Source organism: Ambystoma mexicanum, chromosome 13, assembly GCF_040938575.1.
Source record: "Ambystoma mexicanum isolate Mex_15411 chromosome 13, UKY_AmexF1_1, whole genome shotgun sequence".
NCBI lineage: Eukaryota > Metazoa > Chordata > Amphibia > Caudata > Ambystomatidae > Ambystoma > Ambystoma mexicanum.
This window is the reverse complement of record NC_090938.1, coordinates 323,060,172-323,132,260: the sequence shown is the minus strand read 5'-3', so window position 1 is coordinate 323,132,260 and position 72,089 is coordinate 323,060,172.

The window sequence follows — 72,089 nt, the reverse complement described above, 5'->3', positions numbered from 1 at the left end:
GCGATTTCAGCAGCGTATGTGTATTTCTGGGGTGCAGGGAAGTTTAACACGCGATTTCAGCAGGGTAGGTGTATTACTGGGGTGCGCGGGAAGTTCCACACGCGATTTCAGCAGGGTACATGTATTTCTGGGGTGCGGGGAAGTTTAACACACAATTTCAGCAGGGTATGTGTATTACTGGGGTGCGCAGGAAGTTCCACACGCGATTTCAGCAGGGTACATGTATTTCTGGGGTGCGCGGGAAGTTTAACACGTGATTTCAGCAGGGTACGTGTATTACTGGGGTGCGCGGGAAGTTCCACAAGCGATTTAAGCAGGGTACGTGTATTTCTGGGGTGCAGAGAAGTTTAACACGCGATTTCAGCAGGGTCCGTGTATTACTGGGGTGCGCGGGAAGTTCCACACGCGATTTCAACAGGGTACATGTATTTCTGGGGTGCGGGGAAGTTTAACACGCAATTTCAGCAGGGTATGTGTATTACTGGGGTGCGGGGAAGTTTAACACGTGATTTAAGCAGGGTACGTGTATCACTGGGGTGCGCAGGAAGTTTCACACGCGATTTCAGCAGGGTACGTGAATTTCGGGGGTGCGGGGAAGTTTAACACGCGATTTCAGCAGGGTACGTGTTTTACTGGGGTGCACGGGAAGTTCCACACGCGATTTCAGCAGGGTACGTGTATTTCTGGGGTGCGGGGAAGTTTAACACGTGATTTCAGCAGGGTACGTGTATTACTGGGGTGCGCGGGAAGTTCCACACGCAATTTCAGCAGGGTACATGTATTTCTGGGATGCGGGGAAGTTTAACATGCGATTTCAGCAGGGTACGTGTATTACTGGGGCGCGGGGAAGTTTAACACGCAATTTCAGCAGGGTATGTGTATTACTGGGGTGCGCTGGAAGTCCACACGCGATTTCAGCAGGGTACGTGTATTGCTGGGGTGCGGGGAAGTTTAACACGTGATTTCAGCTGGGTTCGTGTATTACTGGGGTGCGTGGGAAGTTTCACACGCGATTTCAGCAGGGTACGTGTATTACTGGGGTGCGTGGGAAGTTCCACACGCGATTTCAGCAGGGTACGTGTATTTCTGGGGTGCGGGGAAGTTTAATACGCGATTTCAGCAGGGTATGTGTATTTCTGGGGTTCGGGGAAGTTTAACACGCGATTTCAGCAGGATACGTGTATTACTGGGGTGCACGGGAAGTTCCACAAGCGATTTTAGCAGTGTACGTGTATTTCTGGGGTGCGGGGAAGTTTAACACGCAATTTCAGCAGGGTACATGTATTACTGCGGTGCGCGGGAAGTTCCACACGCGATTTCAGCAGGGTACGTGTATTTCTGGGGTGTGGGGAAGTTTAACATGCAATTTCAGCAGGGTATGTGTATTACTGGGGTGCGCTGGAAGTCCACACGCGATTTCAGCAGGGTACGTGTATTGCTGGGGTGCGGGGAAGTTTAACACGTGATTTCAGCAGGGTTCGTGTATTACTGGGGTGCGTGGGAAGTTTCACACGCGATTTCAGCAGGGTACGTGAATTTCGGGGGTGCAGGGAAGTTTAACACGCGATTTCAGCAGGGTACGTGTATTACTGTGGTGCGCGGGAAGTTCCACATGCGATTTCAGCAGGGTATGTGTATTTCTGGGGTTCGGGGAAGTTTAACACGCGATTTCAGCAGGATACGTGTATTACTGGGGTGCACGGGAAGTTCCACAAGCGATTTTAGCAGGGTACGTGTATTTCTGGGGTGCGGGGAAGTTTAACACGCAATTTCAGCAGGGTACATGTATTACTGCGGTGCGCGGGAAGTTCCACACGCGATTTCAGCAGGGTACGTGTATTTCTGGGGTGTGGGGAAGTTTAACATGCAATTTCAGCAGCGTACGTGTATTACTGGGGTGCGCCGGAAGTTCCACACACGATTTCAGCAGCGTATGTGTATTTCTGGGGTGCGGGGAAGTTTAACACGTGATTTCAGCATCGTACGTGTATTACTGGGGTGCGCGGGAAGTTCCACAAGCGATTTCAGCAGGGTACGTGAATTTCAGGTGTGCGGGGAAGTTTAACACGCGTTTTCAGCAGGGTACGTGTATTACTGGGATGCACGGGAAGTTCCACACACGATTTCAGCAGCGTATGAGTATTTCTGGGGTGCGGGGAAGTTTAACTCGCGATTTCAGCAGGGTACATGTATTACTGGGGTGCGCGGGAAGTTCCACACGCGATTTAAGCAGGGTACGTGTATTTCTGGGGTGCGGGGAAGTTTAACACGCGATTTCAGCAGGTTACATGTATTACTGGGGTGCGCGGGAAGTTCCACAAGCGATTTCAGCAGGGTATGTGTATTTCTGGGGTGCGGGGAAGTTTAACATGCAATTTCAGCAGGGTATGTGTATTACTGGGGTGCGCGGGAAGTTCCACACGCGATTTCAGCAGGGTACGTGTATTTCTGGGGTGCGGGGAAGTTTAACACGTGATTTCAGCAGGGTACGTGTATTACTGGGGTGCGCGGGAAGTTCCACAAGCGATTTCAGCAGGGTACGTGAATTTCAGGTGTGCGGGGAAGTTTAATACGCGATTTCAGCAGGGTACGTGTATTACTGGGGTGCGCGGGCAGTTCCACACGCGATTTCAGCAGGGTATGTGTATTTCTGAGGTGCAGGGAAGTTTAACATGCGATTTCAGCAGGGTATGTGTATTACTGGGGTGCGCGGGAAGTTCCACACGCGATTTCAGCAGGGTACGTGTATTTCTGGGGTGCGGGGAAGTTTAACACGTGATTTCAGCAGGGTACCTGTATTACTGGGGTGCGCGGGAAGTTCCACACGCGATTTCAGCAGGGTACGTGTATTTCTGGGGTGCGGGGAAGTTTAACACGCAATTTCACCAGGGTACGTGTATTACTGGGGTGCGCGGGAAGTTCCACACGCGATTTCAGCAGGGTATGTGTATTTCTGGGGTGCGGGGAAGTTTAACATGCAATTTCAGCAGGGTACGTGTATTACTGGGGTGCGCGGGAAGTTCCACACGCCATTTCAGGAGGGTACGTGTATTTCTGGGGTGCAGGGAAGTTTAACACGCAATTTCAGCAGGGTACATGTATTACTGGGGTGCGCGGGAAGTTCCACACGCGATTTCAGCAGGGTACGTGTATTACAGGGGTGCGCAGGAAGTTCCACACGCCATTTCAGCAGGGTACGTGTATTTCTGGGGTGCGGGGAAGTTTAACACGCAATTTCAGCAGGGTACGTGTATTACTGGGGTGCGCGGGAAGTTCCACACGCAATTTCAGCAGGGTACGTGTATTTCTGGGGTGCGGGGAAGTTTAACACGTGATTTCAGCAGGGTACGTGTATTACTGGGGTGCGCGGGAAGTTCCACACGCAATTTCAGCAGGGTACATGTATTTCTGGGGTGCGGGGAAGTTTAACATGCGATTTCAGCAGGGTACGTGTATTACTGGGGCGCGGGGAAGTTTAACACGCAATTTCAGCAGGGTATGTGTATTACTGGGGTGCGCTGGAAGTCCACACGCGATTTCAGCAGGGTACGTGTATTGCTGGGGTGCGGGGAAGTTTAACACGTGATTTCAGCAGGGTTCGTGTATTACTGGGGTGCGTGGGAAGTTTCACACGCGATTTCAGCAGGGTACGTGAATTTCGGGGGTGCGGGGAAGTTTAACACGCGATTTCAGCAGGGTACGTGTATTACTGTGGTGCGCAGGAAGTTCCACATGCGATTTCAGCAGGGTATGTGTATTTCTGGGGTGCGGGGAAGTTTAACACGCGATTTCAGCAGGGTATGTGTATTACTGGGGTGCGCGGGAAGTTCCACATGCGATTTCAGCAGGGTACGTGTATTTCTGGGGTGCGGGGAAGTTTAACACGCGATTTCAGCAGGTTACGTGTATTACTGGGGTGCGCGGGAAGTTCCACAAGCGATTTCAGCAGAGTATGTGTATTTCTGGGGTGCGGGGAAGTTTAACATGCAATTTCAGCAGGGTATGTGTATTACTGGGGTGCGCGGGAAGTTCCACACGCGATTTCAGCAGGGTACGTGTATTTCTGGGGTGCGGGGAAGTTTAACACGTGATTTCAGCAGGGTACGTGTATTACTGGGGTGCGCGGGAAGTTCCACAAGCGATTTCAGCAGGGTACGTGAATTTCAGGTGTGCGGGGAAGTTTAACACGCGTTTTCAGCAGGGTACGTGTATTACTGGGATGCACGGGAAGTTCCACACACGATTTCAGCAGCGTATGAGTATTTCTGGGGTGTGAGGAAGTTTAACTCGCGATTTCAGCAGGGTACATGTATTACTGGGGTGCGCGGGAAGTTCCACACGCGATTTAAGCAGGGTACGTGTATTTCTGGGGTGCAGGGAAGTTTAACACGCAATTTCAGCAGGGTACGTGTATTACTGGGGTGCGCGGGCAGTTCCACACGCGATTTCAGCAGGGTATGTGTATTTCTGAGGTGCAGGGAAGTTTAACATGCGATTTCAGCAGGGTATGTGTATTACTGGGGTGCGCGGGAAGTTCCACACGCGATTTCAGCAGGGTACATGTATTTCTGGTGTGCGGGGAAGTTTAACACGCAATTTCAGCAGGGTATGTGTATTACTGGGGTGCAGGGAAGTTTAACACGTGATTTCAGCAGGGTACGTGTATTACTGGGGTGCGCGGGAAGTTTCACACGCGATTTCAGCAGGGTACGTGAATTTCAGGGGTGCAGGGAAGTTTAACACGCGATTTCAGCAGGGTACGTGTATTACTCGGGTGCACGGGAAGTTCCACACGCGATTTCAGCAGGGTATGTGTATTTCTGGGGTGCGGGGAAGTTTAACACGCGATTTCAGCAGGGTACGTGTATTACTGGGGTGCGCAAGAAGTTCCACGAGCGATTTCAGCAGGGTACGTGTATTTCTGGGGTGCAGAGAAGTTTAACACGCGATTTCAGCAGGGTACATGTATTACTGCGGTGCGCGGGAAGTTCCACATGCGATTTCAGCAGGGTACGTGTATTTCTGGGGTGCGGGGAAGTTTAACACGCGATTTCAGCAGGGTACAACGCGATTTCAGCAGGGTACGTGTATTACTGGGGTGCGTGTGAAGTTCCACACGCGATTTCAGCAGGGTACGTGTATTTCTGGGGTGCGGGGAAGTTTAATACGCGATTTCAGCAGGGTACAACGCGATTTCAGCAGGGTACGTGTATTACTGGGGTGCGTGGGAAGTTCCACACGCGATTTCAGCAGGGTACGTGTATTTCTGGGGTGCGGGGAAGTTTAATAAGCGATTTCAGCAGGGTACAACGCGATTTCAGCAGGGTACGTGTATTACTGGGGTGCGTGGGAAGTTCCACACGCGATTTCAGCAGGGTACGTGTATTTCTGGGGTGCGGGGAAGTTTAACACGCAATTTCACCAGGGTACGTGTATTACTGGGGTGCGCGGGAAGTTCCACACGCGATTTCAGCAGGGTACGTGTATTTCTGGGGTGCGGGGAAGTTTACCACGCGATTTCAGCAGGGTACGTGTATTTCTGGGGTGCGGGGAAGTTTATCACGCGATTTCAGCAGGGTACGTGTATTACTGGGGTGCGCGGGAAGTTCCACAAGCGATTTTACCAGGGTACGTGTATTTCTGGGTTACGGGGAAGTTTAACACGCAATTTCAGCAGGGTACATGTATTACTGCGGTGCGCGGGAAGTTCCACACGCGATTTCAGCAGGGTACGTGTATTTCTGGGGTGCGGGGAAGTTTACCACGCGATTTCAGCAGGGTACGTGTATTACTGGGGTGCGCGGGAAGTTCCACACGCGATTTCAGCAGCGTATGTGTATTTCTGGGGTGCGGAGAAGTTTAACACGCGATTTCAGCAGGGTACATGTATTACTAGCGTGCGCGGGAAGTTCCACATGCGATTTCAGCAGGGTACGTGTATTTCTGGGGTGCGAGGAAGTTTAACACGCAATTTCAGCAGGGTACGTGTATTACTGGGGTGCGCGGGAAGTTCCACACGCGATTTCAGCAGGGAACGTGTATTTCTGGGGTGCGGGGAAGTTTAATACGCAATTTCAGCAGGGTATGTGTATTACTGGGGTGCGCGGGAAGTTCCACACGCGATTTCAGCAGGGTATGTGTATTTCTGGGGTGCGGGGAAGTTTAACACGTGATTTCAGCAGGGTACGTGTATTACTGGGGTGCGCGGCAAGTTCCACACGCGATTTCAGCAGGGTACGTGAATTTCAGGTGTGCGGGGAAGTTTAACACGCGTTTTCAGCAGGGTATGTGTATTACTGGGGTGCGCGGGAAGTTCCACACGCGATTTCAACAGGGTACGTGTATTTCTGGGGTGCGGGGAAGTTTAACCCGCGATTTCAGCAGGGTACGTGTAATACTGGGGTGCTTGGGAAGTTGCACACGTGATTTAAGCAGGGTACGTGTATTACTGGGGTGCTCGGGAAGTTCCACAAGCGATTTAAGCAGGGTACGTGTATTTTTGGGGTGTGGGGAAGTTTAACACGCGATTTCAGCAGGGTACGTGTATTACTGGGATGCACGGGAAGTTCCACACGCGATTTCAGCAGCGTATGTGTATTTCTGGGGTGCGGGGAAGTTTAACACGCAATTCCAGCAGGGTATGTGTATTACTGGGGTGCGGGGAAGTTTAACACGTGATTTCAGCAGGGTACGTGTATTACTGGGGTGCGCGGGTAGTTTCACACGCGATTTCAGCAGGGTACATGAATTTCAGGGGTGTGGGGAAGTTTAACACGCAATTTCATCAGGGTATGTGTATTACTGGGGTGCGCGGGAAGTACCACACGCGATTTCAGCAGGGTACGTGTATTTCTGGGGTGCGGGGAAGTTTAACACGCAATTTCAGCAGGGTACGTGCATTACTGGGGTGCGCAAGAAGTTCCACAAGCGATTTCAGCAGGGTACGTGTATTACTGGGATGCGCAAGAAGTTCCACAAGCGATTTCAGAAGGGTACGTGTATTTCTGGGGTGCGGGGAAGTTTAACACGCGATTTCAGCAGGGTACATGTATTACTGCGGTGCACGGGAAGTTCCACACGCGATTTCAGTAGGGTACGTGTATTTCTGGGGTGCGGGGAAGTTTAACACGCGATTTCAGCAGGGTACGTGTATTACTGGGGTGCGCGGGAAGTTCCACACGCGATTTCAGCAGCGTATGTGTATTTCTGGGGTGCAGGGAAGTTTAACACGCGATTTCTGCAGGGTAGGTGTATTACTGGGGTGCGCGGGAAGTTCCACACGCGATTTCAGCAGGGTACATGTATTTCTGGGGTGCGGGGAAGTTTAACACACAATTTCAGCAGGGTATGTGTATTACTGGGGTGCGCAGGAAGTTCCACACGCGATTTCAGCAGGGTACATGTATTTCTGGGGTGCGCGGGAAGTTTAACATGTGATTTCAGCAGGGTACGTGTATTACTGGGGTGCGCGGGAAGTTCCACAAGCGATTTAAGCAGGGTACGTGTATTTCTGGGGTGCAGAGAAGTTTAACACGCGATTTCAGCAGGGTCCGTGTATTACTGGGGTGCGCGGGAAGTTCCACACGCGATTTCAGCAGGGTACATGTATTTCTGGGGTGCGGGGAAGTTTAACACGCAATTTCAGCAGGGTATGTGTATTAAATGGGGTGCGGGGAAGTTTAACACGTGATTTAAGCAGGGTACGTGTATCACTGGGGTGCGCAGGAAGTTTCACACGCGATTTCAGCAGGGTACGTGAATTTCGGGGGTGCGGGGAAGTTTAACACGCGATTTCAGCAGGGTACGTGTTTTACTGGGGTGCACGGGAAGTTCCACACGCGATTTCAGCAGGGTACGTGTATTTCTGGGGTGCGGGGAAGTTTAACACGTGATTTCAGCAGGGTACGTGTATTACTGGGGTGCGCGGGAAGTTCCACACGCAATTTCAGCAGGGTACATGTATTTCTGGGATGCGGGGAAGTTTAACATGCGATTTCAGCAGGGTACGTGTATTACTGGGGCGCGGGGAAGTTTAACACGCAATTTCAGCAGGGTATGTGTATTACTGGGGTGCGCTGGAAGTCCACACGCGATTTCAGCAGGGTACGTGTATTGCTGGGGTGCGGGGAAGTTTAACACGTGATTTCAGCAGGGTTCGTGTATTACTGGGGTGCGTGGGAAGTTTCACACGCGATTTCAGCAGGGTACGTGTATTACTGGGGTGCGTGGGAAGTTCCACACGCGATTTCAGCAGGGTACGTGTATTTCTGGGGTGCGGGGAAGTTTAATACGTGATTTCAGCAGGGTATGTGTATTTCTGGGGTTCGGGGAAGTTTAACACGCGATTTCAGCAGGATACGTGTATTACTGGGGTGCACGGGAAGTTCCACAAGCGATTTTAGCAGTGTACGTGTATTTCTGGGGTGCGGGGAAGTTTAACACGCAATTTCAGCAGGGTACATGTATTACTGCGGTGCGCGGGAAGTTCCACACGCGATTTCAGCAGGGTACGTGTATTTCTGGGGTGTGGGGAAGTTTAACATGCAATTTCAGCAGGGTACGTGTATTACTGGGGTGCGCCGGAAGTTCCACACACGATTTCAGCAGCGTATGTGTATTTCTGGGGTGCGGGGAAGTTTAACACGCGATTTCAGCAGGGTATGTGTATTACTGGGGTGCGCGGGAAGTTCCACACGCGATTTTCAGCAGGGAACGTGTATTTCTGGGGTGCGTGGGAAGTTCCACACGCGATTTCAGCAGGGTACGTGTATTTCTGGGGTGCGGGGAAGTTTAATACGCGATTTCAGCAGGGTACAACGCGATTTCAGCAGGGTACGTGTATTACTGGGGTGCGTGGGAAGTTCCACACGCGATTTCCGCAGGGTACGTGTATTTCTGGGGTGCGGGGAAGTTTAACACGCGATTTCAGCAGGGTACGTGTATTACTGGGATGCACGGGAAGTTCCACACGCGATTTCAGCAGCGTATGTGTATTTCTGGGGTGCGGGGAAGTTTAACACGCAATTCCAGCAGGGTATGTGTATTACTGGGGTGCGGGGAAGTTTAACACGTGATTTCAGCAGGGTACGTGTATTACTGGGGTGCGCGGGTAGTTTCACACGCGATTTCAGCAGGGTACATGAATTTCAGGGGTGTGGGGAAGTTTAACACGCAATTTCATCAGGGTATGTGTATTACTGGGGTGCGCGGGAAGTTCCACACGCGATTTCAGCAGGGTACGTGTATTTCTGGGGTGCGGGGAAGTTTAACACGCAATTTCAGCAGGGTACGTGCATTACTGGGGTGCGCAAGAAGTTCCACAAGCGATTTCAGCAGGGTACGTGTATTACTGGGATGCGCAAGAAGTTCCACAAGCGATTTCAGAAGGGTACGTGTATTTCTGGGGTGCGGGGAAGTTTAACACGCGATTTCAGCAGGGTACATGTATTACTGCGGTGCACGGGAAGTTCCACACGCGATTTCAGTAGGGTACGTGTATTTCTGGGGTGCGGGGAAGTTTAACACGCGATTTCAGCAGGGTACGTGTATTACTGGGGTGCGCGGGAAGTTCCACACGCGATTTCAGCAGCGTATGTGTATTTCTGGGGTGCAGGGAAGTTTAACACGCGATTTCAGCAGGGTAGGTGTATTACTGGGGTGCGCGGGAAGTTCCACACGCGATTTCAGCAGGGTACATGTATTTCTGGGGTGCGGGGAAGTTTAACACACAATTTCAGCAGGGTATGTGTATTACTGGGGTGCGCAGGAAGTTCCACACGCGATTTCAGCAGGGTACATGTATTTCTGGCGTGCGCGGGAAGTTTAACACGTGATTTCAGCAGGGTACGTGTATTACTCGGGTGCGCGGGAAGTTCCACAAGCGATTTAAGCAGGGTACGTGTATTTCTGGGGTGCAGAGAAGTTTAACACGCGATTTCAGCAGGGTCCGTGTATTACTGGGGTGCGCGTGAAGTTCCACACGCGATTTCAGCAGGGTACATGTATTTCTGGGGTGCGGGGAAGTTTAACACGCGATTTCAGCAGGGTACATGTATTACTGCGGTGCGCGGGAAGTTCCACACGCGATTTCAGCAGGGTACGTGTATTTCTGGGGTGCTGGGAAGTTTAACACGCGATTTCAGCAGGGTACAACGCGATTTCAGCAGGGTACGTGTATTACTGGGGTGCGTGGGAAGTTCCACACGCGATTTCAGCAGGGTACGTGTATTTCTGGGGTGCGGGGAAGTTTAATACGCGATTTCAGCAGGGTACAACGCGATTTCAGCAGGGTACGTGTATTACTGGGGTGCGTGGGAAGTTCCACACGCGATTTCAGCAGGGTACGTGTATTTCTGGGGTGCGGGGAAGTTTAATACGCGATTTCAGCAGGGTACAACGCGATTTCAGCAGGGTACGTGTAATACTGGGGTGCGTGGGAAGTTCCACACCCGATTTCAGCAGGGTACGTGTATTTCTGGAGTGGGCGGGAAGTTCCACACGCGATTTCAGTAGGGTATGTGAATTTCGGGTGTGCGGGGAAGTTTAACACGCGTTTTCAGCAGGGTACGTGTATTACTGAGGTGCGCGGGAAGTTCCACACGCGATTTCAGCAGGGTACGTGTATTTCTGGGGTGTGGGGAAGTTTAACCCGCGATTTCAGCAGGGTACATGTATTACTGGGGTGCGCGGGAAGTTTAACACGTGATTTCAGCAGGGTACGCGTATTACTGGAGTGCGCGGGAAGTTCCACACGCGATTTCAGTAGGGTATGTGAATTTCGGGTGTGCGGGGAAGTTTAACACGCGATTTCAGCAGGGTATGTGTATTACTGGGGTGTGCGGGAAGTTCCACACGCAATTTCAGCACGGTATGTGTATTACTGGGGTGCGCGGGAAGTTCCACACGCGATTTAAGCAGGGTACGTGTATTTCTGGGGTGCGGGGAAGTTTAACTCGCGATTTCAGCAGGGTACGTGTATTACTGGGGTGTGCGGGAAGTTCCACACGCGATTTAAGCAGGGTACGTGTATTTCTGGGGTGCGGGGAAGTTTAACTCGCGATTTCAGCAGGGTACGTGTATTACTGGGGTGCGCGGGAAGTTCCACGCGCAATTTCAGCAGGGTACATGTATTTCTGGGGTGCGGGGAAGTTTAACACGAAATTTCAGCAGGGTATGTGTATTACTGGGGTGCGGGGAAGTTTAACACGTGATTTCAGCAGGGTACGTGTATTACTGGGGTGCGCGGGAAGTTTCACATGCGATTTCAGCAGGGTACGTGAATTTCGGGTGTGCGGGGAAGTTTAACACGCAATTTCACCAGGGTACGTGTATTACTGGGGTGCGCGGGAAGTTCCACACGCGATTTCAGCAGGGTACGTGTATTACTGGGGTGCGCGGGAAGTTCCACACGCGATTTCAGCAGCGTATGTGTATTTCTGGGGTGCGGGGAAGTTTAATACGCAATTTCAGCAGGGTATGTGTATTACTGGGGTGCGGGGAAGTTTAACACGTAATTTCAGCAGGGTACATGTATTACTGGGGTGCGCGGGTAGTTTCACACGCGATTTCAGCAGGGTACATGAATTTCGGGGGTGCGGGGAAGTTTAACACGCAATTTCATCAGGGTACGTGTATTACTGGGGTGCGCGGGAAGTTCCACACGCGATTTCAGCAGGGTACGTGTATTTCTGGGGTGCGTGGAAGTTTAACACTCAATTTCAGCAGGGTACGTGTATTACTGGGGTGCGCAAGAAGTTCCACAAGCGATTTCAGCAGGGTACGTGTATTACTGGGGTGCGCAAGAAGTTCCACAAGCGATTTCAGCAGGGTACGTGTATTTCTAGGGTGCGGGGAAGTTTAACAGGCGATTTCAGCAGGGTACATGTATTACTGGGGTGCGCTGGAAGTTTCACACGCGATTTCAGCAGGGTACGTGTATTTCTGGAGTGCGGGGAAGTTTAACACGCAATTTCAGCAGGGTACGTGTATTACTGGGGTGCGCGGGAAGTTCCACACGCGATTTAAGCATGGTACGTGTATTTCTGGGGTGCGGGGAAGTTTAACTCGCGATTTCAGCAGGGTACGTGTATTACTGGGGTGCGCAGGAAGTTCTACACGCGATTTCAGCAGGGTACATGTATTTCTGGGGTGCGGGGAAGTTTAACACGCAATTTCAGCAGGGTATGTGTATTACTGGGGTGCGGGGAAGTTTAACACGTGATTTCAGCAGGGTACGTGTATTACTGGGGTGCGCGGGAAGTTTCACATGCGATTTCAGCAGGGTACGTGAATTTCGGGGGTGCGGGGAAGTTTAACACGCAATTTCATCAGGGTACGTGTATTACTGGGGTGCGCGGGAAGTTCCACAAGCGATTTCAGCAGGGTATGTGTATTTCTGGGGTGCGGGGAAGTTTAACATGCAATTTCAGCAGGGTATGTGTATTACTGGGGTGCGCGGGAAGTTCCACACGTGATTTCAGCAGGGTACGTGTATTACTGGGGTGCGCGGGAAGTTCCACAAGCGATTTCAGCAGGGTACGTGAATTTCAGGTGTGCGGGGAAGTTTAACACGCGTTTTCAGCAGGGTACGTGTATTACTGGGATGCACGGGAAGTTCCACACACGATTTCAGCAGCGTATGAGTATTTCTGGGGTGTGAGGAAGTTTAACTCGCGATTTCAGCAGGGTACATGTATTACTGGGGTGCGCGGGAAGTTCCACACGCGATTTAAGCAGGGTACGTGTATTTCTGGGGTGCAGGGAAGTTTAACACGCAATTTCAGCAGGGTACGTGTATTACTGGGGTGCGCGGGCAGTTCCACACGCGATTTCAGCAGGGTATGTGTATTTCTGAGGTGCAGGGAAGTTTAACATGCGATTTCAGCAGGGTATATGTATTACTGGGGTGCGCGGGAAGTTCCACACGCAATTTCAGCAGGGTACATGTATTTCTGGTGTGCGGGGAAGTTTAACACGCAATTTCAGCAGGGTATGTGTATTACTGGGGTGCGGGGAAGTTTAACACATGATTTCAGCAGGGTACGTGTATTACTGGGGTGCGCGGGAAGTTTCACACGCGATTTCAGCAGGGTACGTGAATTTCAGGGGTGCAGGGAAGTTTAACACGCGATTTCAGCAGGGTACGTGTATTACTCGGGTGCACGGGAAGTTCCACACGTGATTTCAGCAGGGTATGTGTATTTCTGGGGTGCGGGGAAGTTTAACACGCGATTTCAGCAGGGTACGTGTATTACTGGGGTGCGCAAGAAGTTCCACAAGCGATTTCAGCAGGGTACGTGTATTTCTGGGGTGCAGAGAAGTTTAACACGCGATTTCAGCAGGGTACATGTATTACTGCGGTGCGCGGGAAGTTCCACACGCGATTTCAGCAGGGTACGTGTATTTCTGGGGTGCGGGGAAGTTTAACACGCGATTTCAGCAGGGTACAACGCGATTTCAGCAGGGTACGTGTATTACTGGGGTGAGTGGGAAGTTCCACACGCGATTTCAGCAGGGTACGTGTATTTCTGGGGTGCGGGGAAGTTTAATACGCGATTTCAGCAGGGTACAACGCGATTTCAGCAGGGTACGTGTATTACTGGGGTGCGTGGGAAGTTCCACACGCGATTTCAGCAGGGTACGTGTATTTCTGGGGTGCGGGGAAGTTTAAATTCGCGATTTCAGCAGGGTACAACGCGATTTCAGCAGGGTACGTGTATTACTGGGGTGCGTGGGAAGTTCCACACGCGATTTCCGCAGGGTACGTGTATTTCTGGGGTGCGGGGAAGTTTAACACGCGATTTCAGCAGTGTACGTGTATTACTGGGGTGCGCGGGAAGTCCACACGCGATTTCAGCAGCGTATGTGTATTTCTGGGGTGCGGGGAAGTTCCACACGCGATTTCAGCAGGGTACATGTATTACTGCAGTGCGCGGGAAGTTCCACATGCGATTTCAGCAGGGTACGTGTATTTCTGGGGTGCGGGGAAGTTTACCACGCGATTTCAGCAGGGTACGTGTATTTCTGGGGTGCGGGGAAGTTTATCACGCGATTTCAGCAGGGTATGTGTATTACTGGGGTGCGCGGGAAGTTCCACAAGCGATTTTACCAGGGTACGTGTATTTCTGGGTTACGGGGAAGTTTAACACGCGATTTCAGCAGGGTACATGTATTACTGCAGTGCGCGGGAAGTTCCACACGCGATTTCAGCAGGGTACGTGTATTTCTGGGGTGCGGGGAAGTTTACCACGCGATTTCAGCAGGGTACGTGTATTACTGGGGTGCGCGGGAAGTTCCACACGCGATTTCAGCAGCGTATGTGTATTTCTGGGGTGCGGAGAAGTTTAACACGCGATTTCAGCAGGGTACATGTATTACTAGCGTGCGCGGGAAGTTCCACATGCGATTTCAGCAGGGTACATGTATTTCTGGGGTGCGGGGAAGTTTAACACGCAATTTCAGCAGGGTACGTGTATTACTGGGGTGCGCGGGAAGTTCCACACGCGATTTCAGCAGGGAACGTGTATTTCTGGGGTGCGGGGAAGTTTAATACGCAATTTCAGCAGGGTATGTGTATTACTGGGGTGCGCGGGAAGTTCCACACGCGATTTCAGCAGGGTATGTGTATTTCTGGGGTGCGGGGAAGTTTAACACGTGATTTCAGCAGGGTACGTGTATTACTGGGGTGCGCGGCAAGTTCCACACGCGATTTCAGCAGGGTACGTGAATTTCAGGTGTGCGGGGAAGTTTAACACGCGTTTTCAGCAGGGTATGTGTATTACTGGGGTGCGCGGGAAGTTCCACACGCGATTTCAACAGGGTACGTGTATTTCTGGGGTGCGGGGAAGTTTAACCCGCGATTTCAGCAGGGTACGTGTAATACTGGGGTGCTTGGGAAGTTGCACACGTGATTTAAGCAGGGTACGTGTATTACTGGGGTGCGCGGGAAGTTCCACAAGCGATTTAAGCAGGGTACATGTATTTTTGGGGTGTGGGGAAGTTTAACACGCGATTTCAGCAGGGTACGTGTATTACTGGGATGCACGGGAAGTTCCACACGCGATTTCAGCAGCGTATGTGTATTTCTGGGGTGCGGGGAAGTTTAACACGCAATTCCAGCAGGGTATGTGTATTACTGGGGTGCGCGGGAAGTACCACACGCGATTTCAGCAGGGTACGTGTATTTCTGGGGTGCGCGGGTAGTTTCACACGCGATTTCAGCAGGGTACATGAATTTCAGGGGTGTGGGGAAGTTTAACACGCAATTTCATCAGGGTATGTGTATTACTGGGGTGCGCGGGAAGTTCCACACGCGATTTCAGCAGGGTACGTGTATTTCTGGGGTGCGGGGAAGTTTAACACGCAATTTCAGCAGGGTACGTGCATTACTGGGGTGCGCAAGAAGTTCCACAAGCGATTTCAGCAGGGTACGTGTATTACTGGGATGCGCAAGAAGTTCCACAAGCGATTTCAGAAGGGTACGTGTATTTCTGGGGTGCGGGGAAGTTTAACACGCGATTTCAGCAGGGTACATGTATTACTGCGGTGCACGGGAAGTTCCACACGCGATTTCAGTAGGGTACGTGTATTTCTGGGGTGCGGGGAAGTTTAACACGCGATTTCAGCAGGGTACGTGTATTACTGGGGTGCGCGGGAAGTTCCACACGCGATTTCAGCAGCGTATGTGTATTTCTGGGGTGCAGGGAAGTTTAACACGCGATTTCAGCAGGGTAGGTGTATTACTGGGGTGCGCGGGAAGTTCCACACGCGATTTCAGCAGGGTACATGTATTTCTGGGGTGCGGGGAAGTTTAACACACAATTTCAGCAGGGTATGTGTATTACTGGGGTGCGCAGGAAGTTCCACACGCGATTTCAGCAGGGTACATGTATTTCTGGGGTGCGCGGGAAGTTTAACACGTGATTTCAGCAGGGTACGTGTATTACTGGGGTGCGCGGGAAGTTCCACAAGCGATTTAAGCAGGGTACGTGTATTTCTGGGGTGCAGAGAAGTTTAACACGCGATTTCAGCAGGGTCCGTGTATTACTGGGGTGCGCGGGAAGTTCCACACGCGATTTCAACAGGGTACATGTATTTCTGGGGTGCGGGGAAGTTTAACACGCAATTTCAGCAGGGTATGTGTATTACTGGGGTGCGGGGAAGTTTAACACGTGATTTAAGCAGGGTACGTGTATCACTGGGGTGCGCAGGAAGTTTCACACGCGATTTCAGCAGGGTACGTGAATTTCGGGGGTGCGGGGAAGTTTAACACGCGATTTCAGCAGGGTACGTGTTTTACTGGGGTGCACGGGAAGTTCCACACGCGATTTCAGCAGGGTACGTGTATTTCTGGGGTGCGGGGAAGTTTAACACGTGATTTCAGCAGGGTACGTGTATTACTGGGGTGCGCGGGAAGTTCCACACGCAATTTCAGCAGGGTACATGTATTTCTGGGATGCGGGGAAGTTTAACATGCGATTTCAGCAGGGTACGTGTATTACTGGGGCGCGGGGAAGTTTAACACGCAATTTCAGCAGGGTATGTGTATTACTGGGGTGCGCTGGAAGTCCACACGCGATTTCAGCAGGGTACGTGTATTGCTGGGGTGCGGGGAAGTTTAACACGTGATTTCAGCTGGGTTCGTGTATTACTGGGGTGCGTGGGAAGTTTCACACGCGATTTCAGCAGGGTACGTGTATTACTGGGGTGCGTGGGAAGTTCCAGACGCGATTTCAGCAGGGTACGTGTATTTCTGGGGTGCGGGGAAGTTTAATACGCGATTTCAGCAGGGTATGTGTATTTCTGGGGTTCGGGGAAGTTTAACACGCGATTTCAGCAGGATACGTGTATTACTGGGGTGCACGGGAAGTTCCACAAGCGATTTTAGCAGTGTACGTGTATTTCTGGGGTGCGGGGAAGTTTAACACGCAATTTCAGCAGGGTACATGTATTACTGCGGTGCGCGGGAAGTTCCACACGCGATTTCAGCAGGGTACGTGTATTTCTGGGGTGTGGGGAAGTTTAACATGCAATTTCAGCAGGGTACGTGTATTACTGGGGTGCGCCGGAAGTTCCACACACGATTTCAGCAGCGTATGTGTATTTCTGGGGTGCGGGGAAGTTTAACACGCGATTTCAGCAGGGTATGTGTATTACTGGGGTGCGCGGGAAGTTCCACACGCGATTTTCAGCAGGGTACGTGTATTTCTGGGGTGCGTGGGAAGTTCCACACGCGATTTCAGCAGGGTACGTGTATTTCTGGGGTGCGGGGAAGTTTAATACGCGATTTCAGCAGGGTACAACGCGATTTCAGCAGGGTACGTGTATTACTGGGGTGCGTGGGAAGTTCCACACGCGATTTCCGCAGGGTACGTGTATTTCTGGGGTGCGGGGAAGTTTAACACGCGATTTCAGCAGTGTACGTGTATTACTGGGGTGCGCGGGAAGTCCACACGCGATTTCAGCAGCGTATGTGTATTTCTGGGGTGCGGGGAAGTTCCACACGCGATTTCAGCAGGGTACATGTATTACTGCGGTGCGCGGGAAGTTCCACACGCGATTTCAGCAGGGTACGTGTATTTCTGGGGTGCGGGGAAGTTTACCACGCGATTTCAGCAGGGTACGTGTATTTCTGGGGTGCGGGGAAGTTTATCACGCGATTTCAGCAGGGTACGTGTATTACTGGGGTGCGCGGGAAGTTCCACAAGCGATTTTACCAGGGTACGTGTATTTCTGGGTTACGGGGAAGTTTAACACGCGATTTCAGCAGGGTACATGTATTACTGCGGTGCGCGGGAAGTTCCACACGCGATTTCAGCAGGGTACGTGTATTTCTGGGGTGCGGGGAAGTTTACCACCCGATTTCAGCAGGGTACGTGTATTACTGGGGTGCGCGGGAAGTTCCACACGCGATTTCAGCAGCGTATGTGTATTTCTAGGGTGCGGGGAAGTTTAACACGCGATTTCAGCAGGGTACATGTATTACTAGCGTGCGCGGGAAGTTCCACATGCGATTTCAGCAGGGTACGTGTATTTCTGGGGTGCGGGGAAGTTTAACACGCAATTTCAGCAGGGTACATGTATTACTGGGGTGCGCGGGAAGTTCCACACGCGATTTCAGCAGGGAACGTGTATTTCTGGGGTGCGGGGAAGTTTAATACGCAATTTCAGCAGGGTATGTGTATTACTGGGGTGCGCGGGAAGTTCCACACGCGATTTCAGCAGGGTATGTGTATTTCTGGGGTGCGGGGAAGTTTAACACGTGATTTCAGCAGGGTACGTGTATTACTGGGGTGCGCGGGCAGTTCCACACGCGATTTCAGCAGGGTATGTGTATTTCTGAGGTGCAGGGAAGTTTAACATGCGATTTCAGCAGGGTATGTGTATTACTGGGGTGCGCGGGAAGTTCCACACGCGATTTCAGCAGGGTACATGTATTTCTGGTGTGCGGGGAAGTTTAACACGCAATTTCAGCAGGGTATGTGTATTACTGGGGTGCGGGGAAGTTTAACACGTGATTTCAGCAGGGTACGTGTATTACTGGGGTGCGCGGGAAGTTTCACACGCGATTTCAGCAGGGTACGTGAATTTCAGGGGTGCAGGGAAGTTTAACACGCAATTTCAGCAGGGTACGTGTATTACTCGGGTGCACGGGAAGTTCCACACGTGATTTCAGCAGGGTATGTGTATTTCTGGGGTGCGGGGAAGTTTAACACGCGATTTCAGCAGGGTACGTGTATTACTGGGGTGCGCAAGAAGTTCCACAAGCGATTTCAGCAGGGTACGTGTATTTCTGGGGTGCAGAGAAGTTTAACACGCGATTTCAGCAGGGTACATGTATTACTGCGGTGCGCGGGAAGTTCCACACGCGATTTCAGCAGGGTACGTGTATTTCTGGGGTGCGGGGAAGTTTAACACGCGATTTCAGCAGGGTACAACGCGATTTCAGCAGGGTACGTGTATTACTGGGGTGCGTGGGAAGTTCCACACGCGATTTCAGCAGGGTACGTGTATTTCTGGGGTGCGGGGAAGTTTAATACGCGATTTCAATAGGGTACAACGCGATTTCAGCAGGGTACGTGTATTACTGGGGTGCGTGGGAAGTTCCACGCGCGATTTCAGCAGGGTACGTGTATTTCTGGGGTGCGGGGAAGTTTAAATTCGCGATTTCAGCAGGGTACAAAGCGATTTCAGCAGGGTACGTGTATTACTGGGGTGCGTGGGAAGTTCCACACGCGATTTCCGCAGGGTACGTGTATTTCTGGGGTGCGGGGAAGTTTAACACTCGATTTCAGCAGTGTACGTGTATTACTGGGGTGCGCGGGAAGTCCACACGCGATTTCAGCAGCGTATGTGTATTTCTGGGGTGCGGGGAAGTTCCACACGCGATTTCAGCAGGGTACATGTATTACTGCGGTGCGCGGGAAGTTCCACACGCGATTTCAGCAGGGTACGTGTATTTCTGGGGTGCGGGGAAGTTTACCACGCGATTTCAGCAGGGTACGTGTATTTCTGGGGTGCGGGGAAGTTTATCACGCGATTTCAGCAGGGTACGTGTATTACTGGGGTGCGCGGGAAGTTCCACAAGCGATTTTACCAGGGTACGTGTATTTCTGGGTTACGGGGAAGTTTAACACGCGATTTCAGCAGGGTACATGTATTACTGCGGTGCGCGGGAAGTTCCACACGCGATTTCAGCAGGGTACGTGTATTTCTGGGGTGCGGGGAAGTTTACCACGCGATTTCAGCAGGGTACGTGTATTACTGGGGTGCGCGGGAAGTTCCACACGCGATTTCAGCAGCGTATGTGTTTTTCTGGGGTGCGGAGAAGTTTAACACGCGATTTCAGCAGGGTACATGTATTACTAGCGTGCGCGGGAAGTTCCACATGCGATTTCAGCAGGGTACGTGTATTTCTGGGGTGCGAGGAAGTTTAACACGCAATTTCAGCAGAGTACGTGTATTACTGGGGTGCGCGGGAAGTTCCACACGCGATTTCAGCATTGAACGTGTATTTCTGGGGTGCGGGGAAGTTTAATACGCAATTTCAGCAGGGTATGTGTATTACTGGGGTGCGCGGGAAGTTCCACACGCGATTTCAGCAGGGTATGTGTATTTCTGGGGTGCGGGGAAGTTTAACACGTGATTTCAGCAGGGTACGTGTATTACTGGGGTGCGCGGCAAGTTCCACACGCGATTTCAGCAGGGTACGTGAATTTCAGGTGTGCGGGGAAGTTTAACACGCGTTTTCAGCAGGGTATGTGTATTACTGGGGTGCGCGGGAAGTTCCACACGCGATTTCAACAGGGTACGTGTATTTCTGGGGTGCGGGGAAGTTTAACCCGCGATTTCAGCAGGGTACGTGTAATACTGGGGTGCTTGGGAAGTTGCACACGTGATTTAAGCAGGGTACGTGTATTACTGGGGTGCGCGGGAAGTTCCACAAGCGATTTAAGCAGGGTACATGTATTTTTGGGGTGTGGGGAAGTTTAACACGCGATTTCAGCAGGGTACGTGTATTACTGGGATGCACGGGAAGTTCCACACGCGATTTCAGCAGCGTATGTGTATTTCTGGGGTGCGGGGAAGTTTAACACGCAATTCCAGCAGGGTATGTGTATTACTGGGGTGCGGGGAAGTTTAACACGTGATTTCAGCAGGGTACGTGTATTACTGGGGTGCGCGGGTAGTTTCACACGCGATTTCAGCAGGGTACATGAATTTCAGGGGTGTGGGGAAGTTTAACACGCAATTTCATCAGGGTATGTGTATTACTGGGGTGCGCGGGAAGTTCCACACGCGATTTCAGCAGGGTACGTGTATTTCTGGGGTGCGGGGAAGTTTAACACGCAATTTCAGCAGGGTACGTGCATTACTGGGGTGTGCAAGAAGTTCCACAAGCGATTTCAGCAGGGTACGTGTATTACTGGGATGCGCAAGAAGTTCCACAAGCGATTTCAGAAGGGTACGTGTATTTCTGGGGTGCGGGGAAGTTTAACACGCGATTTCAGCAGGGTACATGTATTACTGCGGTGCACGGGAAGTTCCACACGCGATTTCAGTAGGGTACGTGTATTTCTGGGGTGCGGGGAAGTTTAACACGCGATTTCAGCAGGGTACGTGTATTACTGGGGTGCGCGGGAAGTTCCACACGCGATTTCAGCAGCGTATGTGTATTTCTGGGGTGCAGGGAAGTTTAACACGCGATTTCAGCAGGGTAGGTGTATTACTGGGGTGCGCGGGAAGTTCCACACGCGATTTCAGCAGGGTACATGTATTTCTGGGGTGCGGGGAAGTTTAACACACAATTTCAGCAGGGTATGTGTATTACTGGGGTGCGCAGGAAGTTCCACACGCGATTTCAGCAGGGTACATGTATTTCTGGGGTGCGCGGGAAGTTTAACACGTGATTTCAGCAGGGTACGTGTATTACTGGGGTGCGCGGGAAGTTCCACAAGCGATTTAAGCAGGGTACGTGTATTTCTGGGGTGCAGAGAAGTTTAACACGCGATTTCAGCAGGGTCCGTGTATTACTGGGGTGCGCGGGAAGTTCCACACGCGATTTCAACAGGGTACATGTATTTCTGGGGTGCGGGGAAGTTTAACACGCAATTTCAGCAGGGTATGTGTATTACTGGGGTGCGGGGAAGTTTAACACGTGATTTAAGCAGGGTACGTGTATCACTGGGGTGCGCAGGAAGTTTCACACGCGATTTCAGCAGGGTACGTGAATTTCGGGGGTGCGGGGAAGTTTAACACGCGATTTCAGCAGGGTACGTGTTTTACTGGGGTGCACGGGAAGTTCCACACGCGATTTCAGCAGGGTACGTGTATTTCTGGGGTGCGGGGAAGTTTAACACGTGATTTCAGCAGGGTACGTGTATTACTGGGGTGCGCGGGAAGTTCCACACGCAATTTCAGCAGGGTACATGTATTTCTGGGATGCGGGGAAGTTTAACATGCGATTTCAGCAGGGTACGTGTATTACTGGGGCGCGGGGAAGTTTAACACGCAATTTCAGCAGGGTATGTGTATTACTGGGGTGCGCTGGAAGTCCACACGCGATTTCAGCAGGGTACGTGTATTGCTGGGGTGCGGGGAAGTTTAACACGTGATTTCAGCTGGGTTCGTGTATTACTGGGGTGCGTGGGAAGTTTCACACGCGATTTCAGCAGGGTACGTGTATTACTGGGGTGCGTGGGAAGTTCCACACGCGATTTCAGCAGGGTACGTGTATTTCTGGGGTGCGGGGAAGTTTAATACGCGATTTCAGCAGGGTATGTGTATTTCTGGGGTTCGGGGAAGTTTAACACGCGATTTCAGCAGGATACGTGTATTACTGGGGTGCACGGGAAGTTCCACAAGCGATTTTAGCAGTGTACGTGTATTTCTGGGGTGCGGGGAAGTTTAACACGCAATTTCAGCAGGGTACATGTATTACTGCGGTGCGCGGGAAGTTCCACACGCGATTTCAGCAGGGTACGTGTATTTCTGGGGTGTGGGGAAGTTTAACATGCAATTTCAGCAGGGTACGTGTATTACTGGGGTGCGCCGGAAGTTCCACACACGATTTCAGCAGCGTATGTGTATTTCTGGGGTGCGGGGAAGTTTAACACGCGATTTCAGCAGGGTATGTGTATTACTGGGGTGCGCGGGAAGTTCCACACGCGATTTTCAGCAGGGTACGTGTATTTCTGGGGTGCGTGGGAAGTTCCACACGCGATTTCAGCAGGGTACGTGTATTTCTGGGGTGCGGGGAAGTTTAATACGCGATTTCAGCAGGGTACAACGCGATTTCAGCAGGGTACGTGTATTACTGGGGTGCGTGGGAAGTTCCACACGCGATTTCCGCAGGGTACGTGTATTTCTGGGGTGCGGGGAAGTTTAACACGCGATTTCAGCAGTGTACGTGTATTACTGGGGTGCGCGGGAAGTCCACACGCGATTTCAGCAGCGTATGTGTATTTCTGGGGTGCGGGGAAGTTCCACATGCGATTTCAGCAGGGTACATGTATTACTGCGGTGCGCGGGAAGTTCCACACGCGATTTCAGCAGGGTACGTGTATTTCTGGGGTGCGGGGAAGTTTACCACGCGATTTCAGCAGGGTACGTGTATTTCTGGGGTGCGGGGAAGTTTATCACGCGATTTCAGCAGGGTACGTGTATTACTGGGGTGCGCGGGAAGTTCCACAAGCGATTTTACCAGGGTACGTGTATTTCTGGGTTACGGGGAAGTTTAACACGCGATTTCAGCAGGGTACATGTATTACTGCGGTGCGCGGGAAGTTCCACACGCGATTTCAGCAGGGTACGTGTATTTCTGGGGTGCGGGGAAGTTTACCACCCGATTTCAGCAGGGTACGTGTATTACTGGGGTGCGCGGGAAGTTCCACACGCGATTTCAGCAGCGTATGTGTATTTCTAGGGTGCGGGGAAGTTTAACACGCGATTTCAGCAGGGTACATGTATTACTAGCGTGCGCGGGAAGTTCCACATGCGATTTCAGCAGGGTACGTGTATTTCTGGGGTGCGGGGAAGTTTAACACGCAATTTCAGCAGGGTACATGTATTACTGGGGTGCGCGGGAAGTTCCACACGCGATTTCAGCAGGGAACGTGTATTTCTGGGGTGCGGGGAAGTTTAATACGCAATTTCAGCAGGGTATGTGTATTACTGGGGTGCGCGGGAAGTTCCACACGCGATTTCAGCAGGGTATGTGTATTTCTGGGGTGCGGGGAAGTTTAACACGTGATTTCAGCAGGGTACGTGTATTACTGGGGTGCGCGGGCAGTTCCACACGCGATTTCAGCAGGGTATGTGTATTTCTGAGGTGCAGGGAAGTTTAACATGCGATTTCAGCAGGGTATGTGTATTACTGGGGTGCGCGGGAAGTTCCACACGCGATTTCAGCAGGGTACATGTATTTCTGGTGTGCGGGGAAGTTTAACACGCAATTTCAGCAGGGTATGTGTATTACTGGGGTGCGGGGAAGTTTAACACGTGATTTCAGCAGGGTACGTGTATTACTGGGGTGCGCGGGAAGTTTCACACGAGATTTCAGCAGGGTACGTGAATTTCAGGGGTGCAGGGAAGTTTAACACGCAATTTCAGCAGGGTACGTGTATTACTCGGGTGCACGGGAAGTTCCACACGTGATTTCAGCAGGGTATGTGTATTTCTGGGGTGCGGGGAAGTTTAACACGCGATTTCAGCAGGGTACGTGTATTACTGGGGTGCGCAAGAAGTTCCACAAGCGATTTCAGCAGGGTACGTGTATTTCTGGGGTGCAGAGAAGTTTAACACGCGATTTCAGCAGGGTACATGTATTACTGCGGTGCGCGGGAAGTTCCACACGCGATTTCAGCAGGGTACGTGTATTTCTGGGGTGCGGGGAAGTTTAACACGCGATTTCAGCAGGGTACAACGCGATTTCAGCAGGGTACGTGTATTACTGGGGTGCGTGGGAAGTTCCACACGCGATTTCAGCAGGGTACGTGTATTTCTGGGGTGCGGGGAAGTTTAATACGCGATTTCAATAGGGTACAACGCGATTTCAGCAGGGTACGTGTATTACTGGGGTGCGTGGGAAGTTCCACGCGCGATTTCAGCAGGGTACGTGTATTTCTGGGGTGCGGGGAAGTTTAAATTCGCGATTTCAGCAGGGTACAAAGCGATTTCAGCAGGGTACGTGTATTACTGGGGTGCGTGGGAAGTTCCACACGCGATTTCCGCAGGGTACGTGTATTTCTGGGGTGCGGGGAAGTTTAACACTCGATTTCAGCAGTGTACGTGTATTACTGGGGTGCGCGGGAAGTCCACACGCGATTTCAGCAGCGTATGTGTATTTCTGGGGTGCGGGGAAGTTCCACACGCGATTTCAGCAGGGTACATGTATTACTGCGGTGCGCGGGAAGTTCCACACGCGATTTCAGCAGGGTACGTGTATTTCTGGGGTGCGGGGAAGTTTACCACGCGATTTCAGCAGGGTACGTGTATTTCTGGGGTGCGGGGAAGTTTATCACGCGATTTCAGCAGGGTACGTGTATTACTGGGGTGCGCGGGAAGTTCCACAAGCGATTTTACCAGGGTACGTGTATTTCTGGGTTACGGGGAAGTTTAACACGCGATTTCAGCAGGGTACATGTATTACTGCGGTGCGCGGGAAGTTCCACACGCGATTTCAGCAGGGTACGTGTATTTCTGGGGTGCGGGGAAGTTTACCACGCGATTTCAGCAGGGTACGTGTATTACTGGGGTGCGCGGGAAGTTCCACACGCGATTTCAGCAGCGTATGTGTTTTTCTGGGGTGCGGAGAAGTTTAACACGCGATTTCAGCAGGGTACATGTATTACTAGCGTGCGCGGGAAGTTCCACATGCGATTTCAGCAGGGTACGTGTATTTCTGGGGTGCGAGGAAGTTTAACACGCAATTTCAGCAGAGTACGTGTATTACTGGGGTGCGCGGGAAGTTCCACACGCGATTTCAGCAGGGAACGTGTATTTCTGGGGTGCGGGGAAGTTTAATACGCAATTTCAGCAGGGTATGTGTATTACTGGGGTGCGCGGGAAGTTCCACACGCGATTTCAGCAGGGTATGTGTATTTCTGGGGTGCGGGGAAGTTTAACACGTGATTTCAGCAGGGTACGTGTATTACTGGGGTGCGCGGCAAGTTCCACACGCGATTTCAGCAGGGTACGTGAATTTCAGGTGTGCGGGGAAGTTTAACACGCGTTTTCAGCAGGGTATGTGTATTACTGGGGTGCACGGGAAGTTCCACACGCGATTTCAACAGGGTACGTGTATTTCTGGGGTGCGGGGAAGTTTAACCCGCGATTTCAGCAGGGTACGTGTAATACTGGGGTGCTTGGGAAGTTGCACACGTGATTTAAGCAGGGTACGTGTATTACTGGGGTGCGCGGGAAGTTCCACAAGCGATTTAAGCAGGGTACGTGTATTTTTGGGGTGTGGGGAAGTTTAACACGCGATTTCAGCAGGGTACGTGTATTACTGGGATGCACGGGAAGTTCCACACGCGATTTCAGCAGCGTATGTGTATTTCTGGGGTGCGGGGAAGTTTAACACGCAATTCCAGCAGGGTATGTGTATTACTGGGGTGCCGGGAAGTTTAACACGTGATTTCAGCAGGGTACGTGTATTACTGGGGTGCGCGGGTAGTTTCACACGCGATTTCAGCAGGGTACATGAATTTCAGGGGTGTGGGGAAGTTTAACACGCAATTTCATCAGGGTATGTGTATTACTGGGGTGCGCGGGAAGTTCCACACGCGATTTCAGCAGGGTACGTGTATTTCTGGGGTGCGGGGAAGTTTAACACGCAATTTCAGCAGGGTACGTGCATTACTGGGGTGCGCAAGAAGTTCCACAAGCGATTTCAGCAGGGTACGTGTATTACTGGGATGCGCAAGAAGTTCCACAAGCGATTTCAGAAGGGTACGTGTATTTCTGGGGTGCGGGGAAGTTTAACACGCGATTTCAGCAGGGTACATGTATTACTGCGGTGCACGGGAAGTTCCACACGCGATTTCAGTAGGGTACGTGTATTTCTGGGGTGCGGGGAAGTTTAACACGCGATTTCAGCAGGGTACGTGTATTACTGGGGTGCGCGGGAAGTTCCACACGCGATTTCAGCAGCGTATGTGTATTTCTGGGGTGCAGGGAAGTTTAACACGCGATTTCAGCAGGGTAGGTGTATTACTGGGGTGCGCGGGAAGTTCCACACGCGATTTCAGCAGGGTACATGTATTTCTGGGGTGCGGGGAAGTTTAACACACAATTTCAGCAGGGTATGTGTATTACTGGGGTGCGCAGGAAGTTCCACACGCGATTTCAGCAGGGTACATGTATTTCTGGGGTGCGCGGGAAGTTTAACACGTGATTTCAGCAGGGTACGTGTATTACTGGGGTGCGCGGGAAGTTCCACAAGCGATTTAAGCAGGGTACGTGTATTTCTGGGGTGCAGAGAAGTTTAACACGCGATTTCAGCAGGGTCCGTGTATTACTGGGGTGCGCGGGAAGTTCCACACGCGATTTCAGCAGGGTACATGTATTTCTGGGGTGCGGGGAAGTTTAACACGCAATTTCAGCAGGGTATGTGTATTAAATGGGGTGCGGGGAAGTTTAACACGTGATTTAAGCAGGGTACGTGTATCACTGGGGTGCGCAGGAAGTTTCACACGCGATTTCAGCAGGGTACGTGAATTTCGGGGGTGCGGGGAAGTTTAACACGCGATTTCAGCAGGGTACGTGTTTTACTGGGGTGCACGGGAAGTTCCACACGCGATTTCAGCAGGGTACGTGTATTTCTGGGGTGCGGGGAAGTTTAACACGTGATTTCAGCAGGGTACGTGTATTACTGGGGTGCGCGGGAAGTTCCACACGCAATTTCAGCAGGGTACATGTATTTCTGGGATGCGGGGAAGTTTAACATGCGATTTCAGCAGGGTACGTGTATTACTGGGGCGCGGGGAAGTTTAACACGCAATTTCAGCAGGGTATGTGTATTACTGGGGTGCGCTGGAAGTCCACACGCGATTTCAGCAGGGTACGTGTATTGCTGGGGTGCGGGGAAGTTTAACACGTGATTTCAGCAGGGTTCGTGTATTACTGGGGTGCGTGGGAAGTTTCACACGCGATTTCAGCAGGGTACGTGTATTACTGGGGTGCGTGGGAAGTTCCACACGCGATTTCAGCAGGGTACGTGTATTTCTGGGGTGCGGGGAAGTTTAATACGCGATTTCAGCAGGGTATGTGTATTTCTGGGGTTCGGGGAAGTTTAACACGCGATTTCAGCAGGATACGTGTATTACTGGGGTGCACGGGAAGTTCCACAAGCGATTTTAGCAGTGTACGTGTATTTCTGGGGTGCGGGGAAGTTTAACACGCAATTTCAGCAGGGTACATGTATTACTGCGGTGCGCGGGAAGTTCCACACGCGATTTCAGCAGGGTACGTGTATTTCTGGGGTGTGGGGAAGTTTAACATGCAATTTCAGCAGGGTACGTGTATTACTGGGGTGCGCCGGAAGTTCCACAAACGATTTCAGCAGCGTATGTGTATTTCTGGGGTGCGGGGAAGTTTAACACGCGATTTCAGCAGGGTATGTGTATTACTGGGGTGCGCGGGAAGTTCCACACGCGATTTTCAGCAGGGTACGTGTATTTCTGGGGTGCGTGGGAAGTTCCACACGCGATTTCAGCAGGGTACGTGTATTTCTGGGGTGCGGGGAAGTTTAATACGCGATTTCAGCAGGGTACAACGCGATTTCAGCAGGGTACGTGTATTACTGGGGTGCGTGGGAAGTTCCACACGCGATTTCCGCAGGGTACGTGTATTTCTGGGGTGCGGGGAAGTTTAACACGCGATTTCAGCAGGGTACGTGTATTACTGGGATGCACGGGAAGTTCCACACGCGATTTCAGCAGCGTATGTGTATTTCTGGGGTGCGGGGAAGTTTAACACGCAATTCCAGCAGGGTATGTGTATTACTGGGGTGCGGGGAAGTTTAACACGTGATTTCAGCAGGGTACGTGTATTACTGGGGTGCGCGGGTAGTTTCACACGCGATTTCAGCAGGGTACATGAATTTCAGGGGTGTGGGGAAGTTTAACACGCAATTTCATCAGGGTATGTGTATTACTGGGGTGCGCGGGAAGTTCCACACGCGATTTCAGCAGGGTACGTGTATTTCTGGGGTGCGGGGAAGTTTAACACGCAATTTCAGCAGGGTACGTGCATTACTGGGGTGCGCAAGAAGTTCCACAAGCGATTTCAGCAGGGTACGTGTATTACTGGGATGCGCAAGAAGTTCCACAAGCGATTTCAGAAGGGTACGTGTATTTCTGGGGTGCGGGGAAGTTTAACACGCGATTTCAGCAGGGTACATGTATTACTGCGGTGCACGGGAAGTTCCACACGCGATTTCAGTAGGGTACGTGTATTTCTGGGGTGCGGGGAAGTTTAACACGCGATTTCAGCAGGGTACGTGTATTACTGGGGTGCGCGGGAAGTTCCACACGCGATTTCAGCAGCGTATGTGTATTTCTGGGGTGCAGGGAAGTTTAACACGCGATTTCAGCAGGGTAGGTGTATTACTGGGGTGCGCGGGAAGTTCCACACGCGATTTCAGCAGGGTACATGTATTTCTGGGGTGCGGGGAAGTTTAACACACAATTTCAGCAGGGTATGTGTATTACTGGGGTGCGCAGGAAGTTCCACACGCGATTTCAGCAGGGTACATGTATTTCTGGGGTGCGCGGGAAGTTTAACACGTGATTTCAGCAGGGTACGTGTATTACTCGGGTGCGCGGGAAGTTCCACAAGCGATTTAAGCAGGGTACGTGTATTTCTGGGGTGCAGAGAAGTTTAACACGCGATTTCAGCAGGGTCCGTGTATTACTGGGGTGCGCGGGAAGTTCCACACGCGATTTCAGCAGGGTACATGTATTTCTGGGGTGCGGGGAAGTTTAACACGCAATTTCAGCAGGGTATGTGTATTACTGGGGTGCGGGGAAGTTTAACACGTGATTTAAGCAGGGTACGTGTATCACTGGGGTGCGCAGGAAGTTTCACACGCGATTTCAGCAGGGTACGTGAATTTCGGGGGTGCGGGGAAGTTTAACATGCGATTTCAGCAGGGTACATGTTTTACTGGGGTGCACGGGAAGTTCCACACGCGATTTCAGCAGGGTACGTGTATTTCTGGGGTGCGGGGAAGTTTAACACGTGATTTCAGCAGGGTACGTGTATTTCTGGGGTGCGTGGGAAGTTCCACACGCAATTTCAGCAGGGTACATGTATTTCTGGGATGCGGGGAAGTTTAACATGCGATTTCAGCAGGGTACGTGTATTACTGGGGCGCGGGGAAGTTTAACACGCAATTTCAGCAGGGTATGTGTATTACTGGGGTGCGCTGGAAGTCCACACGCGATTTCAGCAGGGTACGTGTATTGCTGGGGTGCGGGGAAGTTTAACACGTGATTTCAGCAGGGTTCGTGTATTACTGGGGTGCGTGGGAAGTTTCACACGCGATTTTAGCAGGGTACGTGAATTTCGGGGGTGCGGGGAAGTTTAACACGCGATTTCAGCAGGGTACGTGTATTACTGTGGTGCGCGGGAAGTTCCACATGCGATTTCAGCAGGGTATGTGTATTTCTGGGGTTCGGGGAAGTTTAACACGCGATTTCAGCAGGATACGTGTATTACTGGGGTGCACGGGAAGTTCCACAAGCGATTTTAGCAGGGTACGTGTATTTCTGGGGTGCGGGGAAGTTTAACACGCAATTTCAGCAGGGTACATGTATTACTGCGGTGCGCGGGAAGTTCCACACGCGATTTCAGCAGGGTACGTGTATTTCTGGGGTGTGGGGAAGTTTAACATGCAATTTCAGCAGCGTACGTGTATTACTGGGGTGCGCCGGAAGTTCCACACACGATTTCAGCAGCGTATGTGTATTTCTGGGGTGCGGGGAAGTTTAACACGTGATTTCAGCATCGTACGTGTATTACTGGGGTGCGCGGGAAGTTCCACAAGCGATTTCAGCAGGGTACGTGAATTTCAGGTGTGCGGGGAAGTTTAACACGCGCTTTCAGCAGGGTACGTGTATTACTGGGATGCACGGGAAGTTCCACACACGATTTCAGCAGCGTATGAGTATTTCTGGGGTGCGGGGAAGTTTAACTCGCGATTTCAGCAGGGTACATGTATTACTGGGGTGCGCGGGAAGTTCCACACGCGATTTAAGCAGGGTACGTGTATTTCTGGGGTGCGGGGAAGTTTAACACGCGATTTCAGCAGGTTACATGTATTACTGGGGTGCGCGGGAAGTTCCACAAGCGATTTCAGCAGGGTATGTGTATTTCTGGGGTGCGGGGAAGTTTAACATGCAATTTCAGCAGGGTATGTGTATTACTGGGGTGCGCGGGAAGTTCCACACGCGATTTCAGCAGGGTACGTGTATTTCTGGGGTGCGGGGAAGTTTAACACGTGATTTCAGCAGGGTACGTGTATTACTGGGGTGCGCGGGAAGTTCCACAAGCGATTTCAGCAGGGTACGTGAATTTCAGGTGTGCGGGGAAGTTTAATACGCGATTTCAGCAGGGTACGTGTATTACTGGGGTGCGCGGGCAGTTCCACACGCGATTTCAGCAGGGTATGTGTATTTCTGAGGTGCAGGGAAGTTTAACATGCGATTTCAGCAGGGTATGTGTATTACTGGGGTGCGCGGGAAGTTCCACACGCGATTTCAGCAGGGTACGTGTATTTCTGGGGTGCGGGGAAGTTTAACACGTGATTTCAGCAGGGTACCTGTATTACTGGGGTGCGCGGGAAGTTCCACACGCGATTTCAGCAGGGTACGTGTATTTCTGGGGTGCGGGGAAGTTTAACACGCAATTTCACCAGGGTACGTGTATTACTGGGGTGCGCGGGAAGTTCCACACGCGATTTCAGCAGGGTATGTGTATTTCTGGGGTGCGGGGAAGTTTAACATGCAATTTCAGCAGGGTACGTGTATTACTGGGGTGCGCGGGAAGTTCCACACGCCATTTCAGGAGGGTACGTGTATTTCTGGGGTGCAGGGAAGTTTAACACGCAATTTCAGCAGGGTACATGTATTACTGGGGTGCGCGGGAAGTTCCACACGCGATTTCAGCAGGGTACGTGTATTACAGGGGTGCGCAGGAAGTTCCACACGCCATTTCAGCAGGGTACGTGTATTTCTGGGGTGCGGGGAAGTTTAACACGCAATTTCAGCAGGGTACGTGTATTACTGGGGTGCGCGGGAAGTTCCACACGCAATTTCAGCAGGGTACGTGTATTTCTGGGGTGCGGGGAAGTTTAACACGTGATTTCAGCAGGGTACGTGTATTACTGGGGTGCGCGGGAAGTTCCACACGCAATTTCAGCAGGGTACATGTATTTCTGGGGTGCGGGGAAGTTTAACATGCGATTTCAGCAGGGTACGTGTATTACTGGGGCGCGGGGAAGTTTAACACGCAATTTCAGCAGGGTATGTGTATTACTGGGGTGCGCTGGAAGTCCACACGCGATTTCAGCAGGGTACGTGTATTGCTGGGGTGCGGGGAAGTTTAACACGTGATTTCAGCAGGGTTCGTGTATTACTGGGGTGCGTGGGAAGTTTCACACGCGATTTCAGCAGGGTACGTGAATTTCGGGGGTGCGGGGAAGTTTAACACGCGATTTCAGCAGGGTACGTGTATTACTGTGGTGCGCAGGAAGTTCCACATGCGATTTCAGCAGGGTATGTGTATTTCTGGGGTGCGGGGAAGTTTAACACGCGATTTCAGCAGGGTATGTGTATTACTGGGGTGCGCGGGAAGTTCCACATGCGATTTCAGCAGGGTACGTGTATTTCTGGGGTGCGGGGAAGTTTAACACGCGATTTCAGCAGGTTACGTGTATTACTGGGGTGCGCGGGAAGTTCCACAAGCGATTTCAGCAGAGTATGTGTATTTCTGGGGTGCGGGGAAGTTTAACATGCAATTTCAGCAGGGTATGTGTATTACTGGGGTGCGCGGGAAGTTCCACACGCGATTTCAGCAGGGTACGTGTATTTCTGGGGTGCGGGGAAGTTTAACACGTGATTTCAGCAGGGTACGTGTATTACTGGGGTGCGCGGGAAGTTCCACAAGCGATTTCAGCAGGGTACGTGAATTTCAGGTGTGCGGGGAAGTTTAACACGCGTTTTCAGCAGGGTACGTGTATTACTGGGATGCACGGGAAGTTCCACACACGATTTCAGCAGCGTATGAGTATTTCTGGGGTGTGAGGAAGTTTAACTCGCGATTTCAGCAGGGTACATGTATTACTGGGGTGCGCGGGAAGTTCCACACGCGATTTAAGCAGGGTACGTGTATTTCTGGGGTGCAGGGAAGTTTAACACGCAATTTCAGCAGGGTACGTGTATTACTGGGGTGCGCGGGCAGTTCCACACGCGATTTCAGCAGGGTATGTGTATTTCTGAGGTGCAGGGAAGTTTAACATGCGATTTCAGCAGGGTATGTGTATTACTGGGGTGCGTGGGAAGTTCCACACGCGATTTCAGCAGGGTACATGTATTTCTGGTGTGCGGGGAAGTTTAACACGCAATTTCAGCAGGGTATGTGTATTACTGGGGTGCAGGGAAGTTTAACACGTGATTTCAGCAGGGTACGCGTATTACTGGGGTGCTCGGGAAGTTCCACAAGCGATTTAAGCAGGGTACGTGAATTTCAGGGGTGCAGGGAAGTTTAACACGCGATTTCAGCAGGGTACGTGTATTACTCGGGTGCACGGGAAGTTCCACACGCGATTTCAGCAGGGTATGTGTATTTCTGGGGTGCGGGGAAGTTTAACACGCGATTTCAGCAGGGTACGTGTATTACTGGGGTGCGCAAGAAGTTCCACGAGCGATTTCAGCAGGGTACGTGTATTTCTGGGGTGCAGAGAAGTTTAACACGCGATTTCAGCAGGGTACATGTATTACTGCGGTGCGCGGGAAGTTCCACATGCGATTTCAGCAGGGTACGTGTATTTCTGGGGTGCGGGGAAGTTTAACACGCGATTTCAGCAGGGTACAACGCGATTTCAGCAGGGTACGTGTATTACTGGGGTGCGTGGGAAGTTCCACACGCGATTTCAGCAGGGTACGTGTATTTCTGGGGTGCGGGGAAGTTTAATACGCGATTTCAGCAGGGTACAACGCGATTTCAGCAGGGTACGTGTATTACTGGGGTGCGTGGGAAGTTCCACACGCGATTTCAGCAGGGTACGTGTATTTCTGGGGTGCGGGGAAGTTTAATAAGCGATTTCAGCAGGGTACAACGCGATTTCAGCAGGGTACGTGTATTACTGGGGTGCGTGGGAAGTTCCACATGCGATTTCAGCAGGGTACGTGTATTTCTGGGGTGCGGGGAAGTTTAACACGCAATTTCACCAGGGTACGTGTATTACTGGGGTGCGCGGGAAGTTCCACACGCGATTTCAGCAGGGTACGTGTATTTCTGGGGTGCGGGGAAGTTTACCACGCGATTTCAGCAGGGTACGTGTATTTCTGGGGTGCGGGGAAGTTTATCACGCGATTTCAGCAGGGTACGTGTATTACTGGGGTGCGCGGGAAGTTCCACAAGCGATTTTACCAGGGTACGTGTATTTCTGGGTTACGGGGAAGTTTAACACGCGATTTCAGCAGGGTACATGTATTACTGCGGTGCGCGGGAAGTTCCACACGCGATTTCAGCAGGGTACGTGTATTTCTGGGGTGCGGGGAAGTTTACCACGCGATTTCAGCAGGGTACGTGTATTACTGGGGTGCGCGGGAAGTTCCACACGCGATTTCAGCAGCGTATGTGTATTTCTGGGGTGCGGAGAAGTTTAACACGCGATTTCAGCAGGGTACATGTATTACTAGCGTGCGCGGGAAGTTCCACATGCGATTTCAGCAGGGTACGTGTATTTCTGGGGTGCGAGGAAGTTTAACACGCAATTTCAGCAGGGTACGTGTATTACTGGGGTGCGCGGGAAGTTCCACACGCGATTTCAGCAGGGAACGTGTATTTCTGGGGTGCGGGGAAGTTTAATACGCAATTTCAGCAGGGTATGTGTATTACTGGGGTGCGCGGGAAGTTCCACACGCGATTTCAGCAGGGTATGTGTATTTCTGGGGTGCGGGGAAGTTTAACACGTGATTTCAGCAGGGTACGTGTATTACTGGGGTGCGCGGCAAGTTCCACACGCGATTTCAGCAGGGTACGTGAATTTCAGGTGTGCGGGGAAGTTTAACACGCGTTTTCAGCAGGGTATGTGTATTACTGGGGTGCGCGGGAAGTTCCACACGCGATTTCAACAGGGTACGTGTATTTCTGGGGTGCGGGGAAGTTTAACCCGCGATTTCAGCAGGGTACGTGTAATACTGGGGTGCTTGGGAAGTTGCACACGTGATTTAAGCAGGGTACGTGTATTACTGGGGTGCTCGGGAAGTTCCACAAGCGATTTAAGCAGGGTACGTGTATTTTTGGGGTGTGGGGAAGTTTAACACGCGATTTCAGCAGGGTACGTGTATTACTGGGATGCACGGGAAGTTCCACACGCGATTTCAGCAGCGTATGTGTATTTCTGGGGTGCGGGGAAGTTTAACACGCAATTCCAGCAGGGTATGTGTATTACTGGGGTGCGGGGAAGTTTAACACGTGATTTCAGCAGGGTACGTGTATTACTGGGGTGCGCGGGTAGTTTCACACGCGATTTCAGCAGGGTACATGAATTTCAGGGGTGTGGGGAAGTTTAACACGCAATTTCATCAGGGTATGTGTATTACTGGGGTGCGCGGGAAGTACCACATGCGATTTCAGCAGGGTACGTGTATTTCTGGGGTGCGGGGAAGTTTAACACGCAATTTCAGCAGGGTACGTGCATTACTGGGGTGCGCAAGAAGTTCCACAAGCGATTTCAGCAGGGTACGTGTATTACTGGGATGCGCAAGAAGTTCCACAAGCGATTTCAGAAGGGTACGTGTATTTCTGGGGTGCGGGGAAGTTTAACACGCGATTTCAGCAGGGTACATGTATTACTGCGGTGCACGGGAAGTTCCACACGCGATTTCAGTAGGGTACGTGTATTTCTGGGGTGCGGGGAAGTTTAACACGCGATTTCAGCAGGGTACGTGTATTACTGGGGTGCGCGGGAAGTTCCACACGCGATTTCAGCAGCGTATGTGTATTTCTGGGGTGCAGGGAAGTTTAACACGCGATTTCAGCAGGGTAGGTGTATTACTGGGGTGCGCGGGAAGTTCCACACGCGATTTCAGCAGGGTACATGTATTTCTGGGGTGCGGGGAAGTTTAACACACAATTTCAGCAGGGTATGTGTATTACTGGGGTGCGCAGGAAGTTCCACACGCGATTTCAGCAGGGTACATGTATTTCTGGGGTGCGCGGGAAGTTTAACATGTGATTTCAGCAGGGTACGTGTATTACTGGGGTGCGCGGGAAGTTCCACAAGCGATTTAAGCAGGGTACGTGTATTTCTGGGGTGCAGAGAAGTTTAACACGCGATTTCAGCAGGGTCCGTGTATTACTGGGGTGCGCGGGAAGTTCCACACGCGATTTCAGCAGGGTACATGTATTTCTGGGGTGCGGGGAAGTTTAACACGCAATTTCAGCAGGGTATGTGTATTAAATGGGGTGCGGGGAAGTTTAACACGTGATTTAAGCAGGGTACGTGTATCACTGGGGTGCGCAGGAAGTTTCACACGCGATTTCAGCAGGGTACGTGAATTTCGGGGGTGCGGGGAAGTTTAACACGCGATTTCAGCAGGGTACGTGTTTTACTGGGGTGCACGGGAAGTTCCACACGCGATTTCAGCAGGGTACGTGTATTTCTGGGGTGCGGGGAAGTTTAACACGTGATTTCAGCAGGGTACGTGTATTACTGGGGTGCGCGGGAAGTTCCACACGCAATTTCAGCAGGGTACATGTATTTCTGGGATGCGGGGAAGTTTAACATGCGATTTCAGCAGGGTACGTGTATTACTGGGGCGCGGGGAAGTTTAACACGCAATTTCAGCAGGGTATGTGTATTACTGGGGTGCGCTGGAAGTCCACACGCGATTTCAGCAGGGTACGTGTATTGCTGGGGTGCGGGGAAGTTTAACACGTGATTTCAGCAGGGTTCGTGTATTACTGGGGTGCGTGGGAAGTTTCACACGCGATTTCAGCAGGGTACGTGTATTACTGGGGTGCGTGGGAAGTTCCACACGCGATTTCAGCAGGGTACGTGTATTTCTGGGGTGCGGGGAAGTTTAATACGTGATTTCAGCAGGGTATGTGTATTTCTGGGGTTCGGGGAAGTTTAACACGCGATTTCAGCAGGATACGTGTATTACTGGGGTGCACGGGAAGTTCCACAAGCGATTTTAGCAGTGTACGTGTATTTCTGGGGTGCGGGGAAGTTTAACACGCAATTTCAGCAGGGTACATGTATTACTGCGGTGCGCGGGAAGTTCCACACGCGATTTCAGCAGGGTACGTGTATTTCTGGGGTGTGGGGAAGTTTAACATGCAATTTCAGCAGGGTACGTGTATTACTGGGGTGCGCCGGAAGTTCCACACACGATTTCAGCAGCGTATGTGTATTTCTGGGGTGCGGGGAAGTTTAACACGCGATTTCAGCAGGGTATGTGTATTACTGGGGTGCGCGGGAAGTTCCACACGCGATTTTCAGCAGGGAACGTGTATTTCTGGGGTGCGTGGGAAGTTCCACACGCGATTTCAGCAGGGTACGTGTATTTCTGGGGTGCGGGGAAGTTTAATACGCGATTTCAGCAGGGTACAACGCGATTTCAGCAGGGTACGTGTATTACTGGGGTGCGTGGGAAGTTCCACACGCGATTTCCGCAGGGTACGTGTATTTCTGGGGTGCGGGGAAGTTTAACACGCGATTTCAGCAGGGTACGTGTATTACTGGGATGCACGGGAAGTTCCACACGCGATTTCAGCAGCGTATGTGTATTTCTGGGGTGCGGGGAAGTTTAACACGCAATTCCAGCAGGGTATGTGTATTACTGGGGTGCGGGGAAGTTTAACACGTGATTTCAGCAGGGTACGTGTATTACTGGGGTGCGCGGGTAGTTTCACACGCGATTTCAGCAGGGTACATGAATTTCAGGGGTGTGGGGAAGTTTAACACGCAATTTCATCAGGGTATGTGTATTACTGGGGTGCGCGGGAAGTTCCACACGCGATTTCAGCAGGGTACGTGTATTTCTGGGGTGCGGGGAAGTTTAACACGCAATTTCAGCAGGGTACGTGCATTACTGGGGTGCGCAAGAAGTTCCACAAGCGATTTCAGCAGGGTACGTGTATTACTGGGATGCGCAAGAAGTTCCACAAGCGATTTCAGAAGGGTACGTGTATTTCTGGGGTGCGGGGAAGTTTAACACGCGATTTCAGCAGGGTACATGTATTACTGCGGTGCACGGGAAGTTCCACACGCGATTTCAGTAGGGTACGTGTATTTCTGGGGTGCGGGGAAGTTTAACACGCGATTTCAGCAGGGTACGTGTATTACTGGGGTGCGCGGGAAGTTCCACACGCGATTTCAGCAGCGTATGTGTATTTCTGGGGTGCAGGGAAGTTTAACACGCGATTTCAGCAGGGTAGGTGTATTACTGGGGTGCGCGGGAAGTTCCACACGCGATTTCAGCAGGGTACATGTATTTCTGGGGTGCGGGGAAGTTTAACACACAATTTCAGCAGGGTATGTGTATTACTGGGGTGCGCAGGAAGTTCCACACGCGATTTCAGCAGGGTACATGTATTTCTGGCGTGCGCGGGAAGTTTAACACGTGATTTCAGCAGGGTACGTGTATTACTCGGGTGCGCGGGAAGTTCCACAAGCGATTTAAGCAGGGTACGTGTATTTCTGGGGTGCAGAGAAGTTTAACACGCGATTTCAGCAGGGTCCGTGTATTACTGGGGTGCGCGTGAAGTTCCACACGCGATTTCAGCAGGGTACATGTATTTCTGGGGTGCGGGGAAGTTTAACACGCGATTTCAGCAGGGTACATGTATTACTGCGGTGCGCGGGAAGTTCCACACGCGATTTCAGCAGGGTACGTGTATTTCTGGGGTGCGGGGAAGTTTAACACGCGATTTCAGCAGGGTACAACGCGATTTCAGCAGGGTACGTGTATTACTGGGGTGCGTGGGAAGTTCCACACGCGATTTCAGCAGGGTACGTGTATTTCTGGGGTGCGGGGAAGTTTAATACGCGATTTCAGCAGGGTACAACGCGATTTCAGCAGGGTACGTGTATTACTGGGGTGCGTGGGAAGTTCCACACGCGATTTCAGCAGGGTACGTGTATTTCTGGGGTGCGGGGAAGTTTAATACGCGATTTCAGCAGGGTACAACGCGATTTCAGCAGGGTACGTGTAATACTGGGGTGCGTGGGAAGTTCCACACCCGATTTCAGCAGGGTACGTGTATTTCTGGAGTGGGCGGGAAGTTCCACACGCGATTTCAGTAGGGTATGTGAATTTCGGGTGTGCGGGGAAGTTTAACACGCGTTTTCAGCAGGGTACGTGTATTACTGAGGTGCGCGGAAAGTTCCACACGCGATTTCAGCAGGGTACGTGTATTTCTGGGGTGTGGGGAAGTTTAACCCGCGATTTCAGCAGGGTACATGTATTACTGGGGTGCGCGGGAAGTTTAACACGTGATTTCAGCAGGGTACGTGTATTACTGGAGTGCGCGGGAAGTTCCACACGCGATTTCAGTAGGGTATGTGAATTTCGGGTGTGCGGGGAAGTTTAACACGCGATTTCAGCAGGGTATGTGTATTACTGGGGTGTGCGGGAAGTTCCACACGCAATTTCAGCACGGTATGTGTATTACTGGGGTGCGCGGGAAGTTCCACACGCGATTTAAGCAGGGTACGTGTATTTCTGGGGTGCGGGGAAGTTTAACTCGCGATTTCAGCAGGGTACGTGTATTACTGGGGTGTGCGGGAAGTTCCACACGCGATTTAAGCAGGGTACGTGTATTTCTGGGGTGCGGGGAAGTTTAACTCGCGATTTCAGCAGGGTACGTGTATTACTGGGGTGCGCGGGAAGTTCCACGCGCAATTTCAGCAGGGTACATGTATTTCTGGGGTGCGGGGAAGTTTAACACGAAATTTCAGCAGGGTATGTGTATTACTGGGGTGCGGGGAAGTTTAACACGTGATTTCAGCAGGGTACGTGTATTACTGGGGTGCGCGGGAAGTTTCACATGCAATTTCAGCAGGGTACGTGAATTTCGGGTGTGCGGGGAAGTTTAACACGCAATTTCACCAGGGTACGTGTATTACTGGGGTGCGCGGGAAGTTCCACACGCGATTTCAGCAGGGTACGTGTATTACTGGGGTGCGCGGGAAGTTCCACACGCGATTTCAGCAGCGTATGTGTATTTCTGGGGTGCGGGGAAGTTTAATACGCAATTTCAGCAGGGTATGTGTATTACTGGGGTGCGGGGAAGTTTAACACGTAATTTCAGCAGGGTACGTGTATTACTGGGGTGCGCGGGTAGTTTCACACGCGATTTCAGCAGGGTACATGAATTTCGGGGGTGCGGGGAAGTTTAACACGCAATTTCATCAGGGTACGTGTATTACTGGGGTGCGCGGGAAGTTCCACACGCGATTTCAGCAGGGTACGTGTATTTCTGGGGTGCGTGGAAGTTTAACACTCAATTTCAGCAGGGTACGTGTATTACTGGGGTGCGCAAGAAGTTCCACAAGCGATTTCAGCAGGGTACGTGTATTACTGGGGTGCGCAAGAAGTTCCACAAGCGATTTCAGCAGGGTACGTGTATTTCTAGGGTGCGGGGAAGTTTAACAGGCGATTTCAGCAGGGTACATGTATTACTGGGGTGCGCTGGAAGTTTCACACGCGATTTCAGCAGGGTACGTGTATTTCTGGAGTGCGGGGAAGTTTAACACGCAATTTCAGCAGGGTACGTGTATTACTGGGGTGCGCGGGAAGTTCCACACGCGATTTAAGCATGGTACGTGTATTTCTGGGGTGCGGGGAAGTTTAACTCGCGATTTCAGCAGGGTACGTGTATTACTGGGGTGCGCAGGAAGTTCTACACGCGATTTCAGCAGGGTACATGTATTTCTGGGGTGCGGGGAAGTTTAACACGCAATTTCAGCAGGGTATGTGTATTACTGGGGTGCGGGGAAGTTTAACACGTGATTTCAGCAGGGTACGTGTATTACTGGGGTGCGCGGGAAGTTTCACATGCGATTTCAGCAGGGTACGTGAATTTCGGGGGTGCGGGGAAGTTTAACACGCAATTTCATCAGGGTACGTGTATTACTGGGGTGCGCGGGAAGTTCCACAAGCGATTTCAGCAGGGTATGTGTATTTCTGGGGTGCGGGGAAGTTTAACATGCAATTTCAGCAGGGTATGTGTATTACTGGGGTGCGCGGGAAGTTCCACACGTGATTTCAGCAGGGTACGTGTATTACTGGGGTGCGCGGGAAGTTCCACAAGCGATTTCAGCAGGGTACGTGAATTTCAGGTGTGCGGGGAAGTTTAACACGCGTTTTCAGCAGGGTACGTGTATTACTGGGATGCACGGGAAGTTCCACACACGATTTCAGCAGCGTATGAGTATTTCTGGGGTGTGAGGAAGTTTAACTCGCGATTTCAGCAGGGTACATGTATTACTGGGGTGCGCGGGAAGTTCCACACGCGATTTAAGCAGGGTACGTGTATTTCTGGGGTGCAGGGAAGTTTAACACGCAATTTCAGCAGGGTACGTGTATTACTGGGGTGCGCGGGCAGTTCCACACGCGATTTCAGCAGGGTATGTGTATTTCTGAGGTGCAGGGAAGTTTAACATGCGATTTCAGCAGGGTATATGTATTACTGGGGTGCGCGGGAAGTTCCACACGCAATTTCAGCAGGGTACATGTATTTCTGGTGTGCGGGGAAGTTTAACACGCAATTTCAGCAGGGTATGTGTATTACTGGGGTGCGGGGAAGTTTAACACATGATTTCAGCAGGGTACGTGTATTACTGGGGTGCGCGGGAAGTTTCACACGCGATTTCAGCAGGGTACGTGAATTTCAGGGGTGCAGGGAAGTTTAACACGCGATTTCAGCAGGGTACGTGTATTACTCGGGTGCACGGGAAGTTCCACACGTGATTTCAGCAGGGTATGTGTATTTCTGGGGTGCGGGGAAGTTTAACACGCGATTTCAGCAGGGTACGTGTATTACTGGGGTGCGCAAGAAGTTCCACAAGCGATTTCAGCAGGGTACGTGTATTTCTGGGGTGCAGAGAAGTTTAACACGCGATTTCAGCAGGGTACGTGTATTTCTGGGGTGCGGGGAAGTTTAACACGCGATTTCAGCAGGGTACAACGCGATTTCAGCAGGGTACGTGTATTTCTGGGGTGCGGGGAAGTTTAACACGCGATTTCAGCAGGGTACAACGCGATTTCAGCAGGGTACGTGTATTACTGGGGTGCGTGGGAAGTTCCACACGCGATTTCAGCAGGGTACGTGTATTTCTGGGGTGCGGGGAAGTTTAATACGCGATTTCAGCAGGGTACAACGCGATTTCAGCAGGGTACGTGTATTACTGGGGTGCGTGGGAAGTTCCACAAGCGATTTCAGCAGGGTACGTGTATTTCTGGGGTGCAGAGAAGTTTAACACGCGATTTCAGCAGGGTACGTGTATTTCTGGGGTGCGGGGAAGTTTAACACGCGATTTCAGCAGGGTACAACGCGATTTCAGCAGGGTACGTGTATTTCTGGGGTGCGGGGAAGTTTAACACGCGATTTCAGCAGGGTACAACGCGATTTCAGCAGGGTACGTGTATTACTGGGGTGCGTGGGAAGTTCCACACGCGATTTCAGCAGGGTACGTGTATTTCTGGGGTGCGGGGAAGTTTAATACGCGATTTCAGCAGGGTACAATGCGATTTCAGCAGGGTACGTGTATTACTGGGGTGCGTGGGAAGTTCCACACGCGATTTCAGCAGGGTACGTGTATTTCTGGGGTGCGGGGAAGTTTAAATTCGCGATTTCAGCAGGGTACAACGCGATTTCAGCAGGGTACGTGTATTACTGGGGTGCGTGGGAAGTTCCACACGCGATTTCCGCAGGGTACGTGTATTTCTGGGGTGCGGGGAAGTTTAACACGCGATTTCAGCAGTGTACGTGTATTACTGGGGTGCGCGGGAAGTCCACACGCGATTTCAGCAGCGTATGTGTATTTCTGGGGTGCGGGGAAGTTCCACACGCGATTTCAGCAGGGTACATGTATTACTGCAGTGCGCGGGAAGTTCAACACGCGATTTCAGCAGGGTACGTGTATTTCTGGGGTGCGGGGAAGTTTACCACGCGATTTCAGCAGGGTACGTGTATTTCTGGGGTGCGGGGAAGTTTATCACGCGATTTCAGCAGGGTATGTGTATTACTGGGGTGCGCGGGAAGTTCCACAAGCGATTTTACCAGGGTACGTGTATTTCTGGGTTACGGGGAAGTTTAACACGCGATTTCAGCAGGGTACATGTATTACTGCAGTGCGCGGGAAGTTCCACACGCGATTTCAGCAGGGTACGTGTATTTCTGGGGTGCGGGGAAGTTTACCACGCGATTTCAGCAGGGTACGTGTATTACTGGGGTGCGCGGGAAGTTCCACACGCGATTTCAGCAGCGTATGTGTATTTCTGGGGTGCGGAGAAGTTTAACACGCGATTTCAGCAGGGTACATGTATTACTAGCGTGCGCGGGAAGTTCCACATGCGATTTCAGCAGGGTACATGTATTTCTTGGGTGCGGGGAAGTTTAACACGCAATTTCAGCAGGGTACGTGTATTACTGGGGTGCGCGGGAAGTTCCACACGCGATTTCAGCAGGGAACGTGTATTTCTGGGGTGCGGGGAAGTTTAATACGCAATTTCAGCAGGGTATGTGTATTACTGGGGTGCGCGGGAAGTTCCACACGCGATTTCAGCAGGGTATGTGTATTTCTGGGGTGCGGGGAAGTTTAACACGTGATTTCAGCAGGGTACGTGTATTACTGGGGTGCGCGGCAAGTTCCACACGCGATTTCAGCAGGGTACGTGAATTTCAGGTGTGCGGGGAAGTTTAACACGCGTTTTCAGCAGGGTATGTGTATTACTGGGGTGCGCGGGAAGTTCCACACGCGATTTCAACAGGGTACGTGTATTTCTGGGGTGCGGGGAAGTTTAACCCGCGATTTCAGCAGGGTACGTGTAATACTGGGGTGCTTGGGAAGTTGCACACGTGATTTAAGCAGGGTACGTGTATTACTGGGGTGCGCGGGAAGTTCCACAAGCGATTTAAGCAGGGTACGTGTATTTTTGGGGTGTGGGGAAGTTTAGCACGCGATTTCAGCAGGGTACGTGCATTACTGGGATGCACGGGAAGTTCAACACGCGATTTCAGCAGCGTATGTGTATTTCTGGGGTGCGGGGAAGTTTAACACGCAATTCCAGCAGGGTATGTGTATTACTGGGGTGCGGGGAAGTTTAACACGTGATTTCAGCAGGGTACGTGTATTATTGGGGTGCGCGGGTAGTTTCACACGCGATTTCAGCAGGGTACATGAATTTCAGGGGTGTGGGGAAGTTTAACACGCAATTTCATCAGGGTATGTGTATTACTGGGGTGCGCGGGAAGTTCCACACGCGATTTCAGCAGGGTACGTGTATTTCTGGGGTGCGGGGAAGTTTAACACGCAATTTCAGCAGGGTACGTGCATTACTGGGGTGCGCAAGAAGTTCCACAAGCGATTTCAGCAGGGTACGTGTATTACTGGGATGCGCAAGAAGTTCCACAAGCGATTTCAGAAGGGTACGTGTATTTCTGGGGTGCGGGGAAGTTTAACACGCGATTTCAGCAGGGTACATGTATTACTGCGGTGCACGGGAAGTTCCACACGCGATTTCAGTAGGGTACGTGTATTTCTGGGGTGCGGGGAAGTTTAACACGCGATTTCAGCAGGGTACGTGTATTACTGGGGTGCGCGGGAAGTTCCACACGCGATTTCAGCAGCGTATGTGTATTTCTGGGGTGCAGGGAAGTTTAACACGCGATTTCAGCAGGGTAGGTGTATTACTGGGGTGCGCGGGAAGTTCCACACGCGATTTCAGCAGGGTACATGTATTTCTGGGGTGCGGGGAAGTTTAACACACAATTTCAGCAGGGTATGTGTATTACTGGGGTGCGCAGGAAGTTCCACACGCGATTTCAGCTGGGTACATGTATTTCTGGGGTGCGCGGGAAGTTTAACACGTGATTTCAGCAGGGTACGTGTATTACTGGGGTGCGCGGGAAGTTCCACAAGCGATTTAAGCAGGGTACGTGTATTTCTGGGGTGCAGAGAAGTTTAACACGCGATTTCAGCAGGGTCCGTGTATTACTGGGGTGCGCGGGAAGTTCCACACGCAATTTCAGCAGGGTACATGTATTTCTGGGGTGCGGGGAAGTTTAACACGCAATTTCAGCAGGGTATGTGTATTACTGGGGTGCGGGGAAGTTTAACACGTGATTTAAGCAGGGTACGTGTATCACTGGGGTGCGCAGGAAGTTTCACACGCGATTTCAGCAGGGTACGTGAATTTCGGGGGTGCGGGGAAGTTTAACACGCGATTTCAGCAGGGTACGTGTTTTACTGGGGTGCACGGGAAGTTCCACACGCGATTTCAGCAGCGTATGTGTATTTCTAGGGTGCGGGGAAGTTTAACACGCGATTTCAGCAGGGTACATGTATTACTAGCGTGCGCGGGAAGTTCCACATGCGATTTCAGCAGGGTACGTGTATTTCTGGGGTGCGGGGAAGTTTAACACGCAATTTCAGCAGGGTACATGTATTACTGGGGTGCGCGGGAAGTTCCACACGCGATTTCAGCAGGGAACGTGTATTTCTGGGGTGCGGGGAAGTTTAATACGCAATTTCAGCAGGGTATGTGTATTACTGGGGTGCGCGGGAAGTTCCACACGCGATTTCAGCAGGGTATGTGTATTTCTGGGGTGCGGGGAAGTTTAACACGTGATTTCAGCAGGGTACGTGTATTACTGGGGTGCGCGGGCAGTTCCACACGCGATTTCAGCAGGGTATGTGTATTTCTGAGGTGCAGGGAAGTTTAACATGCGATTTCAGCAGGGTATGTGTATTATTGGGGTGCGCGGGAAGTTCCACACGCGATTTCAGCAGGGTACATGTATTTCTGGTGTGCGGGGAAGTTTAACACGCAATTTCAGCAGGGTATGTGTATTACTGGGGTGCGGGGAAGTTTAACACGTGATTTCAGCAGGGTACGTGTATTACTGGGGTGCGCGGGAAGTTTCACACGCGATTTCAGCAGGGTACGTGAATTTCAGGGGTGCAGGGAAGTTTAACACGCAATTTCAGCAGGGTACGTGTATTACTCGGGTGCACGGGAAGTTCCACACGTGATTTCAGCAGGGTATGTGTATTTCTGGGGTGCGGGGAAGTTTAACACGCGATTTCAGCAGGGTACGTGTATTACTGGGGTGCGCAAGAAGTTCCACAAGCGATTTCAGCAGGGTACGTGTATTTCTGGGGTGCAGAGAAGTTTAACACGCGATTTCAGCAGGGTACATGTATTACTGCGGTGCGCGGGAAGTTCCACACGCGATTTCAGCAGGGTACGTGTATTTCTGGGGTGCGGGGAAGTTTAACACGCGATTTCAGCAGGGTACAACGCGATTTCAGCAGGGTACGTGTATTACTGGGGTGCGTGGGAAGTTCCACACGCGATTTCAGCAGGGTACGTGTATTTCTGGGGTGCGGGGAAGTTTAATACGCGATTTCAATAGGGTACAACGCGATTTCAGCAGGGTACGTGTATTACTGGGGTGCGTGGGAAGTTCCACGCGCGATTTCAGCAGGGTACGTGTATTTCTGGGGTGCGGGGAAGTTTAAATTCGCGATTTCAGCAGGGTACAAAGCGATTTCAGCAGGGTACGTGTATTACTGGGGTGCGTGGGAAGTTCCACACGCGATTTCCGCAGGGTACGTGTATTTCTGGGGTGCGGGGAAGTTTAACACTCGATTTCAGCAGTGTACGTGTATTACTGGGGTGCGCGGGAAGTCCACACGCGATTTCAGCAGCGTATGTGTATTTCTGGGGTGCGGGGAAGTTCCACACGCGATTTCAGCAGGGTACATGTATTACTGCGGTGCGCGGGAAGTTCCACACGCGATTTCAGCAGGGTACGTGTATTTCTGGGGTGCGGGGAAGTTTACCACGCGATTTCAGCAGGGTACGTGTATTTCTGGGGTGCGGGGAAGTTTATCACGCGATTTCAGCAGGGTACGTGTATTACTGGGGTGCGCGGGAAGTTCCACAAGCGATTTTACCAGGGTACGTGTATTTCTGGGTTACGGGGAAGTTTAACACGCGATTTCAGCAGGGTACATGTATTACTGCGGTGCGCGGGAAGTTCCACACGCGATTTCAGCAGGGTACGTGTATTTCTGGGGTGCGGGGAAGTTTACCACGCGATTTCAGCAGGGTACGTGTATTACTGGGGTGCGCGGGAAGTTCCACACGCGATTTCAGCAGCGTATGTGTATTTCTGGGGTGCGGAGAAGTTTAACACGCGATTTCAGCAGGGTACATGTATTACTAGCGTGCGCGGGAAGTTCCACATGCGATTTCAGCAGGGTACGTGTATTTCTGGGGTGCGAGGAAGTTTAACACGCAATTTCAGCAGGGTACGTGTATTACTGGGGTGCGCGGGAAGTTCCACACGCGATTTCAGCAGGGAACGTGTATTTCTGGGGTGCGGGGAAGTTTAATACGCAATTTCAGCAGGGTATGTGTATTACTGGGGTGCGCGGGAAGTTCCACACGCGATTTCAGCAGGGTATGTGTATTTCTGGGGTGCGGGGAAGTTTAACACGTGATTTCAGCAGGGTACGTGTATTACTGGGGTGCGCGGCAAGTTCCACACGCGATTTCAGCAGGGTACGTGAATTTCAGGTGTGCGGGGAAGTTTAACACGCGTTTTCAGCAGGGTATGTGTATTACTGGGGTGCGCGGGAAGTTCCACACGCGATTTCAACAGGGTACGTGTATTTCTGGGGTGCGGGGAAGTTTAACCCGCGATTTCAGCAGGGTACGTGTAATACTGGGGTGCTTGGGAAGTTGCACACGTGATTTAAGCAGGGTACGTGTATTACTGGGGTGCGCGGGAAGTTCCACAAGCGATTTAAGCAGGGTACGTGTATTTTTGGGGTGTGGGGAAGTTTAACACGCGATTTCAGCAGGGTACGTGTATTACTGGGATGCACGGGAAGTTCCACACGCGATTTCAGCAGCGTATGTGTATTTCTGGGGTGCGGGGAAGTTTAACACGCAATTCCAGCAGGGTATGTGTATTACTGGGGTGCCGGGAAGTTTAACACGTGATTTCAGCAGGGTACGTGTATTACTGGGGTGCGCGGGTAGTTTCACACGCGATTTCAGCAGGGTACATGAATTTCAGGGGTGTGGGGAAGTTTAACACGCAATTTCATCAGGGTATGTGTATTACTGGGGTGCGCGGGAAGTTCCACACGCGATTTCAGCAGGGTACGTGTATTTCTGGGGTGCGGGGAAGTTTAACACGCAATTTCAGCAGGGTACGTGCATTACTGGGGTGCGCAAGAAGTTCCACAAGCGATTTCAGCAGGGTACGTGTATTACTGGGATGCGCAAGAAGTTCCACAAGCGATTTCAGAAGGGTACGTGTATTTCTGGGGTGCGGGGAAGTTTAACACGCGATTTCAGCAGGGTACATGTATTACTGCGGTGCACGGGAAGTTCCACACGCGATTTCAGTAGGGTACGTGTATTTCTGGGGTGCGGGGAAGTTTAACACGCGATTTCAGCAGGGTACGTGTATTACTGGGGTGCGCGGGAAGTTCCACACGCGATTTCAGCAGCGTATGTGTATTTCTGGGGTGCAGGGAAGTTTAACACGCGATTTCAGCAGGGTAGGTGTATTACTGGGGTGCGCGGGAAGTTCCACACGCGATTTCAGCAGGGTACATGTATTTCTGGGGTGCGGGGAAGTTTAACACACAATTTCAGCAGGGTATGTGTATTACTGGGGTGCGCAGGAAGTTCCACACGCGATTTCAGCAGGGTACATGTATTTCTGGGGTGCGCGGGAAGTTTAACACGTGATTTCAGCAGGGTACGTGTATTACTGGGGTGCGCGGGAAGTTCCACAAGCGATTTAAGCAGGGTACGTGTATTTCTGGGGTGCAGAGAAGTTTAACACGCGATTTCAGCAGGGTCCGTGTATTACTGGGGTGCGCGGGAAGTTCCACACGCGATTTCAGCAGGGTACATGTATTTCTGGGGTGCGGGGAAGTTTAACACGCAATTTCAGCAGGGTATGTGTATTAAATGGGGTGCGGGGAAGTTTAACACGTGATTTAAGCAGGGTACGTGTATCACTGGGGTGCGCAGGAAGTTTCACACGCGATTTCAGCAGGGTACGTGAATTTCGGGGGTGCGGGGAAGTTTAACACGCGATTTCAGCAGGGTACGTGTTTTACTGGGGTGCACGGGAAGTTCCACACGCGATTTCAGCAGGGTACGTGTATTTCTGGGGTGCGGGGAAGTTTAACACGTGATTTCAGCAGGGTACGTGTATTACTGGGGTGCGCGGGAAGTTCCACACGCAATTTCAGCAGGGTACATGTATTTCTGGGATGCGGGGAAGTTTAACATGCGATTTCAGCAGGGTACGTGTATTACTGGGGCGCGGGGAAGTTTAACACGCAATTTCAGCAGGGTATGTGTATTACTGGGGTGCGCTGGAAGTCCACACGCGATTTCAGCAGGGTACGTGTATTGCTGGGGTGCGGGGAAGTTTAACACGTGATTTCAGCAGGGTTCGTGTATTACTGGGGTGCGTGGGAAGTTTCACACGCGATTTCAGCAGGGTACGTGTATTACTGGGGTGCGTGGGAAGTTCCACACGCGATTTCAGCAGGGTACGTGTATTTCTGGGGTGCGGGGAAGTTTAATACGCGATTTCAGCAGGGTATGTGTATTTCTGGGGTTCGGGGAAGTTTAACACGCGATTTCAGCAGGATACGTGTATTACTGGGGTGCACGGGAAGTTCCACAAGCGATTTTAGCAGTGTACGTGTATTTCTGGGGTGCGGGGAAGTTTAACACGCAATTTCAGCAGGGTACATGTATTACTGCGGTGCGCGGGAAGTTCCACACGCGATTTCAGCAGGGTACGTGTATTTCTGGGGTGTGGGGAAGTTTAACATGCAATTTCAGCAGGGTACGTGTATTACTGGGGTGCGCCGGAAGTTCCACAAACGATTTCAGCAGCGTATGTGTATTTCTGGGGTGCGGGGAAGTTTAACACGCGATTTCAGCAGGGTATGTGTATTACTGGGGTGCGCGGGAAGTTCCACACGCGATTTTCAGCAGGGTACGTGTATTTCTGGGGTGCGTGGGAAGTTCCACACGCGATTTCAGCAGGGTACGTGTATTTCTGGGGTGCGGGGAAGTTTAATACGCGATTTCAGCAGGGTACAACGCGATTTCAGCAGGGTACGTGTATTACTGGGGTGCGTGGGAAGTTCCACACGCGATTTCCGCAGGGTACGTGTATTTCTGGGGTGCGGGGAAGTTTAACACGCGATTTCAGCAGGGTACGTGTATTACTGGGATGCACGGGAAGTTCCACACGCGATTTCAGCAGCGTATGTGTATTTCTGGGGTGCGGGGAAGTTTAACACGCAATTCCAGCAGGGTATGTGTATTACTGGGGTGCGGGGAAGTTTAACACGTGATTTCAGCAGGGTACGTGTATTACTGGGGTGCGCGGGTAGTTTCACACGCGATTTCAGCAGGGTACATGAATTTCAGGGGTGTGGGGAAGTTTAACACGCAATTTCATCAGGGTATGTGTATTACTGGGGTGCGCGGGAAGTTCCACACGCGATTTCAGCAGGGTACGTGTATTTCTGGGGTGCGGGGAAGTTTAACACGCAATTTCAGCAGGGTACGTGCATTACTGGGGTGCGCAAGAAGTTCCACAAGCGATTTCAGCAGGGTACGTGTATTACTGGGATGCGCAAGAAGTTCCACAAGCGATTTCAGAAGGGTACGTGTATTTCTGGGGTGCGGGGAAGTTTAACACGCGATTTCAGCAGGGTACATGTATTACTGCGGTGCACGGGAAGTTCCACACGCGATTTCAGTAGGGTACGTGTATTTCTGGGGTGCGGGGAAGTTTAACACGCGATTTCAGCAGGGTACGTGTATTACTGGGGTGCGCGGGAAGTTCCACACGCGATTTCAGCAGCGTATGTGTATTTCAGGGGTGCAGGGAAGTTTAACACGCGATTTCAGCAGGGTAGGTGTATTACTGGGGTGCGCGGGAAGTTCCACACGCGATTTCAGCAGGGTACATGTATTTCTGGGGTGCGGGGAAGTTTAACACACAATTTCAGCAGGGTATGTGTATTACTGGGGTGCGCAGGAAGTTCCACACGCGATTTCAGCAGGGTACATGTATTTCTGGGGTGCGCGGGAAGTTTAACACGTGATTTCAGCAGGGTACGTGTATTACTCGGGTGCGCGGGAAGTTCCACAAGCGATTTAAGCAGGGTACGTGTATTTCTGGGGTGCAGAGAAGTTTAACACGCGATTTCAGCAGGGTCCGTGTATTACTGGGGTGCGCGGGAAGTTCCACACGCGATTTCAGCAGGGTACATGTATTTCTGGGGTGCGGGGAAGTTTAACACGCAATTTCAGCAGGGTATGTGTATTACTGGGGTGCGGGGAAGTTTAACACGTGATTTAAGCAGGGTACGTGTATCACTGGGGTGCGCAGGAAGTTTCACACGCGATTTCAGCAGGGTACGTGAATTTCGGGGGTGCGGGGAAGTTTAACACGCGATTTCAGCAGGGTACATGTTTTACTGGGGTGCACGGGAAGTTCCACACGCGATTTCAGCAGGGTACGTGTATTTCTGGGGTGCGGGGAAGTTTAACACGTGATTTCAGCAGGGTACGTGTATTTCTGGGGTGCGTGGGAAGTTCCACACGCAATTTCAGCAGGGTACATGTATTTCTGGGATGCGGGGAAGTTTAACATGCGATTTCAGCAGGGTACGTGTATTACTGGGGCGCGGGGAAGTTTAACACGCAATTTCAGCAGGGTATGTGTATTACTGGGGTGCGCTGGAAGTCCACACGCGATTTCAGCAGGGTACGTGTATTGCTGGGGTGCGGGGAAGTTTAACACGTGATTTCAGCAGGGTTCGTGTATTACTGGGGTGCGTGGGAAGTTTCACACGCGATTTCAGCAGGGTACGTGAATTTCGGGGGTGCGGGGAAGTTTAACACGCGATTTCAGCAGGGTACGTGTATTACTGTGGTGCGCGGGAAGTTCCACATGCGATTTCAGCAGGGTATGTGTATTTCTGGGGTTCGGGGAAGTTTAACACGCGATTTCAGCAGGATACGTGTATTACTGGGGTGCACGGGAAGTTCCACAAGCGATTTTAGCAGGGTACGTGTATTTCTGGGGTGCGGGGAAGTTTAACACGCAATTTCAGCAGGGTACATGTATTACTGCGGTGCGCGGGAAGTTCCACACGCGATTTCAGCAGGGTACGTGTATTTCTGGGGTGTGGGGAAGTTTAACATGCAATTTCAGCAGCGTACGTGTATTACTGGGGTGCGCCGGAAGTTCCACACACGATTTCAGCAGCGTATGTGTATTTCTGGGGTGCGGGGAAGTTTAACACGTGATTTCAGCATCGTACGTGTATTACTGGGGTGCGCGGGAAGTTCCACAAGCGATTTCAGCAGGGTACGTGAATTTCAGGTGTGCGGGGAAGTTTAACACGCGTTTTCAGCAGGGTACGTGTATTACTGGGATGCACGGGAAGTTCCACACACGATTTCAGCAGCGTATGAGTATTTCTGGGGTGCGGGGAAGTTTAACTCGCGATTTCAGCAGGGTACATGTATTACTGGGGTGCGCGGGAAGTTCCACACGCGATTTAAGCAGGGTACGTGTATTTCTGGGGTGCGGGGAAGTTTAACACGCGATTTCAGCAGGTTACATGTATTACTGGGGTGCGCGGGAAGTTCCACAAGCGATTTCAGCAGGGTATGTGTATTTCTGGGGTGCGGGGAAGTTTAACATGCAATTTCAGCAGGGTATGTGTATTACTGGGGTGCGCGGGAAGTTCCACACGCGATTTCAGCAGGGTACGTGTATTTCTGGGGTGCGGGGAAGTTTAACACGTGATTTCAGCAGGGTACGTGTATTACTGGGGTGCGCGGGAAGTTCCACAAGCGATTTCAGCAGGGTACGTGAATTTCAGGTGTGCGGGGAAGTTTAATACGCGATTTCAGCAGGGTACGTGTATTACTGGGGTGCGCGGGCAGTTCCACACGCGATTTCAGCAGGGTATGTGTATTTCTGAGGTGCAGGGAAGTTTAACATGCGATTTCAGCAGGGTATGTGTATTACTGGGGTGCGCGGGAAGTTCCACACGCGATTTAAGCAGGGTACGTGTATTTCTGGGGTGCGGGGAAGTTTAACACGTGATTTCAGCAGGGTACCTGTATTACTGGGGTGCGCGGGAAGTTCCACACGCGATTTCAGCAGGGTACGTGTATTTCTGGGGTGCGGGGAAGTTTAACACGCAATTTCATCAGGGTACGTGTATTACTGGGGTGCGCGGGAAGTTCCACAAGCGATTTCAGCAGGGTATGTGTATTTCTGGGGTGCGGGGAAGTTTAACATGCAATTTCAGCAGGGTATGTGTATTACTGGGGTGCGCGGGAAGTTCCACACGTGATTTCAGCAGGGTACGTGTATTACTGGGGTGCGCGGGAAGTTCCACAAGCGATTTCAGCAGGGTACGTGAATTTCAGGTGTGCGGGGAAGTTTAACACGCGTTTTCAGCAGGGTACGTGTATTACTGGGATGCACGGGAAGTTCCACACACGATTTCAGCAGCGTATGAGTATTTCTGGGGTGTGAGGAAGTTTAACTCGCGATTTCAGCAGGGTACATGTATTACTGGGGTGCGCGGGAAGTTCCACACGCGATTTAAGCAGGGTACGTGTATTTCTGGGGTGCAGGGAAGTTTAACACGCAATTTCAGCAGGGTACGTGTATTACTGGGGTGCGCGGGCAGTTCCACACGCGATTTCAGCAGGGTATGTGTATTTCTGAGGTGCAGGGAAGTTTAACATGCGATTTCAGCAGGGTATATGTATTACTGGGGTGCGCGGGAAAATCCACACGCAATTTCAGCAGGGTACATGTATTTCTGGTGTGCGGGGAAGTTTAACACGCAATTTCAGCAGGGTATGTGTATTACTGGGGTGCGGGGAAGTTTAACACATGATTTCAGCAGGGTACGTGTATTACTGGGGTGCGCGGGAAGTTTCACACGCGATTTCAGCAGGGTACGTGAATTTCAGGGGTGCAGGGAAGTTTAACACGCGATTTCAGCAGGGTACGTGTATTACTCGGGTGCACGGGAAGTTCCACACGTGATTTCAGCAGGGTATGTGTATTTCTGGGGTGCGGGGAAGTTTAACACGCGATTTCAGCAGGGTACGTGTATTACTGGGGTGCGCAAGAAGTTCCACAAGCGATTTCAGCAGGGTACGTGTATTTCTGGGGTGCAGAGAAGTTTAACACGCGATTTCAGCAGGGTACGTGTATTTCTGGGGTGCGGGGAAGTTTAACACGCGATTTCAGCAGGGTACAACGCGATTTCAGCAGGGTACGTGTATTTCTGGGGTGCGGGGAAGTTTAACACGCGATTTCAGCAGGGTACAACGCGATTTCAGCAGGGTACGTGTATTACTGGGGTGCGTGGGAAGTTCCACACGCGATTTCAGCAGGGTACGTGTATTTCTGGGGTGCGGGGAAGTTTAATACGCGATTTCAGCAGGGTACAACGCGATTTCAGCAGGGTACGTGTATTACTGGGGTGCGTGGGAAGTTCCACAAGCGATTTCAGCAGGGTACGTGTATTTCTGGGGTGCAGAGAAGTTTAACACGCGATTTCAGCAGGGTACGTGTATTTCTGGGGTGCGGGGAAGTTTAACACGCGATTTCAGCAGGGTACAACGCGATTTCAGCAGGGTACGTGTATTTCTGGGGTGCGGGGAAGTTTAACACGCGATTTCAGCAGGGTACAACGCGATTTCAGCAGGGTACGTGTATTACTGGGGTGCGTGGGAAGTTCCACACGCGATTTCAGCAGGGTACGTGTATTTCTGGGGTGCGGGGAAGTTTAATACGCGATTTCAGCAGGGTACAACGCGATTTCAGCAGGGTACGTGTATTACTGGGGTGCGTGGGAAGTTCCACACGCGATTTCAGCAGGGTACGTGTATTTCTGGGGTGCGGGGAAGTTTAAATTCGCGATTTCAGCAGGGTACAACGCGATTTCAGCAGGGTACGTGTATTACTGGGGTGCGTGGGAAGTTCCACACGCGATTTCCGCAGGGTACGTGTATTTCTGGGGTGCGGGGAAGTTTAACACGCGATTTCAGCAGTGTACGTGTATTACTGGGGTGCGCGGGAAGTCCACACGCGATTTCAGCAGCGTATGTGTATTTCTGGGGTGCGGGGAAGTTCCACACGCGATTTCAGCAGGGTACATGTATTACTGCAGTGCGCGGGAAGTTCCACACGCGATTTCAGCAGGGTACGTGTATTTCTGGGGTGCGGGGAAGTTTACCACGCGATTTCAGCAGGGTACGTGTATTTCTGGGGTGCGGGGAAGTTTATCACGCGATTTCAGCAGGATATGTGTATTACTGGGGTGCGCGGGAAGTTCCACAAGCGATTTTACCAGGGTACGTGTATTTCTGGGTTACGGGGAAGTTTAACACGCGATTTCAGCAGGGTACATGTATTACTGCAGTGCGCGGGAAGTTCCACACGCGATTTCAGCAGGGTACGTGTATTTCTGGGGTGCGGGGAAGTTTACCACGCGATTTCAGCAGGGTACGTGTATTACTGGGGTGCGCGGGAAGTTCCACACGCGATTTCAGCAGCGTATGTGTATTTCTGGGGTGCGGAGAAGTTTAACACGCGATTTCAGCAGGGTACATGTATTACTAGCGTGCGCGGGAAGTTCCACATGCGATTTCAGCAGGGTACATGTATTTCTGGGGTGCGGGGAAGTTTAACACGCAATTTCAGCAGGGTACGTGTATTACTGGGGTGCGCGGGAAGTTCCACACGCGATTTCAGCAGGGAACGTGTATTTCTGGGGTGCGGGGAAGTTTAATACGCAATTTCAGCAGGGTATGTGTATTACTGGGGTGCGCGGGAAGTTCCACACGCGATTTCAGCAGGGTATGTGTATTTCTGGGGTGCGGGGAAGTTTAACACGTGATTTCAGCAGGGTACGTGTATTACTGGGGTGCGCGGCAAGTTCCACACGCGATTTCAGCAGGGTACGTGAATTTCAGGTGTGCGGGGAAGTTTAACACGCGTTTTCAGCAGGGTATGTGTATTACTGGGGTGCGCGGGAAGTTCCACACGCGATTTCAACAGGGTACGTGTATTTCTGGGGTGCGGGGAAGTTTAACCCGCGATTTCAGCAGGGTACGTGTAATACTGGGGTGCTTGGGAAGTTGCACACGTGATTTAAGCAGGGTACGTGTATTACTGGGGTGCGCGGGAAGTTCCACAAGCGATTTAAGCAGGGTACGTGTATTTTTGGGGTGTGGGGAAGTTTAGCACGCGATTTCAGCAGGGTACGTGCATTACTGGGATGCACGGGAAGTTCCACACGCGATTTCAGCAGCGTATGTGTATTTCTGGGGTGCGGGGAAGTTTAACACGCAATTCCAGCAGGGTATGTGTATTACTGGGGTGCGGGGAAGTTTAACACGTGATTTCAGCAGGGTACGTGTATTATTGGGGTGCGCGGGTAGTTTCACACGCGATTTCAGCAGGGTACATGAATTTCAGGGGTGTGGGGAAGTTTAACACGCAATTTCATCAGGGTATGTGTATTACTGGGGTGCGCGGGAAGTTCCACACGCGATTTCAGCAGGGTACGTGTATTTCTGGGGTGCGGGGAAGTTTAACACGCAATTTCAGCAGGGTACGTGCATTACTGGGGTGCGCAAGAAGTTCCACAAGCGATTTCAGCAGGGTACGTGTATTACTGGGATGCGCAAGAAGTTCCACAAGCGATTTCAGAAGGGTACGTGTATTTCTGGGGTGCGGGGAAGTTTAACACGCGATTTCAGCAGGGTACATGTATTACTGCGGTGCACGGGAAGTTCCACACGCGATTTCAGTAGGGTACGTGTATTTCTGGGGTGCGGGGAAGTTTAACACGCGATTTCAGCAGGGTACGTGTATTACTGGGGTGCGCGGGAAGTTCCACACGCGATTTCAGCAGCGTATGTGTATTTCTGGGGTGCAGGGAAGTTTAACACGCGATTTCAGCAGGGTAGGTGTATTACTGGGGTGCGCGGGAAGTTCCACACGCGATTTCAGCAGGGTACATGTATTTCTGGGGTGCGGGGAAGTTTAACACACAATTTCAGCAGGGTATGTGTATTACTGGGGTGCGCAGGAAGTTCCACACGCGATTTCAGCTGGGTACATGTATTTCTGGGGTGCGCGGGAAGTTTAACACGTGATTTCAGCAGGGTACGTGTATTACTGGGGTGCGCGGGAAGTTCCACAAGCGATTTAAGCAGGGTACGTGTATTTCTGGGGTGCAGAGAAGTTTAACACGCGATTTCAGCAGGGTCCGTGTATTACTGGGGTACGCGGGAAGTTCCACACGCGATTTCAGCAGGGTACATGTATTTCTGGGGTGCGGGGAAGTTTAACACGCAATTTCAGCAGGGTATGTGTATTACTGGGGTGCGGGGAAGTTTAACACGTGATTTAAGCAGGGTACGTGTATCACTGGGGTGCGCAGGAAGTTTCACACGCGATTTCAGCAGGGTACGTGAATTTCGGGGGTGCGGGGAAGTTTAACACGCGATTTCAGCAGGGTACGTGTTTTACTGGGGTGCACGGGAAGTTCCACACGCGATTTCAGCAGCGTATGTGTATTTCTAGGGTGCGGGGAAGTTTAACACGCGATTTCAGCAGGGTACATGTATTACTAGCGTGCGCGGGAAGTTCCACATGCGATTTCAGCAGGGTACGTGTATTTCTGGGGTGCGGGGAAGTTTAACACGCAATTTCAGCAGGGTACATGTATTACTGGGGTGCGCGGGAAGTTCCACACGCGATTTCAGCAGGGAACGTGTATTTCTGGGGTGCGGGGAAGTTTAATACGCAATTTCAGCAGGGTATGTGTATTACTGGGGTGCGCGGGAAGTTCCACACGCGATTTCAGCAGGGTATGTGTATTTCTGGGGTGCGGGGAAGTTTAACACGTGATTTCAGCAGGGTACGTGTATTACTGGGGTGCGCGGGCAGTTCCACACGCGATTTCAGCAGGGTATGTGTATTTCTGAGGTGCAGGGAAGTTTAACATGCGATTTCAGCAGGGTATGTGTATTACTGGGGTGCGCGGGAAGTTCCACACGCGATTTCAGCAGGGTACATGTATTTCTGGTGTGCGGGGAAGTTTAACACGCAATTTCAGCAGGGTATGTGTATTACTGGGGTGCGGGGAAGTTTAACACGTGATTTCAGCAGGGTACGTGTATTACTGGGGTGCGCGGGAAGTTTCACACGCGATTTCAGCAGGGTACGTGAATTTCAGGGGTGCAGGGAAGTTTAACACGCAATTTCAGCAGGGTACGTGTATTACTCGGGTGCACGGGAAGTTCCACACGTGATTTCAGCAGGGTATGTGTATTTCTGGGGTGCGGGGAAGTTTAACACGCGATTTCAGCAGGGTACGTGTATTACTGGGGTGCGCAAGAAGTTCCACAAGCGATTTCAGCAGGGTACGTGTATTTCTGGGGTGCAGAGAAGTTTAACACGCGATTTCAGCAGGGTACATGTATTACTGCGGTGCGCGGGAAGTTCCACACGCGATTTCAGCAGGGTACGTGTATTTCTGGGGTGCGGGGAAGTTTAACACGCGATTTCAGCAGGGTACAACGCGATTTCAGCAGGGTACGTGTATTACTGGGGTGCGTGGGAAGTTCCACACGCGATTTCAGCAGGGTACGTGTATTTCTGGGGTGCGGGGAAGTTTAATACGCGATTTCAATAGGGTACAACGCGATTTCAGCAGGGTACGTGTATTACTGGGGTGCGTGGGAAGTTCCACGCGCGATTTCAGCAGGGTACGTGTATTTCTGGGGTGCGGGGAAGTTTAAATTCGCGATTTCAGCATGGTACAAAGCGATTTCAGCAGGGTACGTGTATTACTGGGGTGCGTGGGAAGTTCCACACGCGATTTCCGCAGGGTACGTGTATTTCTGGGGTGCGGGGAAGTTTAACACTCGATTTCAGCAGTGTACGTGTATTACTGGGGTGCGCGGGAAGTCCACACGCGATTTCAGCAGAGTATGTGTATTTCTGGGGTGCGGGGAAGTTCCACACGCAATTTCAGCAGGGTACATGTATTACTGCGGTGCGCGGGAAGTTCCACACGCGATTTCAGCAGGGTACGTGTATTTCTGGGGTGCGGGGAAGTTTACCACGCGATTTCAGCAGGGTACGTGTATTTCTGGGGTGCGGGGAAGTTTATCACGCGATTTCAGCAGGGTACGTGTATTACTGGGGTGCGCGGGAAGTTCCACAAGCGATTTTACCAGGGTACGTGTATTTCTGGGTTACGGGGAAGTTTAACACGCGATTTCAGCAGGGTACATGTATTACTGCGGTGCGCGGGAAGTTCCACACGCGATTTCAGCAGGGTACGTGTATTTCTGGGGTGCGGGGAAGTTTACCACGCGATTTCAGCAGGGTACGTGTATTACTGGGGTGCGCGGGAAGTTCCACACGCGATTTCAGCAGCGTATGTGTATTTCTGGGGTGCGGAGAAGTTTAACACGCGATTTCAGCAGGGTACATGTATTACTAGCGTGCGCGGGAAGTTCCACATGCGATTTCAGCAGGGTACGTGTATTTCTGGGGTGCGAGGAAGTTTAACACGCAATTTCAGCAGGGTACGTGTATTACTGGGGTGCGCGGGAAGTTCCACACGCGATTTCAGCAGGGAACGTGTATTTCTGGGGTGCGGGGAAGTTTAATACGCAATTTCAGCAGGGTATGTGTATTACTGGGGTGCGCGGGAAGTTCCACACGCGATTTCAGCAGGGTATGTGTATTTCTGGGGTGCGGGGAAGTTTAACACGTGATTTCAGCAGGGTACGTGTATTACTGGGGTGCGCGGCAAGTTCCACACGCGATTTCAGCAGGGTACGTGAATTTCAGGTGTGCGGGGAAGTTTAACACGCGTTTTCAGCAGGGTATGTGTATTACTGGGGTGCGCGGGAAGTTCCACACGCGATTTCAACAGGGTACGTGTATTTCTGGGGTGCGGGGAAGTTTAACCCGCGATTTCAGCAGGGTACGTGTAATACTGGGGTGCTTGGGAAGTTGCACACGTGATTTAAGCAGGGTACGTGTATTACTGGGGTGCGCGGGAAGTTCCACAAGCGATTTAAGCAGGGTACGTGTATTTTTGGGGTGTGGGGAAGTTTAACACGCGATTTCAGCAGGGTACGTGTATTACTGGGATGCACGGGAAGTTCCACACGCGATTTCAGCAGCGTATGTGTATTTCTGGGGTGCGGGGAAGTTTAACACGCAATTCCAGCAGGGTATGTGTATTACTGGGGTGCCGGGAAGTTTAACACGTGATTTCAGCAGGGTACGTGTATTACTGGGGTGCGCGGGTAGTTTCACACGCGATTTCAGCAGGGTACATGAATTTCAGGGGTGTGGGGAAGTTTAACACGCAATTTCATCAGGGTATGTGTATTACTGGGGTGCGCGGGAAGTTCCACACGCGATTTCAGCAGGGTACGTGTATTTCTGGGGTGCGGGGAAGTTTAACACGCAATTTCAGCAGGGTACGTGCATTACTGGGGTGCGCAAGAAGTTCCACAAGCGATTTCAGCAGGGTACGTGTATTACTGGGATGCGCAAGAAGTTCCACAAGGGATTTCAGAAGGGTACGTGTATTTCTGGGGTGCGGGGAAGTTTAACACGCGATTTCAGCAGGGTACATGTATTACTGCGGTGCACGGGAAGTTCCACACGCGATTTCAGTAGGGTACGTGTATTTCTGGGGTGCGGGGAAGTTTAACACGCGATTTCAGCAGGGTACGTGTATTACTGGGGTGCGCGGGAAGTTCCACACGCGATTTCAGCAGCGTATGTGTATTTCTGGGGTGCAGGGAAGTTTAACACGCGATTTCAGCAGGGTAGGTGTATTACTGGGGTGCGCGGGAAGTTCCACACACGATTTCAGCAGGGTACATGTATTTCTGGGGTGCGGGGAAGTTTAACACACAATTTCAGCAGGGTATGTGTATTACTGGGGTGCGCAGGAAGTTCCACACGCGATTTCAGCAGGGTACATGTATTTCTGGGGTGCGCGGGAAGTTTAACACGTGATTTCAGCAGGGTACGTGTATTACTGGGGTGCGCGGGAAGTTCCACAAGCGATTTAAGCAGGGTACGTGTATTTCTGGGGTGCAGAGAAGTTTAACACGCGATTTCAGCAGGGTCCGTGTATTACTGGGGTGCGCGGGAAGTTCCACACGCGATTTCAGCAGGGTACATGTATTTCTGGGGTGCGGGGAAGTTTAACACGCAATTTCAGCAGGGTATGTGTATTAAATGGGGTGCGGGGAAGTTTAACACGTGATTTAAGCAGGGTACGTGTATCACTGGGGTGCGCAGGAAGTTTCACACGCGATTTCAGCAGGGTACGTGAATTTCGGGGGTGCGGGGAAGTTTAACACGCGATTTCAGCAGGGTACGTGTTTTACTGGGGTGCACGGGAAGTTCCACACGCGATTTCAGCAGGGTACGTGTATTTCTGGGGTGCGGGGAAGTTTAACACGTGATTTCAGCAGGGTACGTGTATTACTGGGGTGCGCGGGAAGTTCCACACGCAATTTCAGCAGGGTACATGTATTTCTGGGATGCGGGGAAGTTTAACATGCGATTTCAGCAGGGTACGTGTATTACTGGGGCGCGGGGAAGTTTAACACGCAATTTCAGCAGGGTATGTGTATTACTGGGGTGCGCTGGAAGTCCACACGCGATTTCAGCAGGGTACGTGTATTGCTGGGGTGCGGGGAAGTTTAACACGTGATTTCAGCAGGGTTCGTGTATTACTGGGGTGCGTGGGAAGTTTCACACGCGATTTCAGCAGGGTACGTGTATTACTGGGGTGCGTGGGAAGTTCCACACGCGATTTCAGCAGGGTACGTGTATTTCTGGGGTGCGGGGAAGTTTAATATGCGATTTCAGCAGGGTATGTGTATTTCTGGGGTTCGGGGAAGTTTAACACGCGATTTCAGCAGGATACGTGTATTACTGGGGTGCACGGGAAGTTCCACAAGCGATTTTAGCAGTGTACGTGTATTTCTGGGGTGCGGGGAAGTTTAACACGCAATTTCAGCAGGGTACATGTATTACTGCGGTGCGCGGGAAGTTCCACACGCGATTTCAGCAGGGTACGTGTATTTCTGGGGTGTGGGGAAGTTTAACATGCAATTTCAGCAGGGTACGTGTATTACTGGGGTGCGCCGGAAGTTCCACAAACGATTTCAGCAGCGTATGTGTATTTCTGGGGTGCGGGGAAGTTTAACACGCGATTTCAGCAGGGTATGTGTATTACTGGGGTGCGCGGGAAGTTCCACACGCGATTTCAGCAGGGTACGTGTATTTCTGGGGTGCGGGGAAGTTTAATACGCGATTTCAGCAGGGTACAACGCGATTTCAGCAGGGTACGTGTATTACTGGGGTGCGTGGGAAGTTCCACACGCGATTTCCGCAGGGTACGTGTATTTCTGGGGTGCGGGGAAGTTTAACACGCGATTTCAGCAGGGTACGTGTATTACTGGGATGCACGGGAAGTTCCACACGCGATTTCAGCAGCGTATGTGTATTTCTGGGGTGCGGGGAAGTTTAACACGCAATTCCAGCAGGGTATGTGTATTACTGGGGTGCGGGGAAGTTTAACACGTGATTTCAGCAGGGTACGTGTATTACTGGGGTGCGCGGGTAGTTTCACACGCGATTTCAGCAGGGTACATGAATTTCAGGGGTGTGGGGAAGTTTAACACGCAATTTCATCAGGGTATGTGTATTACTGGGGTGCGCGGGAAGTTCCACACGCGATTTCAGCAGGGTATGTGTATTTCTGGGGTGCGGGGAAGTTTAACACGCAATTTCAGCAGGGTACGTGCATTACTGGGGTGCGCAAGAAGTTCCACAAGCGATTTCAGCAGGGTACGTGTATTACTGGGATGCGCAAGAAGTTCCACAAGCGATTTCAGAAGGGTACGTGTATTTCTGGGGTGCGGGGAAGTTTAACACGCGATTTCAGCAGGGTACATGTATTACTGCGGTGCACGGGAAGTTCCACACGCGATTTCAGTAGGGTACGTGTATTTCTGGGGTGCGGGGAAGTTTAACACGCGATTTCAGCAGGGTACGTGTATTACTGGGGTGCGCGGGAAGTTCCACACGCGATTTCAGCAGCGTATGTGTATTTCTGGGGTGCAGGGAAGTTTAACACGCGATTTCAGCAGGGTAGGTGTATTACTGGGGTGCGCGGGAAGTTCCACACGCGATTTCAGCAGGGTACATGTATTTCTGGGGTGCGGGGAAGTTTAACACACAATTTCAGCAGGGTATGTGTATTACTGGGGTGCGCAGGAAGTTCCACACGCGATTTCAGCAGGGTACATGTATTTCTGGGGTGCGCGGGAAGTTTAACACGTGATTTCAGCAGGGTACGTGTATTACTCGGGTGCGCGGGAAGTTCCACAAGCGATTTAAGCAGGGTACGTGTATTTCTGGGGTGCAGAGAAGTTTAACACGCGATTTCAGCAGGGTCCGTGTATTACTGGGGTGCGCGGGAAGTTCCACACGCGATTTCAGCAGGGTACATGTATTTCTGGGGTGCGGGGAAGTTTAACACGCAATTTCAGCAGGGTATGTGTATTACTGGGGTGCGGGGAAGTTTAACACGTGATTTAAGCAGGGTACGTGTATCACTGGGGTGCGCAGGAAGTTTCACACGCGATTTCAGCAGGGTACGTGAATTTCGGGGGTGCGGGGAAGTTTAACACGCGATTTCAGCAGGGTACATGTTTTACTGGGGTGCACGGGAAGTTCCACACGCGATTTCAGCAGGGTACGTGTATTTCTGGGGTGCGGGGAAGTTTAACACGTGATTTCAGCAGGGTACGTGTATTTCTGGGGTGCGTGGGAAGTTCCACACGCAATTTCAGCAGGGTACATGTATTTCTGGGATGCGGGGAAGTTTAACATGCGATTTCAGCAGGGTACGTGTATTACTGGGGCGCGGGGAAGTTTAACACGCAATTTCAGCAGGGTATGTGTATTACTGGGGTGCGCTGGAAGTCCACACGCGATTTCAGCAGGGTACGTGTATTGCTGGGGTGCGGGGAAGTTTAACACGTGATTTCAGCAGGGTTCGTGTATTACTGGGGTGCGTGGGAAGTTTCACACGCGATTTCAGCAGGGTACGTGAATTTCGGGGGTGCGGGGAAGTTTAACACGCGATTTCAGCAGGGTACGTGTATTACTGTGGTGCGCGGGAAGTTCCACATGCGATTTCAGCAGGGTATGTGTATTTCTGGGGTTCGGGGAAGTTTAACACGCGATTTCAGCAGGATACGTGTATTACTGGGGTGCACGGGAAGTTCCACAAGCGATTTTAGCAGGGTACGTGTATTTCTGGGGTGCGGGGAAGTTTAACACGCAATTTCAGCAGGGTACATGTATTACTGCGGTGCGCGGGAAGTTCCACACGCGATTTCAGCAGGGTACGTGTATTTCTGGGGTGTGGGGAAGTTTAACATGCAATTTCAGCAGCGTACGTGTATTACTGGGGTGCGCCGGAAGTTCCACACACGATTTCAGCAGCGTATGTGTATTTCTGGGGTGCGGGGAAGTTTAACACGTGATTTCAGCATCGTACGTGTATTACTGGGGTGCGCGGGAAGTTCCACAAGCGATTTCAGCAGGGTACGTGAATTTCAGGTGTGCGGGGAAGTTTAACACGCGTTTTCAGCAGGGTACGTGTATTACTGGGATGCACGGGAAGTTCCACACACGATTTCAGCAGCGTATGAGTATTTCTGGGGTGCGGGGAAGTTTAACTCGCGATTTCAGCAGGGTACATGTATTACTGGGGTGCGCGGGAAGTTCCACACGCGATTTATGCAGGGTACGTGTATTTCTGGGGTGCGGGGAAGTTTAACACGCGATTTCAGCAGGTTACATGTATTACTGGGGTGCGCGGGAAGTTCCACAAGCGATTTCAGCAGGGTATGTGTATTTCTGGGGTGCGGGGAAGTTTAACATGCAATTTCAGCAGGCTATGTGTATTACTGGGGTGCGCGGGAAGTTCCACACGCGATTTCAGCAGGGTACGTGTATTTCTGGGGTGCGGGGAAGTTTAACACGTGATTTCAGCAGGGTACGTGTATTACTGGGGTGCGCGGGAAGTTCCACAAGCGATTTCAGCAGGGTACGTGAATTTCAGGTGTGCGGGGAAGTTTAATACGCGATTTCAGCAGGGTACGTGTATTACTGGGGTGCGCGGGCAGTTCCACACGCGATTTCAGCAGGGTATGTGTATTTCTGAGGTGCAGGGAAGTTTAACATGCGATTTCAGCAGGGTATGTGTATTACTGGGGTGCGCGGGAAGTTCCACACGCGATTTCAGCAGGGTACGTGTATTTCTGGGGTGCGGGGAAGTTTAACACGTGATTTCAGCAGGGTACCTGTATTACTGGGGTGCGCGGGAAGTTCCACACGCGATTTCAGCAGGGTACGTGTATTTCTGGGGTGCGGGGAAGTTTAACACGCAATTTCACCAGGGTACGTGTATTACTGGGGTGCGCGGGAAGTTCCACACGCGATTTCAGCAGGGTATGTGTATTTCTGGGGTGCGGGGAAGTTTAACATGCAATTTCAGCAGGGTACGTGTATTACTGGGGTGCGCGGGAAGTTCCACACGCCATTTCAGGAGGGTACGTGTATTTCTGGGGTGCAGGGAAGTTTAACACGCAATTTCAGCAGGGTACATGTATTACTGGGGTGCGCGGGAAGTTCCACACGCGATTTCAGCAGGGTACGTGTATTACAGGGGTGCGCAGGAAGTTCCACACGCCATTTCAGCAGGGTACGTGTATTTCTGGGGTGCGGGGAAGTTTAACACGCAATTTCAGCAGGGTACGTGTATTACTGGGGTGCGCGGGAAGTTCCACACGCAATTTCAGCAGGGTACGTGTATTTCTGGGGTGCGGGGAAGTTTAACACGTGATTTCAGCAGGGTACGTGTATTACTGGGGTGCGCGGGAAGTTCCACACGCAATTTCAGCAGGGTACATGTATTTCTGGGGTGCGGGGAAGTTTAACATGCGATTTCAGCAGGGTACGTGTATTACTGGGGCGCGGGGAAGTTTAACACGCAATTTCAGCAGGGTATGTGTATTACTGGGGTGCGCTGGAAGTCCACACGCGATTTCAGCAGGGTACGTGTATTGCTGGGGTGCGGGGAAGTTTAACACGTGATTTCAGCAGGGTTCGTGTATTACTGGGGTGCGTGGGAAGTTTCACACGCGATTTCAGCAGGGTACGTGAATTTCGGGGGTGCGGGGAAGTTTAACACGCGATTTCAGCAGGGTACGTGTATTACTGTGGTGCGCAGGAAGTTCCACATGCGATTTCAGCAGGGTATGTGTATTTCTGGGGTGCGGGGAAGTTTAACACGCGATTTCAGCAGGGTATGTGTATTACTGGGGTGCGCGGGAAGTTCCACATGCGATTTCAGCAGGGTACGTGTATTTCTGGGGTGCGGGGAAGTTTAACACGCGATTTCAGCAGGTTACGTGTATTACTGGGGTGCGCGGGAAGTTCCACAAGCGATTTCAGCAGAGTATGTGTATTTCTGGGGTGCGGGGAAGTTTAACATGCAATTTCAGCAGGGTATGTGTATTACTGGGGTGCGCGGGAAGTTCCACACGCGATTTCAGCAGGGTACGTGTATTTCTGGGGTGCGGGGAAGTTTAACACGTGATTTCAGCAGGGTACGTGTATTACTGGGGTGCGCGGGAAGTTCCACAAGCGATTTCAGCAGGGTACGTGAATTTCAGGTGTGCGGGGAAGTTTAACACGCGTTTTCAGCAGGGTACGTGTATTACTGGGATGCACGGGAAGTTCCACACACGATTTCAGCAGCGTATGAGTATTTCTGGGGTGTGAGGAAGTTTAACTCGCGATTTCAGCAGGGTACATGTATTACTGGGGTGCGCGGGAAGTTCCACACGCGATTTAAGCAGGGTACGTGTATTTCTGGGGTGCAGGGAAGTTTAACACGCAATTTCAGCAGGGTACGTGTATTACTGGGGTGCGCGGGCAGTTCCACACGCGATTTCAGCAGGGTATGTGTATTTCTGAGGTGCAGGGAAGTTTAACATGCGATTTCAGCAGGGTATGTGTATTACTGGGGTGCGCGGGAAGTTCCACACGCGATTTCAGCAGGGTACATGTATTTCTGGTGTGCGGGGAAGTTTAACACGCAATTTCAGCAGGGTATGTGTATTACTGGGGTGCAGGGAAGTTTAACACGTGATTTCAGCAGGGTACGTGTATTACTGGGGTGCGCGGGAAGTTTCACACGCGATTTCAGCAGGGTACGTGAATTTCAGGGGTGCAGGGAAGTTTAACACGCGATTTCAGCAGGGTACGTGTATTACTCGGGTGCACGGGAAGTTCCACACGCGATTTCAGCAGGGTATGTGTATTTCTGGGGTGCGGGGAAGTTTAACACGCGATTTCAGCAGGGTACGTGTATTACTGGGGTGCGCAAGAAGTTCCACGAGCGATTTCAGCAGGGTACGTGTATTTCTGGGGTGCAGAGAAGTTTAACACGCGATTTCAGCAGGGTACATGTATTACTGCGGTGCGCGGGAAGTTCCACATGCGATTTCAGCAGGGTACGTGTATTTCTGGGGTGCGGGGAAGTTTAACACGCGATTTCAGCAGGGTACAACGCGATTTCAGCAGGGTACGTGTATTACTGGGGTGCGTGGGAAGTTCCACACGCGATTTCAGCAGGGTACGTGTATTTCTGGGGTGCGGGGAAGTTTAATACGCGATTTCAGCAGGGTACAACGCGATTTCAGCAGGGTACGTGTATTACTGGGGTGCGTGGGAAGTTCCACACGCGATTTCAGCAGGGTACGTGTATTTCTGGGGTGCGGGGAAGTTTAATAAGCGATTTCAGCAGGGTACAACGCGATTTCAGCAGGGTACGTGTATTACTGGGGTGCGTGGGAAGTTCCACACGCGATTTCAGCAGGGTACGTGTATTTCTGGGGTGCGGGGAAGTTTAACACGCAATTTCACCAGGGTACGTGTATTACTGGGGTGCGCGGGAAGTTCCACACGCGATTTCAGCAGGGTACGTGTATTTCTGGGGTGCGGGGAAGTTTACCACGCGATTTCAGCAGGGTACGTGTATTTCTGGGGTGCGGGGAAGTTTATCACGCGATTTCAGCAGGGTACGTGTATTACTGGGGTGCGCGGGAAGTTCCACAAGCGATTTTACCAGGGTACGTGTATTTCTGGGTTACGGGGAAGTTTAACACGCGATTTCAGCAGGGTACATGTATTACTGCGGTGCGCGGGAAGTTCCACACGCGATTTCAGCAGGGTACGTGTATTTCTGGGGTGCGGGGAAGTTTACCACGCGATTTCAGCAGGGTACGTGTATTACTGGGGTGCGCGGGAAGTTCCACACGCGATTTCAGCAGCGTATGTGTATTTCTGGGGTGCGGAGAAGTTTAACACGCGATTTCAGCAGGGTACATGTATTACTAGCGTGCGCGGGAAGTTCCACATGCGATTTCAGCAGGGTACGTGTATTTCTGGGGTGCGAGGAAGTTTAACACGCAATTTCAGCAGGGTACGTGTATTACTGGGGTGCGCGGGAAGTTCCACACGCGATTTCAGCAGGGAACGTGTATTTCTGGGGTGCGGGGAAGTTTAATACGCAATTTCAGCAGGGTATGTGTATTACTGGGGTGCGCGGGAAGTTCCACACGCGATTTCAGCAGGGTATGTGTATTTCTGGGGTGCGGGGAAGTTTAACACGTGATTTCAGCAGGGTACGTGTATTACTGGGGTGCGCGGCAAGTTCCACACGCGATTTCAGCAGGGTACGTGAATTTCAGGTGTGCGGGGAAGTTTAACACGCGTTTTCAGCAGGGAATGTGTATTACTGGGGTGCGCGGGAAGTTCCACACGCGATTTCAACAGGGTACGTGTATTTCTGGGGTGCGGGGAAGTTTAACCCGCGATTTCAGCAGGGTACGTGTAATACTGGGGTGCTTGGGAAGTTGCACACGTGATTTAAGCAGGGTACGTGTATTACTGGGGTGCTCGGGAAGTTCCACAAGCGATTTAAGCAGGGTACGTGTATTTTTGGGGTGTGGGGAAGTTTAACACGCGATTTCAGCAGGGTACGTGTATTACTGGGATGCACGGGAAGTTCCACACGCGATTTCAGCAGCGTATGTGTATTTCTGGGGTGCGGGGAAGTTTAACACGCAATTCCAGCAGGGTATGTGTATTACTGGGGTGCGGGGAAGTTTAACACGTGATTTCAGCAGGGTACGTGTATTACTGGGGTGCGCGGGTAGTTTCACACGCGATTTCAGCAGGGTACATGAATTTCAGGGGTGTGGGGAAGTTTAACACGCAATTTCATCAGGGTATGTGTATTACTGGGGTGCGCGGGAAGTACCACACGCGATTTCAGCAGGGTACGTGTATTTCTGGGGTGCGGGGAAGTTTAACACGCAATTTCACCAGGGTACGTGTATTACTGGGGTGCGCGGGAAGTTCCACACGCGATTTCAGCAGGGTACGTGTATTTCTGGGGTGCGGGGAAGTTTACCACGCGATTTCAGCAGGGTACGTGTATTTCTGGGGTGCGGGGAAGTTTATCACGCGATTTCAGCAGGGTACGTGTATTACTGGGGTGCGCGGGAAGTTCCACAAGCGATTTTACCAGGGTACGTGTATTTCTGGGTTACGGGGAAGTTTAACACGCGATTTCAGCAGGGTACATGTATTACTGCGGTGCGCGGGAAGTTCCACACGCGATTTCAGCAGGGTACGTGTATTTCTGGGGTGCGGGGAAGTTTACCACGCGATTTCAGCAGGGTACGTGTATTACTGGGGTGCGCGGGAAGTTCCACACGCGATTTCAGCAGCGTATGTGTATTTCTGGGGTGCGGAGAAGTTTAACACGCGATTTCAGCAGGGTACATGTATTACTAGCGTGCGCGGGAAGTTCCACATGCGATTTCAGCAGGGTACGTGTATTTCTGGGGTGCGAGGAAGTTTAACACGCAATTTCAGCAGGGTACGTGTATTACTGGGGTGCGCGGGAAGTTCCACACGCGATTTCAGCAGGGAACGTGTATTTCTGGGGTGCGGGGAAGTTTAATACGCAATTTCAGCAGGGTATGTGTATTACTGGGGTGCGCGGGAAGTTCCACACGCGATTTCAGCAGGGTATGTGTATTTCTGGGGTGCGGGGAAGTTTAACACGTGATTTCAGCAGGGTACGTGTATTACTGGGGTGCGCGGCAAGTTCCACACGCGATTTCAGCAGGGTACGTGAATTTCAGGTGTGCGGGGAAGTTTAACACGCGTTTTCAGCAGGGTATGTGTATTACTGGGGTGCGCGGGAAGTTCCACACGCGATTTCAACAGGGTACGTGTATTTCTGGGGTGCGGGGAAGTTGCACACGTGATTTAAGCAGGGTACGTGTATTACTGGGGTGCTCGGGAAGTTCCACAAGCGATTTAAGCAGGGTACGTGTATTTTTGGGGTGTGGGGAAGTTTAACACGCGATTTCAGCAGGGTACGTGTATTACTGGGATGCACGGGAAGTTCCACACGCGATTTCAGCAGCGTATGTGTATTTCTGGGGTGCGGGGAAGTTTAACACGCAATTCCAGCAGGGTATGTGTATTACTGGGGTGCGGGGAAGTTTAACACGTGATTTCAGCAGGGTACGTGTATTACTGGGGTGCGCGGGTAGTTTCACACGCGATTTCAGTGGGGTACATGAATTTCAGGGGTGTGGGGAAGTTTAACACGCAATTTCATCAGGGTATGTGTATTACTGGGGTGCGCGGGAAGTACCACACGCGATTTCAGCAGGGTACGTGTATTTCTGGGGTGCGGGGAAGTTTAACACGCAATTTCAGCAGGGTACGTGCATTACTGGGGTGCGCAAGAAGTTCCACAAGCGATTTCAGCAGGGTACGTGTATTACTGGGATGCGCAAGAAGTTCCACAAGCGATTTCAGAAGGGTACGTGTATTTCTGGGGTGCGGGGAAGTTTAACACGCGATTTCAGCAGGGTACGTGTATTACTGGGATGCACGGGAAGTTCCACACGCGATTTCAGCAGCGTATGTGTATTTCTGGGGTGCGGGGAAGTTTAACACGCAATTCCAGCAGGGTATGTGTATTACTGGGGTGCGGGGAAGTTTAACACGTGATTTCAGCAGGGTACGTGTATTACTGGGGTGCGCGGGTAGTTTCACACGCGATTTCAGTGGGGTACATGAATTTCAGGGGTGTGGGGAAGTTTAACACGCAATTTCATCAGGGTATGTGTATTACTGGGGTGCGCGGGAAGTACCACACGCGATTTCAGCAGGGTACGTGTATTTCTGGGGTGCGGGGAAGTTTAACACGCAATTTCAGCAGGGTACGTGCATTACTGGGGTGCGCAAGAAGTTCCACAAGCGATTTCAGCAGGGTACGTGTATTACTGGGATGCGCAAGAAGTTCCACAAGCGATTTCAGAAGGGTACGTGTATTTCTGGGGTGCGGGGAAGTTTAACACGCGATTTCAGCAGGGTACATGTATTACTGCGGTGCACGGGAAGTTCCACACGCGATTTCAGTAGGGTACGTGTATTTCTGGGGTGCGGGGAAGTTTAACACGCGATTTCAGCAGGGTACGTGTATTACTGGGGTGCGCGGGAAGTTCCACACGCGATTTCAGCAGCGTATGTGTATTTCTGGGGTGCAGGGAAGTTTAACACGCGATTTCAGCAGGGTAGGTGTATTACTGGGGTGCGCGGGAAGTTCCACACGCGATTTCAGCAGGGTACATGTATTTCTGGGGTGCGGGGAAGTTTAACACACAATTTCAGCAGGGTATGTGTATTACTGGGGTGCGCAGGAAGTTCCACACGCGATTTCAGCAGGGTACATGTATTTCTGGGGTGCGCGGGAAGTTTAACATGTGATTTCAGCAGGGTACGTG